The sequence below is a fragment of the Sprattus sprattus genome (assembly GCF_963457725.1).
Source record: "Sprattus sprattus genome assembly, chromosome: 14".
NCBI classification, from domain to species: domain Eukaryota; kingdom Metazoa; phylum Chordata; class Actinopteri; order Clupeiformes; family Clupeidae; genus Sprattus; species Sprattus sprattus.
In genome coordinates, this window is record NC_137912.1 from 16,123,655 (window position 1) to 16,184,602 (window position 60,948).

General features: G+C 41.0%; 2 protein-coding genes across 6 annotated transcripts in view; one reads left to right on the forward strand and one right to left on the reverse strand.

The window, feature by feature from the left end:
• ints13 (integrator complex subunit 13) overlaps positions 1-354 on the forward strand; it is a 12,561-nt gene extending 12,207 nt beyond the window's left edge. For both annotated transcript variants that reach the window (XM_080851634.1, XM_080851633.1), the window contains one exon: positions 1-354. This exon is cut by the window's left edge and continues 165 nt beyond it. The gene's annotated coding sequence lies outside the window, so the exon portion shown is untranslated.
• Positions 355-31,111: 30,757 nt separating this feature from the next.
• Positions 31,112-44,646, reverse strand: syt10 (synaptotagmin X; the record flags this gene model as incomplete). Of its 4 annotated transcripts, none has more annotated exons than XM_080851642.1 (7): positions 31,112-31,183; positions 32,283-32,412; positions 33,876-34,047; positions 34,527-34,647; positions 37,574-38,135; positions 42,405-42,849; positions 44,451-44,646. In XM_080851642.1, the coding sequence occupies 7 exons, from the start codon at positions 44,635-44,637 to the stop codon at positions 31,112-31,114; spliced, it is 1,689 nt and encodes a 562-aa protein (XP_080707768.1). The 4 variants fall into 4 exon arrangements, with proteins under 4 accessions (XP_080707768.1, XP_080707767.1, XP_080707766.1 ...); XM_080851641.1 differs by having other exon boundaries at positions 44,436-44,637; XM_080851640.1 differs by having other exon boundaries at positions 32,256-32,412; positions 44,436-44,637.
• Between the last annotated feature and the right edge of the window lie 16,302 nt (positions 44,647-60,948).

Below are 60,948 nucleotides of genomic sequence, written 5' to 3' on the forward strand. Positions count from 1 at the left end.
GTGCTTCACAAAGACTTTTGTATAAAGGGGAAATGGCAGCGGTCATAGGACAAGGCATTTTTATTGTCTTATTTGGTTATTTTCTTTTTTAACCCATGTATTTGTAAAATCATAAAGATTTCTGGGAAAGAATAAACAACCCTTAGATGAATGAGCCCCTTTCAAACATGAAAATGCTTAAAACTTTTTATTCATAAAATTATCATTTGAACCTTTAATTCCAACACATATGGATGAATAACGATGGTCTCTGTATCTCTGTACAAATATATTGAACCAAATAATGTAACAAAGCCAGTCTGTATCATGCTGTGAAAAGGGACAATTCACACAAAAAATATGCCCACATTTATATTAAATTACTACATTTTAAATGTGTTTTGGTTCTCTCATCAAGGTGTGTACACTGTTTGCACCAAATGTCACAGTGTAAACTAAATAACTAACTTTGTAACAACGCTTTTATACCCAGTGAGGTGTGTAAATATGGGATCAAGGAGCAGGGTTTTAATGGGTACACTAACATTTAGTAGGTGGTAAAGTATTGTAAGTAGGTGTGCCAAAATATTCTTAGCAATTTTATACATGAACTCACTGCAAAGAGAGTTTGGAGACGAGGCTCTGAAGACTCTTATTACTACCTCTTGCTTTGTAAAGTGCCTGTGATTTATTGACTTGGCTTCTTTATGAACGTGTTTGCAGTTTGTGCCATTCACATTAAAGCTTTATAACTTTTATATACCTGCTTTATGCTCAGCCTCAGGTAATGAATTGCATTGAAGTTCCCATAGTCACTTTTCAGAGCTTAGTGCGGTGGAAACTGGTAGTATGGAGGAAATCGATAGGATGTTTTTTGATGAGATGTTTTGCTGTGTGTCTCTGCACTTTGGCTGTTGGTGTAAGTTTGAGGTGTATCCTGGTCTGGGGTAAGATTGAGCCACAGCTTCGGGGGTGGTGGAGATATCTCACGTTGAAACTGTGGAGGTCTCCTTGGCCGCAAGGCCTTCACATCCAAAGGGTAGGGAGGCATGAAACCATCTGAAGGCCAAAGGGTTGTCCTCGGTGCCCTGAAGTGGTCTTTACAAAATCGTGACAGAGCCCATACCAGGATGATCAACAGCAGCAAGCAGCAGACCACCAGTAGTGCTGTCAACACACTTGCCACCCAGTAATATCTGTCTGGTGATGGGGTGGTTGTTTTGTTGGTTGAGGTGGCAGGTGTTTGAGTTGATGTTTTGGTAGAGGTGTCTAGAGAGCTTTCTGGATCAGGTGAGGTAACTTGGAGGCATTTCCCCCCATAGATTACCGGACCTATTTTGTGGATGGGGTATTCCGGGAGCATTGCCATGTTAAAAGCAGGATTCACTTGCCCATCGACCACGCACATGGCCGTCCACATGCTCTGAATCTGGGTCTCTGGGCAAAGACTGTCAGACTCATAGCCTTCCTGACACAAAGTGAAGTTATACCAGGAAACAACTGTGGATCCTGGCTCCAGGGACAAGAGGGCAAGATGATTCCCACTGGGATCGTTGAAAAAGTCAGACATCTTTCTCAGTAGGAGCTCCACCCTGCTCCGCTGGACGAGTAAAGCGTAAAGGCTATGCTTGGTAACCAGGCTGAAGCTGTGGCATGGCTCACCGAAGGAATGACTGAGTTCCAGTGTTAATGATAGTTGGGTGGACAGGCCATACCGGTCCGTGGCAACCAAAAACAGATGCTGGGGAGAGAACTTAAGGTCTACTTCAAGGGGTATACCATGCAGTTGTAAGCCAGTCAATGTCAACCAAGACTGTTCAGGTAGAGGAGGTCCATCAATGAAAAGAAGCTGCAGGGAGAGAGATCCTGCTTCACCATCCTCTGGATCCTGGAAGGTGGCAGAGGGTATCATGTAATGGAATGGGAATCCAATGATGGCATGGAGAACAGGAATAGATTCCATCACTCTCGGAGGGTTGTTAGTTAGTCCTGCAAACATGGAGAGTGTCAACTTTTAAGACCATCCTGAGAACGGCACTGAAACAGTGTCAACAATATTATTATTTATAACAAGAGTATTCTCATTATCATCTCAATGTTCTACACAACTGGGATTCATCTTACCAAAGAACACTGTGGATGAGGCTGTGGGCTGAATTTGCTCCACTGACAGGTCTTGACTCCATGACGACTTTGAGGTGAGAGCACAGTCTCTGTGGGGCTCACTAGATGTAACTATTGCGTTTAGTGAAGAGAGGTTTGGGGTGTTTGACTGATGGATGCCTGAGGTGTGTTTTGTAAAAATAGGTCCATCCCAGAAGACACTTTTAGAAAAGGTGCCACTGAGTATTGTTGGATTAATAGCCATGGTGGTCCTACCGTTACTGTGTGCTACTGTAGAACTGAACAGTTTGGGTATTTCCAAAAGCTCACTGACTGGACATTTTTTAGTAGTTATCCATTCAGTATTGATGATGCTGTGCATGGTATCTCTGTCATAGTTACTGCTTTGTGTAGATAATTGGGTTTCTTGAATATATACGTTTGAAATGTGTTGACTTGTGAGGTGTACATCAGCTGTGGTGTTAGGCATAGCAACAGTCTCCCTTTGGGCGTTATGACTACCGAATAAGGAAGTGTTACTTGCTTGTGTGCTGTGAATGCTTTGACAAGTAAAAATTGAGCTGAACAAACTTATTTTGCCTACATTATGGGTGGCTGAGGTGAGATAGCAAGGCTGGTGGGACCTCAGACTGTTCGTCCACAGAAAGGATAGTTCTCCAGGGCCCTGAGAGGGATCCAAGATTTCCTGTGTACTGATGCCCTGGATACCCAGTGATTTTGTTGGCGGGATTTGGTCTTCAGTTGAAGAAATATAAACTATTGTTGAAGTAAAGAAAATGCTCAGGGGCCTATCTTCATTTACAGTTTGAAGGCTTAATGGTGTCATTGTTCCTCCTATGTCAAGAACAGGTGTGATTTCTGTTTCTAAGGATCCTGATGCCTCAGGAAGGAGAGTGCTTGAGAAGACCCAGGAAGACTCCAAGTCCGTGCTTAATGTTAGACTCTTTGTTGAGGTCTGCATTGGAAAGTTCATGGTCACCCAAGTTTGAAGGACTGGATTGAAAACTGTTGCTGGGACCATATCTGATGCATCGCTGTAAGTAGATGATTTAGTAGAGATGAAAATATATTCCTGAGATACATCTGTAAACATTCCAGATTGAGAATCTTGCTCAACCTGTGGAGATTTAGTCACTGACTCAAACACTGAATCCAGCACATTCAACTTTTCCTCATCAAATTGTGACTGTGTGCTTTTTAGCCAATATTCAAATAGGCTAAATGAGGTTGATGGTGTCATTTCTTGAGAGGCTGTATTCAATGTCAGTCTACCCTCTCCATGGATGCTAGAGGATTCTAAAAGAGGAGAAGAGGGAACAAAATATATCTGTTTTTTATGGTGTATTGTTTTGAAAACAGAATTCATGATTTCTTAAAAGGAACTAAACAGCACAAGCACCTCATAGTTAGTACACAAGAAGAAGTCAGTTACATCTGTTTTTTTAATTACGTACCTCTTGTATCTGAAGCCTGAAACAATGACACTGTGTCCAATGGTGGTGTGTTTTCCATCCAAAGTGTAGATAAGCTCCCACCCACTGGTGACACGATTACCATTAAAGAACTACGCACTTGCTGATAAGACAGGTGTGAAAAACCTGAAATAATGCTTGGTGTTTCAGTAAGTACAGGAACTGGCATGGTGGTTGGTGTTTTAGTAAGTGGTGGAAGTGGCATGGTGGTTGGTAACTCTGTCATAGATCCGGACTGATATTTTGGGGCCTGAGTTAACACAGAATAGTGTAAATCATGAATGTGGGTTGTCAGTGATTCTGTGGAGGTTGGAGTGATTAAAAACACTTTGGAGGAGATTAAACTGATTTCTGTCAGGCCTGGGAACACCACAGATGTGACCGCATGAAGAGGGGAGGTCTTTAATAACACTGTGGGATAAACAAAATGGTGACTGAGCTGTGAGTGTACATGAAGAAAAAACGATAGTGACTCAGTTGGGAGGTTACTGAGAACAGACATTGATTCCTTCTGTTCATCTTCAGTGCTAAAAAAATGGAGGGGTGTTAAAATAGTCGGCGTAGGCAGTATTGTAATTTCCTGATTGTAATTCTCAAGGCTTCCAAAGTGTGCAATGTCTTTCCTCTCCAAGTCTCTACTTGACAAGTCAGAACTTTGCTTATACTGGCTTGTCTGCGCCTCTGAAATCTTGGGTTCCCATCTAAACACTGTAGATTCAATGTACAGTGGATGTTGTGATGGCTCCAGAACAGACCAATTATCAGTGAGCTTAATCCATGGTGAAGCAGTTTGAGTCTGTGATCTCCTCTCATCTGAAGAAATGTGGCCTCCAATATACACTGAACTCATAAAAGTTGTTCTTCCCAAGTCCACAGTCTCTACAGCTTTTGTGGCAGCTGCATCTGAGGAGATTAGGTGTTGTTCGTTGATGATGATGTGACCCTCAGGGCTCAGGTGGGACCCAGGGACTTCAGTGTGTGTCTCCAAGAGTGTGTCAGGATCTATGGGAAATGCTTTGCTGGACTGGAATGGAGTTGTTAAATAAGGACTGGATGAAGTCAAAGAAATAGTAGGTTGCATAGGTTTTGATTCCTGGAGTTTCATATTTGCTTTTGAAATGGATGTCTCAGACAGTTCTACAGAACTTTGTACTTGAGCTGTGCTGTACATCACCAAAGGAGCTAATGACTTGGAAATCACAGAAGTGTCAAAAGTTTCAAATGAGTGACTTGGTTCGAGTACATTTTTAGAACCTGTCAGGGAAGTTTCCCACAGGGCAGTGAACTCATTTGATGTTGGAGATATTAAAGTTTGTGTAGATGTGTGTTTGACCTTAAGAGAAGGCTTTAGAGTATCATGAGAAATTAGGTCTTGGTTGAAATCATGAACCAGACTTTGAGTCACTTGCGGCTCCAATGTAGATGGAGAGCTTGAGCTTGGCAGCTGTTTGATCTCAGATGAAACATCTATAGTTTTTAGATATAAGCTCTTAACATTTTCCAGATAAATTGGCTCCGTTCTTGGCACGTGGCTTGGTTGAATTGTATCTGCGGATTCAGGATAGTTTAAACCACTGGTTAAGATTTGAATGATTGACAGTTCTAGCTTAGAGCTTTGGTCTTCGAATAAATGAGGTATGACATCCAGTTGCTTTGAGGAAATCAGCTCCTTGACCTTTGTCTCGCTATATGTCTGTGTATGTGAAATCACATCCCAAGACGAAATTCTTGGGGTCTGTGTTACTTTCATGTTAGAGGTTGAAACAAGGGCAGGTGTAGTCTCCAACAGCAGTGAAGGTTTTAGGATGTCCGTAATGGTCATTGTCAGTTTAACAGATGCATGATAATCCTGAACTTCAGCCAGCCGGGTTGGAGGAGGAAGGCTGAGTGTTGGTGTTGGTGTTTGGTGCTGATGCTGGGGACTTCTCCTGGCACGTGATGGATACTTGTTGCCTAGCACCCTCCACCCCAGCACTGGAGTGCCAAGCAGGCTGGCCAGGTGCCCAGTTGTCATACTGTGCTCCAGCACCTGGGCAAGATCAGACAGCTGAACTGAAACTCCACAGCCCACAGGCCAGAGTAGCTCAGATGAAGGAGCCACTTTTCCTTCAGTCCCATTTTTACCATCACCCTGAGCCAGGACTGTGATGTTTTCCCTTAGTAGTGTGGACATGTCCCTGTAGGTTAGTAGTCTCACTGATGCTGGGGTGAGATGTAGGTACTCAGACAATGTATGGACCAGCTGCACCCGCCCCTCAGCATGCAGACTTAGAGCTGTCATCTGCAGAAGGAGATCTGCCGAAATGATAGTCTCCTTTTGGCACAAGAGAGTACCTCTGTCAAGAAATGTGACACAAGAGCAGTTTTTCGTTTAATCCATCCTTTTTCTGGTCCATGAATGAAAATTGTATTAGGTGTCACTGATATTTAAATGTCATGTTATTTACATGTTAACAGTTAAGGGTTGGACTGAGAGAAAAGGAATTCAGAGATTGCTAAAAATCTGTTTTAGGATGGCAAAAAAACTGGCATTTGGTGTAGTTGAGCATGCTATTCTTAAATATGTTGAATACAATATTTTTCACATACATTTTATTTCACATCATGCAACGTCATACCCTTAAAGTCCTTACTTGTCTAGCAATGCAGAAACAACTAAGAAACATCATCAGGAGGTCCTGATGGTGGAATATTAGGAAGATTATGAAGATCCTGAGTGCAGGATATTATAAAGATTATAAAGATTTTTCATTCCTGCAATGCTCTTACCTTGTCCTTGGAGGTTTCACAGTTCCTTTGATAACATTTATTTGAAATATGAAAATATTTCTCAGACATTGTCCTTGGATAGATTGTGCTTGCAAGACATGTTTACCAGCCTCCTCACTGATTGCCAGGCCAAACAGTGTGTTTGTGTGCGTACTGTATGCAATCCATTTGGGCAGAGGTCCCTCTTCATTTGCTATGGACACCTGTGGATATGGGTAAAATGCCCACTTTGTGGTTGGTGTTATGTGAATGGTGTATGTTCCTACTATACCCCATCAACTATCATCATGACAGAATGAAGGACTCATCAAGCACAATCTCAATGTTTTTATTTATTTTCAGGAGTAAGTATTTAAGTAACGTTATGGCAGAGGTGGTGTAGACACACATACACTCCAAATTCCACCTTAGTTACGGGGCCCGGGGAGCAGAGATCAGGGTTAGGTGCCTTGCTCAAGGGCAATTTGGAGTGGTCTGTGTCAGTGTCTGTTCTACCACTTCCCCTGCCCAAATTATTCCTACTGGTTGAGGATCGAACCGGCCATCCTATGGTTTCCAGCCTGAAACCCTAACCAGTAGGCCACGGCTGCCCCATAAGTAGGAAATGTTTTAATTGAGAATAGTAAAGGTAGGTTGGATTTACCTTGACTGAATGAGATTCATGGTTGTATGTCGGTAGAGGAAAGCTGAAGGCAACCCCTGCAAAGACAGTGTGTTCAGTGTTTCCATGCTGCTCTTCAGGTAAGCGGCAGTGTTGTGGTCTCACCTGCCCCCGATGCTCATACCCCAGAAACAGGAGACTCATGATGGCAATGACGAAAATGAGGATAGCGATACGCCAGTTTGAGGGCATGAGACTTAATCCTTCTTCATTAAATCAGCCACGCCTCCCACTGAGTAGTCATTATCAAGGAGCCAGATGTACAATGATGAATCCCACACAATAACTCTATTCTCTCATCCACTCATTTGGATTCTGATATGAAAGCTTTTTTTCTTCAGATTCCTAATGTCTGTTAATATCTTCTGTTTAAATCCTCTGAAGCTTTGTGACTCATTAGCCGTCATTAAGAAGCACAAATGGATGTTCTCAACCAAAAGCACCCACTTCAGTAAACTATGCTTAGCTCAAGAGCAATGAGAGCTGTCCGGTGCCACAATTACACTGCACTTCTGCAGCACTTCTGTCTGTTGATGCCTGAGGATCTAATTACATGTATCTCAAGGTTGCTTGGAGACCTGTAGTGCTACCAGACACTCTTTACTGGTTGCTATGGCACCCTTTAGTGACTGCTCAATTATCTTTAAAAAAATTGTTTTTAAATATATATTTATATATATATATATACAGTGGTGGCCAAAATTATTAGAACACTAGACATATTTAAGAGTTTTCAGTTGTTTTTGTTGAATTGGCCATTAAAATACTCTTCAAACTAATTCAATATCTACAAAGTCATCATTATGCTCTATAAACCATAGAATAGAGCCATCATAATGAGATTTAGGTCATTTTCCGTACAAAAACAAGCTAGGCCTATTTCACTGTCAATGTCACACAATCATGTTCCTGCACAGAAGAAGCCCCATTACTTGTGTAATCATTGTCAGGTGTTATTGTGGTTAAATTGATGGTGATGCAAGAGTCTTAGGACACAGCTCGGCGATTCTTTTGAATGTACAAGGCCTATCCTGCTCATTAAGTGATTGGTAACATCAGGGTTTTGTCACTGAGGCCACACCACCAAATGGTATAGATCCAAAGCCTCTAGAAGCAGTCTTGAAGCACATGTTGCTCTTTGAACATGGCTAAGGTGAAGAAGGAGCTAACGAGTGAGCAACGGGTTCGAATAAAGACTTTTATTGATGCTGGCTGGAGTTACTGCCCCATAGCCAAGGACTTGAGATGCAGTCCAAGCACTGTAAAGTACACTTTAGACCACCATGGCACCAGAACCGAAAGGGGAGAGGTTTAAAAAAGGAACTCTCAGACACACAAGTGAAGCATCTCAAAATTCTCAGTCTTCAGGACCGAAGAAAGACTTTACAAGAACTGTGTGACGAGATCAACATCACAATGACTAATGGTGCAACAGTGTCTTCAAGAACTGTCAGCCGGAAACTGGGGGAAGAAGGGCTTGGCAGAATAGCAGCAAAGAAACATTACTGAAAGAGAACAATTGAGTGTAACGCCTGAAATTTGCAAAAGAACACAAGAAATGGACAAAGAGAGATTGGTTTAAGTGTTGTGTACTGATGAGTCCAGGTTTGAATAGTTTGGCAAGAAGCAAAGCGTGTATGTTCCACGAAGTGAGGGGGAGAGATATAAAAATGAGTGTCTCTTGCCAACAGTTAAACAAGGAGGGGGTAGTATTATAGTGTGGGGTGTAATTTAAGCCTCAGGAACAGGTGACTTTGGCTAAATTGATGGCATCATGGATACAAAAGTATACCACAACATTCTGGTGAGGCACGGAGTTCCTTCTTGGAGACGTCTTATTGGGCCTGGATTTATTTTTCAAGAGGACAATGACCCTAAACATTATTTTAACTATTGCCGGATCTACCGGCGACAAGGAATCTGCTGGAACATTGAAAATTATGGACCGGCCCTCTCAAAGTCCGGACTTCAAACCCATCAAGCAAGTTCGGGGCAAGTTGGAAAATAAACTCGACAGATCTATTGTAAATTCCAAGGAAAGCCTTTGGCTTGAGTTGCAGAAGGCATGGGATAACATTAGTGCTGAAGTTCTCAAGAAATATATTGACTCTATGCCAGAGATTTGTGCTGCTGTAATTGCTGCAAAAGGTGGACGTACCACATATTAAAGTTAAAAGTGGATCAAAACAGTAGGACTCACTTCATCTGATATTTGTTGTGCTCAGAACAGCCTTCTGCATGTTTCATGAACATTATGAATTTAAATCATGTTTTGGAGGCAAAAAAAAGGTAATTATTCTCAGATCTGTCAGGTGTTCTAATAATTTTGGCCACCACTGTATATATATGCACTTTGCCTTTACTGTGATATTCCAAAAATGAGTCTGTACAAATTAAATTAGTCTGTACATTAAATGATTAGGAGTATGACAGTGAACAATAAATAATGACAGTGAATAAACTACATTAACAGAATGGCAAAAAATGGAATGTACATTGAATGTAGTAATTGGTCATCTTTATTCAATTATTAAATAGCTATCGATTTCCATCTCATACATTGTATCTAGAAGTGCAAACTGAAATGTAGCTTTGTCTCATCTCTCTTCCTCCCTCTTTCTAACCCTGAGGAATGTATGAGGCCTCAACATCCCTCCAAAAAACTACAACAAACCCGGCAGTCAGTGGATCTCCTCTCCGTGGCCAAAACCGAGGGTCACTCTAGTATGTTGCACCCAATCTAAATGTCTTTGTTGTGTGTTTCTGAATGAAAGCTTTTCTAAGTCTCGTCACACACAGACATAAATCAAGCCTTTCTTGGTCAACAGGGAGTCACTGTTTCCGATTCATGAATGCCACATTTGTCATGTCCTCTGCAGAAGAAGAAGAAAGCATTCACTGCATTATGAAGAATATTACATCAGAGTTATGTACAGCAATATTCCTTGTCCTTGAATCTCATATTGCCGAGGCATGCTTGCACATTAATCCTCAGTGTCTGAGCTATTCTCTGGCACTTACACAGATTACTACCACCCCCAAAGAACAATATTTAGTACCACTATTGATTTCATAGCCAAAAGACGGGTATTGACAAATTCTGAAATATGAATATATTTGTTATCACAGAACTGTGATATTTATTGGATCTGACAGAATGTCGGTGCTTACATGGTGGTGGATGAAAGCTTTGTAATCTTATCTGAAAGGGAAATGTCTTTCTTTTCCTGTCCCATGTCTGTGATTGGAAATTGGCAAGATACTGTAATTCAATAGCAGGGCTACATTATTCAATCACTTTTTATATTTCTGTAGTCCTCATTTTCCATTCATTATCTCTTGAGAGACTGCCACCTATTATGAAGTAATCTTGAGTGGCGTTTGAATTGAATTAAATAGTTAGAAATCAGTGTTCTCAATTCTCAATTTTATTAACATTTGCCAGAGAACAATGGCCTTGCCCTTTCCTTTGGCAAAGAAACCTGGCAAAAGAAATAGGGCTTGCTCTCGGAATAATCAATGTGCAAAAGATACTTTTCAAAGCTGTAACTGCTTGAAAATATAACTGGCCTTAGGACAAAACAGTCACATGGAGTCACACAACAACAACAACAAAAAAACATTGTTATGATATCCTTTCTTGCCATTTCTATTCTGCACTCTCTCAGTTCCCTTGCAGCTGCTGTGACTGTACCTCTTTTTTTGAAGTGGGGTCACATCAGAGGCCCTGTTTCTCCTCATTCCTCAGCTGTGTCCCCCACCTCCATTATGTCTAGTCTTAGGTTTTGAGCTGTTTTTATCCCTTTCATTTTTGCCTTCAGTCATCAGCCAGCACCCTCCTACTCTGAGGACCCTCCTCTGTGGGGGTGGAGGGTGTGTAAGCCAGTAAAACCTTTTGAGGGATTACTGTTGACAACCGTGTGAAATGTTTTTAATCGTGTTACATCCTGAAATGTACAGTATGTTGTCTACTGTATCCTAGTAAGTTGTTTTTGTCATAATAACAACTGATGTCATCAACTGATGATGTGAAGCGACAAGAAATTAATCTCAAAGATATATTCTACAGAGAAGATGAAGAATATAGAGTATACAGTTGTAATTAATACTAGTGTTTACTGTGAGCTTTTTGTGTGTGTGTGTTTCTATGCATTCTGTGCGTTGTAGCTCTCATCTCACCATTCACCAAAACCACCACAAGGTGGCAGCATTACAGAGGGGCTCAGGCCAATAAGGGCCATAACTGAACTGAGGAGGGAGTCGCTATCATTAAGCGCTTTCCTGCTTCAACACACCCTGCTTCGCCTAAAGCTCAGCCAAAAAGATGTAGAAGCAGGGACACTGTCTGGCATAGATGCTTCTCCTTTATATCTGAGGCACCAGAGAGCAACAAAAGGGTTCTCTGAAAGTCTTGGTGGACAAAATTGTATTAATTTCAACACAAATTTGACAAACAGAAAGCCTCCTACGATTAAGACAAAATCTTACACTTGGCTACATTTATTCTATTTCCAGATAATTCTCTGAAGTGCCAAAAATTATTAAATAAATCACCTCTGGAAGTACATTTCTGTATACCAGATTACTTACCATTCACTTAACAGATGCGGACAGATGGAGTTTTACATAGCCATGGATCGGAAATTGGCCAAGGCTTGCCAATGAGCATTCGTTTTTCACACTGGGCTAAGAGCAACCTAAGGACTAAGCAAAATGGTAAACCTAGTTTTCAGTATTTGCCACTGACGATCTCATCATGTAGTCGATTGTGATATAATCTAATTCACATTGGACTACCAAGGTTAATATGTATTCCAACCATGAAGCTAATCTCTAATTCTATTCTCGGTAGTGGAGTCCAACAAGTGGAAGACCTCTTATGCAGGGTGCAACATGTACCATAAAAGGATGGTGAGGAAAACCACATATGTACATATACTATGTACGTAAGTATGGACTTCTGCAAAAGGAAGTGGGACAGTGAGACTGGCTTGTTGGTGTGTTCTTATATTTTATTTAGTTTATAATTTATTACATTTTCATATTGTGCCTGTGTGTGTTCCTTTTGGGCTGTTTCAAATATCTGGGCTGGAAAGGGACTTCCATGCTGTAATTCTTATAACAAGCTTTTTGCAAACCCATCAACGGCCAAATTGAGGAACTGATATGTGTATGCAATAACAAAGGGTGCATCCTGCCTTGCAGTGGTGCACTGATTGCCACTGGCATTTGCCACAGTCAAAGTGGCGCAGCCGTGGGAACCTGTTTAACTCTCCTATAGGAAATACCGTTTACAGACTGTTTCCATAGAGACTGTGGGAAGCCAACTCGGCAATCAGTTATCGTCTCCACCTGCCGCTCACCCTCTCCCCCCCCCCCGAACCCCATGCCCCCCAGCCCGCACATGAAAAGGAGAGGCTGAAGGTGTGTTCTTGCTGGGTTCAACTGAAGCAGCCATGATTGAGAGGAGCTGAGACATCATGCAGCGAGAGGAGATTACATAAGGCTCAACTTCATAGTACAGCAGCAGAATGAGCTCAGAAGTTCAGTGTCTGCTAGGACCAAGTATTTTAATCACCTCCTGAGCAACATGGGTTCACAGGGAAAGCCCTGAGAATACCTGTTACCACAGTACATGGTTATTATGATAATATGGCATTTGTGTAGATCTGTTAAGGAATATTGTATTTATTTTGGATTCATATTTGTCTGAGTGCATGTGTGTTTGCATATCTATACATGAAATGTGGCATAGAAATAGCTGGAACACTGAACCACTGTGTGAGTTGTGGTTGGCCTGCTTACCATTTTGACAACAACAACGCTATGAGTACACACTTCCTGTTCAAATGAAATCTCACATCCAAAATACGATGACACATAGCCCACAGTGCTTCACACATACATTCAGATTGCCACCCAACCCATCTCTCAGGTAATATGATCACGATCGCTCTATTAAAAGGTACCCTGTGAGTACATTGAGATTCTCGATATGACCATTATATTTGTATACTGGTATTACTGTCTTACTTTACAGCCTCCCTTATTACTCTCTGTTACCTGTATGCATGCCTGTTGTACATCCGCCGTGATGTATGCCAATATGATGTATGCATTTGCTTGATTCAATGAATTATATGCCTGCCACTTCTTTTCTCGCTTCCCTCCCTTCCACCCTCAAGCAGGTACAGATGCAAGAGGGGGTAGGGACATGGGGGGGAAAGATTTGAGAGGGGGAGGGACATAAAGGGTACAGATGTAATAGGGGGTAGGGTCATGGGGGGGGAAGATGTGAGAGGGGGTAGGGACATGGGGGGGGGGGGATGCAAGAGGGAGTAGGGACATGGGGGGCAAAGATGTGAGAGGGGGTAGGGACATAGAGGAGGAGGATGCAAGAGGGGGTAGGGACATAGGTAGAGGGGAAAGATGTGAGAGGGAATAGGGACATAGATAGAGGGGGAAGATGTAAGAGAGGGTAGGGACATAGGTAGAGGGGAAAGATGTGAGAGGGGGTAGGGACAGAGAGCGGAAAGCAGCTGGATAGTCACTGGTGTCCTGTCACTCCAAGCCTAGCCTTTGTTTGTACCCAGTAGAGGGCAGAGGACACACCCGTGATTCTGCTTGAGTGACAGCTGTCAGTCATAGAATTGCTGCCCTTGCCCAAGGGGCTGTCTGATCTCAGGCCAAGCCAATCACATTCACTTATATCAGCTACATCAGGAAAAGTGCACCAATGCTCTCTGGATGTGTAATTTTGTTACCGCGGGATATGTTTACCAGAAGGTGCCAGTGAGGAGATGAGTGTCCAAGAATATCTGTAAAATGTGCTTACATAATTTGTTTATTTTTCACAGGGCGATGGTTGACCTTGAGCGTTTATCATAGTGTATGAATTTAGTTGAGTAGGGTTATCTTGACATCTTGCCCTATAAGTAGTGCACGTTTTATGATGTATCTCTCTGTACGGTACGGTGGTCTACTTCAGAATTTCTGAGGGCTTCTTAAGATGATTCATCTAGTCAAGTTGTTTTCACCTTTCCAATACAGAATATGTATTTTTAAATGTGCAAGGATTATTCGAACATGCTGATTAATCAAACGTCTGTCCATATTGTATGTCCATATTGTGGTCGCTTTGCTGAAATAATAGTTTGAAAGGGCATAGGCCTAAGTGGTGTTATCAGTTTAATTAATTTATACAAAAATAGCACTCCACTTCAGGACATGGTGGAACAAAATACACAAATGAAATCATCATACTGCGAATAGTACTCAAACAAAGACTTTGGTATTCAAAATGTGGAAAGTAACAAAATAATTTGGCAACCTACAAAGGGTAAATAGCATGGTCATGATGTCACCAGCTGCGCAGACCTACAAGGTAAGCCAGGTAAGGTCAGAGCCAGTTCAGTTCTGATGCTGACATCAATCCTGTTCAGTCATACCTAACATACTATGGAGGCAACACAAACGTGCTTTTAGCAGGCCATTACAAAGAATGCCATTGTTAAAAATGCAAGAACATTTGGAATTTTGTCTCTTGAAAATGTTTCCTCGCATAAAGTGTGGATGACAGCACAGTGTGTGAGTAAGCGTTCATGTTCTATTTTTTCCAGATAGCCAGAGTGAATAACATTACAAAAAAAACGTCAGTTCACCTTCACACAGAGATTAGCATTTTGGGCAGATTACATACAAAAAAATGCATCTGTAGTCCATCCCAAACATCCATACACCTGACAGGTTGAAGAAAGTACTGGACCACACACATTACTCTTTCTTTCTCTGTTTCTTTCACTCTCTCTCTCTCCCTATCTCCCTATCGCTCTCTCTCTCTCCCTCACTCCCTCTCTCTCTGTCAGTCTCTCAGATGAATTGCTCCACTCTGGATACAGCCCTGCTGGGCTTATCTCTGATGCTCACCAAATTGAGGTGGGACCTGTGGCTGGGCCCCGGTATAAAAGAGCTTTGGGCCATCCGGCATGATATCAATCTCCTCGCCGGTTCTGTCAGGCACCTAGGGACCCACAATCCCCGCCAGCCAGTGAAGCGCACCCACCGGTCATGTACTGTAGTTGCGGAGACAAACACCTCTTGCAATATAGGGCAGCCATCACTTCTCTTAACTCCTGTGGTTTTAGTAAGGTCAAAATGACCCATTTAATAGCTCTTTTTTTATTTCTTATTTCAAAAATTAGCTTGATTCATTTAGACTGTTTAATGGAAAATGAACTGCTCGCAGCACATGCTTTCTGCTCTGTATTTATAGCATTCATAGTCATGTCAGGTCCTCCTGACCAGAACAGACTAGGGTGAAATGACTGATTAAAAACAGGTGGAAATAGAAACTCTTTTCTCTTTTGTAAATATCAATGAGTCAACAAGGGATTTCACTGCTTGTCACATTTAGATGTCTTATTTAGATCTGTCATATCCCTGACTATACACACTCACCCTGCATGCATCTGTGTGAGCTGGGCTATCCCTCAGCATGGGAAGAGGTTTTCATTTTCTGCCCCCCAAATATTCTAAATTGGGTCTCCTTTGCTCAAAGGTTTGTATGAAGGCAGACATACAAACAGGCGCACAGACATCCGCACACACACACACGCACATGCGAACACACACACACACACACACACACACACACACACACACACACACACACACACACACACACACACACACACACACACACAAACACACCACAACCTCACACCAACACACACATACACTTGTTTCTTCTGTAGTTCCTTTATTCAAAATGAAGGACCCCCCTGACCTGCTGGCTATCTTTGTAGCACAAGGTAAGCTCTCATTTACCCTGAAGAAGACAGAGAAGAAAAACGGAGCCTAATGAGGCTAAAAATATCAACCAGCAATTTGAGCATATCTTACCCTTATCTCCTGTGAGGTAGGGGCAAACAAGTGAACACTTCAAGGTTTTCAGAGGATTCTGGAGCATTCTGGACTACCTCAGATAGTGATGTGGAGGAGGTGTCTGAACAAGATGACATAGTGGCTCTCACACCAAGAACATCACAGCAAACTAGAAAAAAGACCACCAGTAGCCAGGAATACCATTAAAAAAAACAAAATGCACTTTTACACAGGGACAAGCATTTTGGGCAGATTATATACAAACATGCATTTGCAGTCCATCCCATACAACTGACAGGTTGAAGAAAGTACTGCACCACACACATTACTCTATCTTTCTCTGTTTCTGTAGCCCCTCCCCCCACCCCCCTTGCAATGTGAACAGGTTTCCCACTTTGCATTGTACTGCACAGAATTTCAAACTTTTGTTCCGTGTCTCAAATATTGAGTTAATGTCCCACATTTGCATTGGCCATTCGGTTTCTAATAGTCAGAAATAAGCACACATGGATGTGTACCTTTCCGGCACATTAGCCACTCATGCCTTTGCGGCATAGTATCCACTCTATTTAATAGAGCTATGTCAAAAGCAGTATCGTGGCTCATCCAAATGCAACATAGCCAAACTAAAAGCCCGGCTTTCATCCCATGGCTAAGAAGCGAGCAGCAAAGGCAGTCGGTCATCAAGAGGTTGTGACGGCCGTCAATCAAACCGTGCAGACTTTGGGCCAGTGACGTTCTCTGTACATCACAAACCCTAAACTTACACTGCAAAAATTCTGCATTTACCAAGATTAATATATATATATATATATATATATATATATATATATATATATATATATATATATATATATATATACTGTTCATATTAAGTCTTGTGTGGCCAGACTAAAAGTGACAAGTTCATTTGTCTTTGAAAAAGCAGTTTTGTACTTTTGTACGTGATCAAACTAGTTTCAAGCATTAACTTGCTCAGAACTGCATAAGAACTGCCTAGTAAGAAGAAATATCTTGTCAGACAAAAAACAAGCATATATTGCTTTGATTTAAGATATTAAATCTAACTTAGATTTCAATTTTTGCAGTGTACACAGAATACAGTTTTCTACATAGACATGTGTGTGTGTGTGTGTGTGTGTGTGTGTGTGTGTGTGTGTGTGTGTGTGTGTGTGTGTGTGTGTGTGTGTGTGTGTGTGTGTGTGTGCACGTGTAGATTCAATTTAAACCATTCCAATTATCTAACAGTGAGCTTGTGGTTGCGCCCACAGACTGTAAGGACACAAAGCTCCAGTCAATGAGTCATGTGATGAGATGTGTGGGAGTCCAGTGTCTCATTCAAAGAAACAAGCTTGTGAATCATACTGAACCACAACTCCCATGGAATGTTCCAGCAAGTATGGACACATTCTAGGTGTAACAGTGCCAGGCTTCCTAAATATAGTATCCTTTCAACTGGCACAGGGGTCAGGATTCATTGACATTTTGTGTGTGTCTGTGTGTGTCTGTGTAAGAATTTGGGGTTTACACTGATGTCTGTCTTTTGGCATTGATCACACTGATGAACACCTGCATTGAAATGCAAGCTCACATCCATTTCCTCTCCAGAGTGATTCAGTGACACACCAGCTTTCTCATTCTCATGTAAAAGATGAAGACATCTGTCTTTCTCTCTCTCTCGTTCTCTCTCTCTCTCTCTCTCTCTCTCTCTCTCTTTCGCTCTCTCTCACACATAAAACTCTTTGCCCTCTGGCTACAGTGTTGATTTTTTCCATGCTTAATAGCAGTCTCCTGCAAATTACAGCTGAATAACTGCCATGCAAATGGCGATAAAGAAACACATTTTTTGATTACAGAAGACATCTGAAAGATGACACGACTTTGTTCCAAATTTCATAAGCCATGATGTCATCGTGCCATAATTGTGCACAAACAATTTTGCATGAATGAATACCATATCAAGGATTTGAAAAACAACAGATCAAGGATCTGAAACTGAACATTTGATTTATTATGTATGTGTTTGTGTATATATGCATGTGCATCTGCATGTGCATCTGCATGTGCATGTGCATGTGCATGTGCATCTGCATGTGCATGTGCATGTGTATGTATGTGCATGTGCATGCATATATTTTGTGGGCATTAAAGTGTGTGTTTGTGTGCATATGTGTGTGTTTGTGTGCATAAGTGTGTGTATAAGTGTGTGGATTTTGTCAAAATGAATTAGTCCAGAGACATCTAATGAGAGATGAATTCACTGGTCCTGTCCGCAGGGCACATATGTCTATTTCTGGCCTCTGCTATCAATGCATCTCTACTGGCAACACCTCTGTATGACATTTGGCACAGCCAGCATCATGACCTTTCTGCAGTTTGGCTGTGACTTTGCTTCATCGCATGTAAGCATCTTATCTATCAAGTCTTAGTAAATAATCTCTTGTGTCCCTCATTCTGCTTTGTGGTAGAGCTGCGAGTCTGTGCACCGCATTCTCTTCCGTCTCTCTGCCTCCACAGTGATTGCTTATATCATCCACACCTCAACACCATAGTCAGAGGAATGTCTGTAAATAAAAGCACCCGCTCAAGGATAAAAAGTGGTGACCTTCTATTGGATGAGCCTGACATCCGAATCTTAGTGCCCTTCTCCCAACAGCATTCATTCATCAGGGAAACAGGCCTGGGCCCTGAGACATGAGCATCACACTAATGTAAAATCAATATAACACATGATTCCTGACCTGCCTGCACATCGCAATCCAATGAAGGGACCAGAAGAGAACCATCCACAAGCAGATTAGTCTGCTGCCAAGTGTTGCTTGCACGAGTATTTGGAAAAGGAGCATAGCCACATTACCGCAGTGCTGTTTAGAGTAGAACACAATAGGGGATATTTGTTCAGTCCAGCTATAATTAATGATAAAAATACTGCTAAATAGGAAAGGAAAAATAGAACTCAAAATTGAAAGTAGACTGTGAGCTAAAAGACTTTGGTCATATGCGTTCATTTATGTTGAACATTCCCAAGTAATATTGTGATAAATCTAGGTGACACTTTACATTTGTTTATGTCACATTCTGCTGATTGTTTTTAAGCTGAGGCTACGTGCTAATGAGCATGCATTCCAAATGATGGACTTAGCAACAACAATGCTTATTTTAGCCCACAGTCTGGTGAATGTCCACCAGGCCTAACATTTCCCACAAGCTCTTTCATGCCCAGCTGGTGAGACCAAACTCATCTGAGAAGTCTGCTTATGATGCAACCACTTGTAACGTCAAGATGGTCCGTTTCAAACCGATCCATACACTTGAATCTCTTCAAAGGGTTGGTGGCTGGCAAAAAAACTATAAGCAAAATAATACTTTAGCTGATAAACCTGACAAAAAACAAGAGTTTATTGTGCTTTTCTTACATACTGACTATGCACATGGATGTGGAGAGATGCAGGAAACAAATTTTAGTTCATTTGAGTTCTGTGAAATTATTAAACAGAAACGCTTGGAAACCCTGCATTGTTGATGCTGTAATGGCAACAAACTAATAACTCCCGCAGGAGGGATATAATGGTTTTCAGCTGACAGCGCAGATGGAATGTCGCATTTTCATCAAGAGCTCTAATTGCAATGTCATGACCAATCTCCCCCTGTTGTGTTTTTTGATGTGTGCTCTCTTGAGCTGATGCGTCTGCTCTCTGCTCTCCTACTGTTGTTTGTGCTGGCAGAAAACATTGTTTGGATCGCCTACTAGAGACAACCACAAAACGCTTCCTCTTACCTACCTGCTCAGCTGTATGAGCTCATACGGGGACCACCATATAATTAGATGCTCCTCAATATAATTTGGGTCCACACTATTGGTTGGGATTTGGAGCCGCTCCAGGGGTTGAGTGGATGAGCAAGGGCTAATTGGACCAGGGCTCATGACCCTTAAAGTTCCCAAACCTGGACATGCAATGAGAGAGAAAAGGGGAGGTATGTTAGTGGGCCTCTACACTGAAGTGAACCCGGGAACTTGACATATGGGTTAAGAATGTGCAAATAGTGTGTATTTCTAACCTATAGTTATCAAGTTACTTTAAACTAAAATAAATGCACATCAGTTGGATGTGTGTGTGGTTGGATTCAGCTGATCAAGGCACTGAAGTGCCTTAGATTGAAGAGGAATTTATCTAAAGAGACAGAAATGTTTTATAGCCGACATTCTTTGAAACTAGGGCCATTTTCTAGACTTCTTCAAAGCATCCTTTGACTTCCATAGCCATAATTCTATGAAATCATTTTCACTTTTGTTGTAAATGTTTTTTTAATGTCTTTGACTTTCTTTAGACTTCTTCAAAACATCCTTTTAAAGCAATAGCCTTCAATGCACGTAAAAAGCTGCAATTACAGGAGCAAGTGGATGGGTCTGTCAAGAAACCTGATATGCATAACGCTCTTGAAATCCTTTTCACTATCCTCTTAGTATATCCTGAAAGTTTAAATCATTAAAGCATTGCCGTTTGTGTCCTGTTTAAGTGGTGTCCTGTTTTCGAAAGGCCAAACTCTTATTTTTTATGCCAGTTGAAAGAAGGCAATAGCAAGCAAGTAAACAAGCAAACTTTGACTAAACTTTAATATAGTCTCACTTCTCTGCTGGTGTAAGATGCAAGCTGATACAAATACCAGATGTCACATTATTCAAAATAATATATTATGCTAATACTTAATTCAGACATGCACTAAACACTAATCACTTTATTGATTACAAGTCACATATACCATCTCAACCTTACACACATGCATAAACAAAACTGTTTCTGTATTTATTGTAAAGCAGCTCAGGGAAGTACTGTTGATGTATATATTGTTTCTCAGGGAGGTACTTTAATCTATTCCACCGCACTTTGTTGAACTATTAATATATATATTTATTTTTAAGCTTTTCCTACTACTTGTGTTTTATGTTTTTGTTGTGTTATATGTTGTCCCTTGTCGCATCAACAGGAGAAGCACTCCACATTTCGTTGTATGCAAATACAATGACAATAAAGGCTTTTATATTCTATTCTATTCTAATCTCGTCACTATTTCACCAGGGCAGCATCTGGGTCTTGCCCACAGCCTTCTGGTACAATATCCTTAAGTAATCAATGGTCTAAACAAAATGTACCTCAAAATGATTCTCCAGACGTAGATGTTGTCCAGTGAGAATTCAGTGATGAGCCTATGTTTTTAATAAGTCTCATTGGGATGACAGTGTGGAAATGGTCATTGGAGAACCTGTGATATGTGTGTGATATGAATGTAGTGCCTTAAGGCTGGCTGCACCCACCCATTTATGTGACAGATGTCTCTGGCTAAATTAGGGACCTGGGAAAAAACACGTTCCTGTTTAATACTGAAAGTAAGTAACACCACTGGAGAAAATTCACGAACATGTTATTATATTTAATGAATACGTTCATGTCATCATCACGTGTCCATCATTTTTCCAAGCATTTGTTAAATGCTTTAAAAAATATATATATAATGGGAGAGAAAAGCTCTGGAACTCAAAATGCTTGGATGCTTGCAATGAATCCTTACATATAATAAACAGCTATTCAACATAGACAGTGAAAGAAAGTGTTTTTCTTGCTACCAAAAAGCCTATGTTGTCTGTCAAAAAGTTGGTGTGGGCACTGTCCAGCCTCATGACTATTTACTCTGTTCTTGTTCTCTGCTCTGGTTCACTGGTCTGTGAGAATGAGTTGTGAGTCATTCATTAGCATCTTCTCACCCTTCTAACTTTTGTTGGAGTGGCTTGAAATATCCAGTGGGTGGTAAGAAGGGGATTGATGGCGGTGGAGCAGGCTGAATGTCAGGAGAGGCAAATGGCAGTGGGAGAGCAATTGGAGATGTGGCACCCTAGTTGTGAGTGGCATTGGTACAATTAAACTGACAGGGTGAACGTACGCACACTTGCGGTTTTCTTCATAGGCGCCCTTCAAAGAAAATCAGACATTGCGGCCTGGGGCATCTGGTAGGACATAATTGCACGGATGACTGACTTTGGAGAGACTCGGCAGGAAAAAAAAGGTCTTTAAGGTTTCTCACAGACAGTAATAAAGGGTTGGTTTTCCAAGGTAAACTAAAAATAAAGACAGCTAATACTTACCATGTTGTCCTGGTAGCTTTGTGGAGATGCCCTGGCAGAAAGCCAATCAGAGCAGATGCTGTTTTAGACACACAAGAGAATGCAGTGTGTACTAAACACACAATCTTGGTAGTGACAGGATACTTTTTTGCCATGGCCTCTTATAAACAGCATACCAAGATGATGAACTACCAGATAGTCTGCTTGTTTTATTTTTGATAAAAGAATGGTTGCGGTGGCATTATGTTTACCACTTACATTCAGGCTAGTTTTCAGTTCTAAATAGCTGAAGATAAAGTGCTCTCACAAATTGTAAGACATTATGTGAAGAGGTAATTGTGTATTTTATGTAGATCAAAACTATTCAGTGTTTGGTCTGACTCGAGGCACCAGCAACAATATAACTAGATGGGGTTGAAGGTGATGAAGCCATACTCAGAAACTCTAATTTACTGCGAGGTTGAACGAGACATCATACTTATAGCTAGATTCCAGTAATGACTACACTGACTGAACCATGCATAATCATTTTTAATATTTGGACTTGATGTCTCTGCTCTCTGCTCTCCTACTGTTGTTTGTGCTGGCAGAACACATTGTTTGGATCGCCTACCAGAGACAACCACAATATGCTTCCTCTTACCTACCTGTTCAGCTGTATGAGCTCATACGTGCACCACCATGTAATTAGATGCTCCTCAATATAATTTGGGTCCACAGTATTGGTTGGGGTTTGGAGCCGCTCCAGGGGTTGAGTGGATGAGCAACGGGCTTATTGGACCAGGGCTCATGACCCTTAAAGGGCCCAGACCTGGTCATGCAATCAGGGCAATAAAGACAGAAAAAAATATACACAATTGAAAAATAAATAAAAATAAATAAATAAAATAAAAGAAAAATAAAAGAAAATAAAATACAAAAATAAGTGTGTATTTCTAACCTAGGTTGAACGAGACATCATACTTATAGCTATATATCAGTAACGACTACACTGACTGAACCATGCATAATAATTTTGGACTTGATTGAAGTCTGTTTTGATGAGGAAGAACATAACGAGCATAATAAGCTTTGAGGGTATTTCAGTGTTTGAAACAATTTCCATTTCCCTCCTGACTGTAGTTGTTGGAAGATAATGATGATACAATGCCCATAACAATAATTTCACAAGACAGTAAATTCATAAACATTTTGAATGGCATCAGATTAGAGATGGAAAGTGTATACCCCCATTTCATGCATTAGAAAACATTATTCAACTGTAAGGGAATGTTTACTGAACCAGTAACCCATAGCAATTCCTTCAAGTTGAGAGGTAGACATTTGCACACACATACACACACACACACATAAACACACACGCACACACACACACACACACGCACACAAATTCATTCTGGGCGCTGTCAGGTTCTGTCACCGGTTAGGCTTTGACGTCAGTTTGATTTCTGCACAGCTTTCTTTCTGCTCAACCATTCCAATTTGTCAGACAGGGCAACAGTTTGCAGCGCAATAGGGATTATCACACGCAGTGACTTCAAACAACAGGCATTGGAACGAATGATGAATTGACTGATCGGGACACTGCCAGAAACACTGTTAAGACGTGGTGTGAAGCAAAGCATGAAGACATATGTATTGAAATACTCAGCCCACAAAACACATTTTTGAACCTGCAAAAATTCAGCAGATACAACATAGGGGAGACCTGATGTTTAGGACTGAATTCTATTGAATTGCTCTAATGAGGCTATAGAGGACTTTCTCTAATAGTAATATGTCTGGATATAATGGTAACAGAGAATACAGCAAATCTGCTCCATCATTGTTGAAATGTATTGCCATTGCCAGAACAGATACCCAATGTTGAATGCAATACACCTCCATCGTGTCTGCATAGCCCAATACATTATTGAGAAATCCTGCAAGAAACAACACTGTTATTTTCAAAGGTGTCAAACTGACCTGCTACAGAAACACAAGTGAGTGCAATAGACTGGAATGTGCATCGCTGAAAGGGGTCATCAAATCATGCTGTAGCCTGAACCTGATTTGTTTTGGAGACTGTCCTGGAGCTAAGATAATGGCCACTGATGTCTACCGCTGCTGTGTGTCTCACTTTTCTTTCTTTTTTTTTTTACAATGTTCTTGTTTACAGACAGCCATTCTCCAGCTTTGTACAGCTGTTTGATATTCACAGAAAAAGATGAAGGCACTGGCTGCCCAACCACGCCTAACATCAAAGTTTACCTGAACACAGATTGCTGTTATACTTTGATAAGACCTTTTTTTTTTAATGGCAAGAGAAGAGGAGAGGTGTGGAGGCGCAGTAAAGAGATATCCTTTGAACTGGATTTGTTTAGCCTTGTTTACATCTAAATCCCACAATCCAAAGAGAAGGCTGCTGGGGTCTATTTTTGTGAGGGGGTTCACGTTCACTTATCTTGGTTGATAATGCTAAATTATCTCATTGGTCATGGATTTAGGAAAGTGAGAGAAAGACAGGGAATTAACTGCATTTGCAATCTAAAAGGCTAGAGTTAATGCAGGAAAAGAAACAAAACAGCAATATATTTATAACACCGGTATAATACATTTGTATTTCAGTAATATTTTAGAAAGGCTCTCTAGCAGGATTCCTTCCCCCTCTGCCCTTAATCTCTGCCTCTGCGCCATGGCTACCACTCCTTTCGGTTAATTTACAGACATTCGAGAAAGCTAAATTATATGCATGAGCAATGAGAAGCCCATTATCTAATGGCCCTAAAGCATAAAACGTCTCTTCCTTTTACCTAGGATGAAAAAAAAAAAACACACTGATTCACTGTTCCTTTTGGGATCCGACAAGCCAGATGTGGGAGTATTTGAGCATTTTTGCTGTCAGTAATGGAATACAAACCGGTGTATACTTCTGTTAGGAATTAAAGTGCTAGTAAGCTGTGCATTGGCCTAGTTTAATATCAGAGTGGTCACAGAGGTTCAAAGGTGCATTCCCAAGGCAAGGCATAGGTGAAGTAGGTGAAGCATTATGATTCATTGAGATTGCATACATATTAGGCTGTCTACCACCACAAACAGCTTCCCTACGTCCTCCACCTTAAGGAATCTAACTGATTATGTAAAGTGTACATACATACACACATACTGTAAGAAAAACTGAACTTATACTAATAAAAATGCAAATAGCATGATCTGCTCATGGAGCTCACAGTTTACGAACTGGCTCTCTATACACTGATCTATCACTGCAGTATTTTCCTCTCATCATCTCCATGGAAAAGGCTGGTGGTCTTCTGTGTACAGTGCGATTAGCTTGGTTGATTGTGTAATCGGTCATCAATTAAGGAATGTACATGTAGAGAAGTGTTTCCAAATCAAGCAGACTACACAAAAGCAATTACTGCACAAGCAAGAGATTTTGAAATTCAATAAAACAAGTTTATTTAATTAAAATACATAAGAAACACGACCGTAGATTTATTAATTTCTCTCTCTTTTTTTTTACTGCAAATTGTTACAAAAATTATCACAAACTGTACACTTCATGACAAATATTTGCGATTTCACTTGTTCCCCAATATGCAGCAAGGTCGCACACTTTGTCACTTAAAAGCATGTTCAAGCAACAACACGGAGGGCTTTGAATTTGAAACAGTTTTATAAGGGACCATGTAGAGTCGCTGAAGTGCAAAAGGAAATAAGCTTTCTTGTATGTAGTGGGTAATTACTATTCAATCACTTACTTGGGGACAATTTGTTTATCACCAACCTTCATTTTCATATGAACTTGATAGCAGAAAATGCAATTAAATTAATACCGGACTCTACACTCATGAAAGTACTGGAATAAATAAAGAGCCCCGACTGCTTCTAGGAGTGATACTACTGTATATGCGCTTACAGTCTGACAACTGATGTTTCACCATCGATGCAAATTGCATATACATTTACCCAAAGATCACAAGGCTTGCAACACACGTCCACCACATGATTTATAGAAAGACACATAAACTTGTATCAGTATCTTCTGATGTTTCATTTTCAAATATTTACACACATTGGCATAAATAGAGTATATTATACAATACAAACACAATGGTTTACTATACAAAATAGTATATATAATTTAGGACACTGATCTTTTTTCAGTTTAAGAACACTGACTTATTCTACAATGTGCATGCTACAAGAATAAATAGTTAATTTTGCTCTAGTGATGGGCTCAGAACAAGAATCAAAGCATTTTTTCCCATGTGTGCAAATAAAAGGTAACAGTACACAGCCTTTGCGTAATTGCACCAGTTCGAGTTTTCATTATTACTCACTCATCACACTCATTTGCAACTGAAACGTATTCCGCAAACTCAGTGGTAGATCATATGGCTTCACAAATGAAAAGGAGAGTTCTGAATAATCGAATATTAAGATCAACTGCGAGGATTGGCACATATTTTATACCTTATTTTAAACAAAAAAATTGCATCACTTTCCTGCTCTGGTGCTATTTCAATATCTAAAATACACAGTGGCTTGCAAATGTCTTCAACCCCCTTGAAAGTCATCACCATTTTCACAATTCCAAAAGGTACTTACACATATTTTCCCAATCATTGTTATTATTGCGGACATTTATGCTATAGAATATTTCCAAAGGCAGTGTTAGTTATTTGTCTGCTCACAGCAAAAATAAATAAATAAAAAATCATTCACCGCCGCTGCCACGCCACCGTTATGTAATCGCAAATTGTCGCAATATCATTTTTTACTGTCACTAACCACGGCTGTCACGCCCCCGTCATGTAATTGCAAATTTTCACAATATCATTTTATACTGTCACTAACCACGGCTGCCAAGCCCCCGTCATGTAATCGCAAATTTTCACAATATCATTTTATACTGTCGATAACCGCGGATGCCACGCCCCCGTCATGTCATCGCAAATTTTTAACAATATAATTTTTAACTGTCACTATGCGCTGCTGCCGCTCCCCCATCATCTGATCGCAAATATGTATACTTATTTCCTTCGGAGGGGCAACTTCAGTCGAAGGGGGCAAACGGGCAGTTGCCCAAGCAACCTTAGCACACTCCTGTGCACGTCCCTGAAAATAAGACTAAAGAAACAAGGTGATTCAAACACTTAAGTGGGGAAAAGGCTCCAAGTGTTATATGGTGAAGAAAGTAGAAATTAGACCACTCAGATGCTTTGTAGAAAAGTCTGTCCCCCAAACCAAGCATCCAAAGAAGATATTAACTGGGGAGGGAGGTCACCACAGTCTAGCCATCACCCTGAAAAATCTAAATTCTGTGGCTGGATTTGAGAAGTAAACAATATTAGGAGCTATCCATAAAAACTGACTCTATTGGAGGGTGTCAAAAGAAGCCAATTTTGTAGAAGATCCACATGTAAGCATGTATGGATATTCCTTAAGATATGGGAGAAGGTTTTTATGGTCATATGAGATCAAAATAGACATTTTTGGCCAATCCTCAAAATGCTTCATGTGGCGTAAATCTAACATTGCCAATGCCTCAAGAAACACAATCCCAATCATGACATATGGCAGTGCTAACATCATGCTGTGGGCATCTGCAGGAACAGGCAAGCCTGTTAGAATCCAAGGGAAAATGAATGGAAATAAATTATACACAATATCACAAAAAAAACTGTTGCAGTCTGTTGTAAACGAAGGCTCGGGGGAGGGATTGCCTGTCAGTAGGATGCCCATGGAACAAGGCTGAAGCAACACTAGAGTATCTCAACAACAAATCAGTGAACATTCTAGAATATCTCAGAGCCCTGATCAAAATCCTACTGAAAATCTGTTCCATCAACCTACATGAGTTACGTATGTACATGCTACCAAGAATGAGGAAAAATCACTGCAGAATGGTGTGCAAAGCTGATCTGTCTCACTTCAGAAAACTTAAGGCTGTTATTGCAGCGAAAGGATTCTCTACCATGTATTACTGTATAGGGGATGAATACTTATAAAAGCAGAATATTTGAGTTTTTAATTAATTTATTTTTAATTCTAGTAGAGAAAATACTTATTTACCCTTTAGAAAAATACTATAACATCAGTGTTCACAATGAAAATACTGATTGGGTAAATATGTGTAAGTATGTTTTGTAAGCCAGAAAATGTTAATGACTTTCAGGAGGGTTGGAAACTTTTGCAAGCCACTATACTGTTGCATTGTTTAAGCACTATTGCAATATTAAAAGATGATGTGTTGTTTGATACTCTATTGGTTTAACCTGGAGACTGGAGAGAGTGCATGTGCTGATTATGACTTAAAACTGAATCTTTTATGTGTGGAAAAATGCAGTCATCAAGGCCGGAATTACGATAAATAACATATTGGATAAAATGAATGTTATATTTTGCTGTACTCCTTATGAGTAACCAACCAAGCATAGATAGCCATTTTATTTTTATGGGCGAGATGATACCTATTCAAAGGCTGCAGGATTCTACAGGGTCCCTCAAAAGATCTATGTTTGGGTGGGAATGTCTTTGTTTACCAGCTCATTCCTGTAATTATAACCAATGTAATGGTGCTTCCAGGCTGTCCTCATCGATTGACTAAAACTGAATAGCAGGATACACAAAGCTACACTGTAAAATGGGGCACATTTCCTGGCACATACTCAGCACTTCCAAGGGGCATTAGGGAACCCTTTTACCCATTTTTGCCATTTGTCTGAAATATGTTGTCAGGGGTGAAAGAGATGGTTTGGCTGTTGTGAGAAAATGCCTTGCTACATCTTCTGGCTACATTTCCTCTCGTTCCATTAAGGTCCAGCTCAACGTTTTTAAAGCAAATTTTGGAGTATTTCATCTTGAAGTAATAGCACTGAATCATGTTGTATTTTATTCTGCACTTACCACTTCAGTCCTGTCCAACTGCTACAGGAAAGCACACATGTACGCCCTGAGTAAACTGTTATCCAGTGAAATGTTTTTGAAGAAACTTAAACAAGGTATCATCAGAAGCCATCTCCATCCTGAAAAACTTTAATACTGTCAAAATACCCATCTTTGCAAAATACAATTGTGCTCCTGGTCTGTTGCTTGATGGTGCATATTACGTTATCCAACAAGAAACTTGGTGCTTATACATATGGTTAAGTGTGGAGATGTCGTACTTAGCTGTTTCCATCCTTAATCAGAACAAATCTTAGGAGGAATGTGTTGAATTTGCTTTCCTGACAGTTAAACTTGAACACTTGAACAGTTGATTTTTTCTGCCAATTTTCTGTATTAAATTACTCTGGGTGCAATGTTTGAAAGTTTCTAAACAAAGATAGAGTGTAAAAATCGGTTCTGTCCTATTTGCTTTTAATAAAATAACAACAAAATGATAATTACTAGAACGATAGAAGACTTTACTTATCCCAATATTTGGATTTTCTCTATTGAACACCACCATCAAAGAATGAATGGGAATTTTCTTATGGAAACATCATCGAACAACAAAACTGCACAAGAGCCAGGTGGCACATTATCTTTTAGCAGTATCTAAGTGTTAAAGGCTGGCGTTTGGCCTCTATGAGTCCACATGAATGAATCCAGCTTGGGAACGAAGACCGGGAAGCAATTCTTTATCTGTGTAAGTGCTGATGGATCACAAGCTACTACATATGTCGATATATGTTCTATATGGCAACTAGCCTGGGCATTTTCTATCTAAAAGGTAAAGGTCATCTCTTGTATTTTTGAATGTGCCTCATTAGTGATGTGTCTACGAGATGTGTGCCAAGAGCAATTGCCAAAGTGCTGTGTGCTTCCGAGCTTGAGGCTTTGCCAGGACCTCTTTGGAGGGAAAAATCTGGATCCCATGGATCCGTCTGCAAATGGCCTCCTGCTTCCTCCAGCACTGCATGGTAACATTTATGTTAAGCCTTCAGCCGCATAATGTCAGTGGAACGCTTTCATCGCTGAAATGCTCAGACAAGTCAAATCTATTGTCATTCTGCTTAAAAACATCAGTGCCAAAAGGCACCGATCTGTAGAAATCAGTGCTTTTAAGTGATATTTTGGCTGGTGATGCTTAGCTGATTCATCCCATAGAGTGGACAAGATATTTGCTTTTGAAAGCACACTGATTCATATCTGCAATGGACTACTTACATCGCTTTGTAGCACAACAATTACTGAGACTGCCGATGAGCATTTCTGCAAAGCCTTCAAGTATTACTATTGTCAAGAAATGAAGATTTTATTGTGAGAGTTTAATCTATTAGAATTTGGTTCACCTTATTCTTAGTGACAAGAAAATTGGCATCATTGGTAATCTTCTTGGAACGTTGAGTTAAGACACAGCACAATGAGTGTGTTTTGAAAAGTGATGGCTTAGTTTCGGTAATAACATTCTGCAATTCAAGTTCAGACAATTTAAAGGTACAGCGTACAAATACGTGACCTCAAAATACGTACCCGACTGGTCACAAAGTAATAGCTTGGTAGTTACATCCGTTAGCAATGTTTGTTTATACTAACAACCATCAGTCAATTCTCCAGCATCTCTTTCTCTGACACCCACATCACCTTCACATGAACTCTTTCATTAAACACTAATTACTTATGGTGGATAGTTTTCCTAGAAGACAAGCATTTTTCCAAGCACATGTTAATAACAAAGCATATCAGTTTGCCATTGGGCCTCAATGTTCTGCAGGTTTGCTCCACTTGTGAGCTAGTTAGCTAACATAGCTTACTATTAGCTAATGTGTGTCTGTTTTCCTTTAGACGGCACTTTGTTCTCATTAGCCAGAAGCCCACCCCCCTTATGACCCACCACTGACTCATGCAGTGTAAAGAAATGCGTCAAGGGAAAGTCAGAAGACAAAAACAAGAGCGATGAACCTTTGTGAGTAAGCAGGATTGATTAAGGCGAATAATACCTTCCATGGCATGACTCATCAAGATAAATGAAAGCATGATTTATGAGAAAGGCGATAGCAAGCTGCTCCTTGAACATGGATGTTAAGACTGAATAGCTCTCTGTCTACGGTGAGTCACAAACTAGATTGACGTAAGATCTAAGTGCTGAATACAAACCAAAGTTGAGTGAGCTCACTGATTATGTCTGACATACTATGGAGTTGGAGGAGGCTTAGGAGAAGGGCATGAGCCCTGACTTTCAAAGCTTGTAGCTCTTCCTGGCCACTGTGGAGAAAAAAGAACCAAAACATTAAGGCAGTGAGTGGATGAAACCATGCATCATGTAGAAAGTCAGCTTGCAAGGCTATCACTTACTATCACAACTGTCTTAATATGTGAAAATAGAGCATAGCAAGCAAGAGTGCAAAAAATGTATTTATGCGTTTATAGATTTAATTTAGTCAGACATTTCTGGAGAGTACTTCCACGGAGTACGTAGAATATTGTCTGGAGAGCTGCTTGTTAAAACCCTGGCCCTATTTCAGCATGCAATTCACAGTGATATTGTGGTGCCTTTTTTTGATGGGGATGTATCTCATCATTTGTATCCTTGCCAATTGACAATTTGGTTCCAATGCTCCCCTTTCTGTTAAAAAGGAAGATACAGCCCTAAGAAGGGTCTTATTTAGTATACTCACAATTTCTCAGTGGTTGGTTTGTTTGGCACCAACAAAATCCCTGCATGTTATCATGCAGCACCACTTTATATTGTCATTCAAATTGTCAGGGGATTTTCCAGTGCTCTCTGTTTGGCTGCAAAACTGTTTTCTCTGTTCTCTTCATTGCTTAGCTGTGCTTTGCAGTTAAGTGGCTACTTGCAATGACATCATTACTATGATCTATCAGAGACTGTCTTCTTATACTCCTCTATATCTGAAAACTCTACTTATGTATGCATTTTAAGTATTTACAACATGCCACTTATAATGCTATAGCTCTTCTGGCATAAAATACCCACTAAACTTTCTTTGCCCACGAATCCTTTTTGAAGCATAATTAGAGGTTCACTGTCAGAACACTAATTGTTTTCTTACCAGATTTTTTCAGTAACTCTTTTCCTTTTCATAAACTTTTGACTGTTCATACTTTCATATTCACAAAACACAACCTTGCAGGTAAGCTACTTGTTCAATGGCTTTAACAGGACATATTGCTGTGTGCTTTCGGTCAGCTGTGACACTGCTGACAGGTGGAGTAATAGAAGCCTCCAGGCAGGTGTCCCAAATCAATGTGTTTTGCAGTAAAGCGTTGTGAGAGCCCTGGAAAATCACTGCAATTTGTTTGTACCTCCCCTTACTTTGAGGAAAAAGGAAGTCTCCGGTACCTCTCCCAGGGCATGCCAGTGTGTGATTGGCTTGCGGGGGTAAGCAAGCATTTCATTCCAGTGGTCACGGCCCAGACCTTCTGCTTCAGGCCCGGTCCGGCAGACACCAATCACTTCGTTGTGGCCCACCCTGTTCAGGGATCAAAACACAAGAACGTGCCTCTGAGAACTGTTCAATTTAAAATGTCTAAATTAAACTGTGACCCATCCACGATGCATTTTGTTGTGTGAACAAATTCAAGGACGCAGAGTTCACGTAAGGAAAAAAGGTTCAGACAAACTGACTAATCTCACGAAGAGAGACATCAACATGTTTAAGTGCACATCAAAATTAATCACCCCCTCTGCATGTTCAAAGGTTGGGCTGTTACAGAAATTAGTGATTAAATAATTATGGATATCAAGTTCGTAATCACAGACAATTATGGGGCTTTGCACACACATATGCTTTAGATGAACTGATTTCTGGATAGGGGTTTATGAGGAAAGTTTTTAATTATGTAAAACAAAAACTTTTAATTTGGACCTCATTTCAGTGAGTGTTCTAGAGTCTAGACTATTGTTTTAGAAAAATGTAAATGGCAGATCAGTTTTGGCTTCATATCTTCAGAACGTACATACATGACACCATTCTGTTCATCTTTTAGCGCCTGCAGAAACACGTTCATTCTCCGTAAAGTGTGAGTGCGGGCTCTGCCCTTAAAAGCTTCACTGCACCCTCAGTGTCAATGAATAAAAATGTTATGTAATTCATCTACATATGTTTTTTTTATTTCAAAATGGATTTTAATGCACAATTTATATCTAAAGTAGATGCTGAACAGCCTACCACCTTTCTGGTGCTTTGAAGACACCAGCTCTTCAGCTCCAGCTGACTGTCTGTGTTGTAGCTCGGGTATGAATCTTTAAACTGTGCTGGGAACATAACTGCTGGTGCAATATTGGATGACTGAGATTGATCTGACTGAGGCTGTGCAACTGAGTGTGATTTTTTTTGTTGATCAAAACCGGCTGAATCTCAGCTTTTATGTTAATGGTCACTGAGCAAGACCGTTTGACGGTTTAGATTGCATCAAATTAGAGGTTGCTATTTAAATAAGACTGTGGTATGTGGTATTCTGGTAACGCCCCTGCCTCTAAACTTTCTGGGTTTGTCTCAAACTGTGGGAAAATGGTGCAATTAGTTGCCAGAATTAAGAACATGTCAGCCAGGTGTATAAAGTTCTAGTATGATGCAGCCAGAGCTGTTTTCCCAAGTGTTAACGGAGTGATTGACTGACACACAAATCAAGGCATCGTCTGAAGTACAATTTGTTAATAGAAAGCATTTTCATTCCATCAACGTGCAAATTATCTGTGATGAAGAGATGCCACTGATTAATGAAGTGGGAAGGTGGCCTCGATCAACTTATGATTCATTTATCTGAAGGTGACAGGGCGCGCTTCTTGGTACACAATTCATAGATTTTTGATCAAATTTTGCGCACTCTTCGCTCTAGCATGAATTCTATGCAAGGCTTCGTTCATGTGGCCCCTGGTGCCTCCCTCTGCCATAATATATCTTCTGTGTAAAACCCAGACCAGAGGACTCACCGATCGTAATCCATCACCATGATGGACAAGCTGACTTGCTCCACATTTTCTGGGGGGATGTCAAAGATGATGGCTTCGTTGTACACTGGATTGAGGGTGCTCTTCTTGGTCGTGGTCTTCCTCTTCTTCAGCCTTCGGCCGTCACACAAGAGGGACACTTTCACATAAGGGTCTGCGGATGAACCATAACATTTTTTAATGGATTTTCAGCATGCTGAAAGTACTTGAGACAAGAGCACCATTCATCACCAGGACCTCTGCATCAACCGGAAATATTTCAGAAAGAAGATGGCATATGTTCATCCAGAATGAATGACACTTAAATAGGATGTATGTCTGGAACACATGTAGGCCATCACCATTATCATTAAAAGCAGTACCATGGGGTCTACAATGATTCCATAGGCTATATGTGCATTGGAGCAGAAGAACCGCTGGATAGAGGCCACATGATTTCACCACATGAAGTCTCTACAGAGCGACATATCCTCTTGGAAGAGTCGAGCAATAGCAATTGCTAAATCACATCTATGCATTTTAATTCTCAGTGAGATTCTTTGCTGGTATGGGGATTAAGCTTCCCTCAAGCTATTAGGCAAACACATTCCACAATTATAACGCCATTATAACTTTATGGTGCAATATATTCACCCGAGGAGCCAGTAATGTCCATGGCTTTTAGGTTTCTGCACTTGATGACGGTGAGGGTCATTCTGCCAGCCGTGGGTAGGTAGCAGAGAGAGAACATAATCTCTCCCAAGTCAACACTCTCCTGCAAATACAAATAAAAGTTGTTGGAAACAGATTTGCCCTCACAGTGAAAAGCACTCTCAGTAGAGAAAGGTTGGTCGTCTTTGTTATGGGGTCTTGCTGAAAGAAAATGATCATGCTTTTAAATCTTTTATTCTGACAAACATTTCCCATGTTCATGTACCACTTATGTAGTGCAATTTTCTAAGTGACACAGGAGGAGTCCAAGGGTGAACACAGCGGGCAAGTGAAGAATACACATTGCTTTTGCCCTGAATTGATCTACTCTCATTTTCTTTACTGTTGTTCTAACTTTTCGCGTATTAGCCTGTTGTTGACGTTGTATAACATATCAGGTAGAATATCAGGAAAATATATATCCATGGCCCTATATTTACAACAATGTCATTAAGTTAGAGCTGGTTACTTATTTGTGGATTTCTCCAGGGTGTACTCTCTCTGTCACACACAAACACACACATTCGCACATAAAGAAAATGAAAATGCATGGTTTAATAGGTGAAAAGATACAGCATCTGAATATGTATTCTGACCAATCTCTCCTTGGATTTTCTACACTTCCAATACAAATTACACAGCTCAACACAGCTGCCTAAAGATTGAGGCATGTCACGGTAGCGGTTAGATATCTACCTAAGGCAAAAGTGTCTCAATTTAAAGAGCTAAGAAATTCAACTCCAAATTTGAATGCTAATATTTAAAGCTGGCACCTTCAGTCATACTGTTATGCATACAGAACTTAAATCCTGCTTTGCAGCTCCTTCAAGTGCAGAAGCAAATAAAGATGATTGATTGGAAGCACTCAGCACTCAGTATGATTGATATTATTGGCAGCACTGAACAAGCAGCCACTGTTGATTCAGAGCCAAATGTTAGCTCATAATGCTTAAACTCATATTGATTGTAGGTGTCTGTAATAACAGACACACTGTAAGCTTGCCCTTCCTAGATCAAATTATTAGGTAAATGAGTTATGTAATTTCCTTTTATCCTTTGAAGGAGAACAACATTGAGAAATGTTTGCCCTTGTTAGGTGTGAGTATGCTTTCACATAAATATTCATTAATTCACCACTCTGTCGAGTGATCGATAATGGCTTTAGGAGATCCCATCGTACCCCAAGCACACAATACCCACTTCCTAACTCTGCAATCCCCCCAAGTCTTCTCCGTACGTGGGCGTTTGTTCCAGCCATGGCATGAACCTTGCAGAGCCAAGGGCATGTTCTCAAGCCCCACATCAAAATAATCCTGACCAGATCATTGATTTTTGTCAGGCAGCACATCCCCTACTCTACATGCCGAAATCGCCGCACAGGATGAATAATGTGAGCAGACATTAAGGCAACACTAGGCCCTCTGAATAAAAATAACTCCACGCATAAATACAGGGTTGTGCGGAGGACACAGCTGGACGTGTGTGGCAGTGCAAGACTATAATCAGCTGAAGCCATTAGACTTATTTTGGGGACTGTGATTAAGCAGTGTGAGACTAGCAACAGCTGGGACTAAACATTTAAACGCCAAGGTCACGGAGAGCCTAACACCTTGTATGTTTACAGAAAATACGGTTGTAAAGTTGAACTGGTAAATAGCATAACCCCAAAAGCCTACTACTGCCAAAACCTCCATTTTGTTTCAGTCGTCATAACTAGCTCCAATGACTCTGATTTCACCACTTAAAAGACTATTTGCTTTCATTAAAATTCTCGCAATAGAATGTGAATGCAGTCTGAATGCATTCGAGCAATGATTGAAATTGCATTAGCAGCTCAGCGTTTCACTGGTTAACCTCAATTTCACTTAAAGTTCAGCTTGCAGGCAGACAGGCAATACAACTCAAACTCACAAGTGATAAGATTAAAAGAATAAAATATACACAGTCCATCACTGCAACTGCAAGACAAAGCATACAGGGAGATGAGACACATCAGCACAGATAGAGACGTTTTAACAATGACAGCAGTTTGCCACAATAGAAGTGTCAGATTAACTTTGTGGAGACAGCATGTTCCAGTCGTTCACCACAGACAAAGCATAACAGACAGTTGTTCATGATCCCTGTAAGTCCATATAGTGACATGATGACATACGCTACATGAAGATAGACCTCATCTCTCCCAAAAACTACAAAAATGAACAGCTAGTTTACAGGTGGTCTGCATGGATACATTTAGACTAGTAAAATATGAAATCTAGTTGTTATATAAAATATGATGAAGGGCAATGATTACAAGTGGGGTTAGGTATGACAGAGTTAAGTGAGGAGGCCCATGCAAATTTGATTCAGGTGGCTTCTTCTGTTGCCCAAGTTAACTCTCCATTCAGTTTTTACAAATGTGGGAGGCGCTGTACTTGAGCCTTCGGTCTTTTTTTGGCAGCGCAGCCTCCGCGATGCATATTTTGGAAAGGTGTGTGGGTGCATCGATACTCTACGGGTGAGTCACGTTGGAACTGTGCTCTCCCTCACAACTAGCAAGTGGATTAAGCACCTCGGCAGAGCTCTGGAGGTGGCCTCTTAAAGAGTTTGGGCGTTTATTTGATTAATTTAACTTATGTGTTTTGAGTCCCTGAGAAGTGCTTTTTATATCAGGTAGGAAAAAAAAGAATTAATCCATCCAACACAGTAATGATGCGTGGGTTGACCCATAACCCATGAGTCCCACTAGATAAGCAAACATATGTTGTCCTCCATGATGTGGATGCCATCACTTGTACTGCGCATATTATTCAGGGTGAGGCGGTCAGGATTGTCTCTCATAACGTGTCGGGTGGGCGCAGGTATTAAAAAAAAAACAACCTGCGCAACACCACAACACAGTGATTCATTCCCACTGAGTTAAAAGTTTTATGTGGTGATGCTAAAAAACAGGCAAACACACACACACACACACACACCGGTACAAACAAACACTCCGTCACACTTACCGTAGTGGCTGCAAGAATGTCCTTCCAGACCACTGCCTCCCTAGAGAGGTCCGACAGCTCAAAGAGGTTGTCGACCACAACCTCGCCGATCATGTCGTGACTGGTGAACCGGTCAAAGTCATACACACTGAAGTGGAGCTTCCGGTTGCACAGCTGGTCGTACTCGACTGGGAAGCGAAAGGTCTCGTCGAACACGGGGTTCAGGGTCTTGCGGTGGACACGGGTCTGGAACTTCTTTTTGCGCTCAGGCAACAGGTAGATCTTCACGTATGGGTCTGAGGTTCCTGTGAAGTCCTTTGCTGGTAACTCCAGGGCCTTGAGGATGCCCACCTCCAAGGCCTGCTCTTCGTGGTCGTAGCGTAGGCCAAAGCTCAGCTTGCCGCAAGTCTCCACAGGCACCTTGGTGCCTTCTTCCGAGTCCACAGACTTCTGCTTGTAAAGCTCTGGCTTGATTCGGCCAATGCTTGTGGTCGAAGACTGACGCATGGGCATAGCGTCCATACTAAAGTCAACGCTTGTCACATTCATTTGTCGTGGGAGATGACGGCGGAAGGAATTGTGCCTGTCAGATGGAAGAGGAAGTTTATTTAGCAGTGACTGATATTCCTGGCCTACAATGAACCATCTCATGTGGGCTAAAACATGATATCATGAGTCATTTAGCCTCCATGTGGTATTGACCACATGGAGGATTCAGTAGCAAATTAACTGACAAAAAACCATGACAACAAACTACTACACATTGACGGCTTCTCATTCATCAGCGGTAGTTTGACCTGGCCAAAAAAGCTGGCCTACAGATAGCCCTGTTCCATGCATCATTGAGACAGAGCACAGCTATGACTGGATCTCAGTTTCTCAGCCCGTTTCCCACTGCTGATAATGACTTCCATCCTTTGAGCAAACCATGGCTCTTTACTTCTCCTTGGTGTCTCCTAGCAACTAGCACCTATTCCCAAGAAAAAGATCACAACAATCTGACAGCATTCTTTATCGTACAAATGATAAATCCACCGCAACCATGCAACTGAGCAAAATAATGAAGGGGGATAAATGCAAAATACTACAACAAAATGAAAAAAAAAGTTTTTGTATGTTATGCTCTGAATATACAATCACAACATTTGATGTGTGGAAGGTACATCCAGATTAAATGCATATTATTATATAGTCACCTTTTGGATATTACCAATCCAGAGAAAACAACAAGAAACAGAGTGAACACAAAGCATGTTGTCATCCAATTGGTCCTAGAGGCACTGGCTATGGGCAACGATTTTCCATGGAGCATTGGTTTTAGGCAACAATCTTCCCTGCATTGGCTTTGGTCAACAATCTTCCCTGCATTGGCTATGGGCAACAATCTTCCATGCATTGGCTATGGGCAACAATCTTCCATGCATTGGCTATGGGCAACAATCTTCCCTGCATTGGCTATGGGCAGCAATCTTCCCTGCATTGGCTAAGGGCAACAATCTTCCCTGTAAGCCCAGAGGCTCTTCACCTTGGACTCCATGTTCAGTTTCTTTCTTTTTTGTGTGTTATGCTTCACACCATTACAAATAATACAGCTAATAAATGTATCTTTCAAAAGTAATCTGAACACTTTTCAGAAGTCAGATTTGGGGGAAGATAAAATATTCCGCATATTTTCACTGAACACATTAGAAATACAGAGAATGTATTCTGTACAGATCCTCAAGTGTATTTAACAATGATTTTTGCCAACTGTTTAAAAATTTCTATTGAAATGATCAATTCCTTTTCCTATGTTCCTATTTCGGTTTCATGAACTTAGAGCAGTTGGTCTAGTTTAAGGTGTAGGCTAATTTTAAACCTTAAACCTTTAAAACTTGTACACAGTATTCCACATGTGCTAAGTGTACTTTAGGTTAAATTTTAACACCACAGCAAGGCATACAGTAGTTCTAGTGTACCCTAGCACAATTATAGGCTGTGTATAAATTTGAAATGATAATGATGTTAAAAGGCTTACAGTGGGTGTGCCCAGGGACCCCCAGCCTGGTGGATTAAGGTGTCTTGGGGGCCATTTCATGAGATACCCACCATAACACCTCAGCTGGTGCCCACAAGTGTGCTTTTCATGATCTAACCTATAATTCATACGTTTCCATGCCTGTCAGCTAAAGCTTAAAACCTCCAGCTTTTTAGTTTCATACACTGCTTAAAAGACGCATATATGCATAAAAGTGTGTGTGTGTGTGTGTGTTGTCATGTAGTCTTTAGTTCCCTATAGCAGCGCTTCAAAAAGTGAGGATTAAGCTGAGGATTGTTGTTGACGTCCATGTGAGCAATGGTAGTCAATCTAGCTCTGCAAGGAGATCGATGCAAACAGAATTGGTCTGGTGGTGTTCCATCTCCTCTCCCACAGCCTATCGTAAAAAAGCCTGAATGCCTAAATCACTTGCTGTTTCCCATCCTCACTGCCCACATCAGTACACTTAATGTGCCGCTAATTAAACTGTCTTTGCTCCCAATTAAAGCTCAATATAAAGCAAAAAGCCATCAAATTATTATAATTCACACTGGTGGCCCATTAACTCAGGAATTACTGTTACATGCCCCATCGGATAGACGTAATATTTTGTGGATGGTTAGCATTTGGAATTGTGCTTTGCCAGCTCTTCAAAAGTTATTTTTGCGGGGGATGTCCACTTGTATATCTCCGGCAGGTTTTATGTTTTCATTATTCTTGACGATTTGGGGATATTTTATGAAGGTGAATTTAGCACAAAAAAAACAAGCAAACAATTCAACAACAACAACAACTAAAAAAACTGTTTATGTGAGAAGGCATGGAGTCAACTGAATGTGACCGGAGTAAGACGCGCTCTGACTGCAAGTCTCATTGATAGCAAAAGCAGCAGCAGAAACTCACCCTGTCTTTGTAAGCTATGACCTGTAATTACTCCACTACTGCAGCTTTGAATGCTTATTCAGTGACAAAAATTGCAATCACATCCCAAAGTAATACAATATAATGAAAGCAGCAACCCATACACTTACAATCCAACAATCCATACCCTCTCCACTCCGGCAGGTTTCAGGTCAAGACATGTGGTGAGATGTCTACCACCTTACTGCTCCAGGCAATCCTGGCCATTCACAGTCACCAACTCAGTGGTGTAGACTCTGAATAGTATTCAGCTCACTTGCTCGTCCCGCATTAATGAAGTATGTTTGAAGCATATTTTAATTAATTCTAAGAAAGATGGACTGATTCCAAAGACCTACAAAGCCATAGCTATTTTTTATGAATGGGATTTGGTGAATAAGTCATAGAAGAACTGGTTGTTGGTTTTTGAAAAACAGCGGCAGGCAAAGAGTGTGCAACCAGGAGGGCATGGGCGACACAAGCACCATCCAACCAAATTGTCTGACTGCAGGAAGGGATTCACTACAGCCAGTCAAACCCCTCTTTAGATCTGACCTTTAGCTGCCTCAGGCACCCTTTTCAAGTCCCTCACCGCTGTGTAATTTATCAAGACTCCCCATTCATTAAATTGTCAAGGGGGAAAAAAATACCTAAAGACAGCAGCCAGTCAGCACAGACCTCTGTAAGGAGATGGACTGCAGCTGCTGCCAGTGTCATGAGCAGGGCCTGCTCTCTCTCCCCAAGCCTGCCAGCTCCTTAAAGTGGCCGTGCTAATTACAGCTGCTGCACAATCACAAGCAGTGCCACCAGAAACAAAAGAGAAGAGGAGTTGATTGTTAAATTGCCGGGGTCGTTTACAGCCGTCGTCATGGCAGCCTGACTCACACGCCCCAAGTGCGGGGTGGGGCCATGCCTGATTACAGGGCTCCGCGTGCCTAAGCAGGGGGGCGTGCTGTCACCCTACCAACGAGTATCAATGGCAACCAGTCTTGAAGTGCACCGCACTGTCAATAGTGCCTCCCATTGCTTTCTCTTCCAGCCATTAGGAGACACACTTTTCTATTAGCATGTTGACTCAAGCTGAGGCATTTGTGAATAATTTTCATTTTGTGACATTCTGACTAATGAGCAAATTGATCTGTTAATCTCTTGTTGTGTAAGCATTCATTTTCTATCAAGTCCCCTACTGCAAATGTACTGTACGAAGAATGAAATCATTCTTTGTTTTACATGTGACAAAATCAACAGTGCTGTGACAATGGTTTTCTCAGAATGAAAGTAATAAAAGTAATAATCTGTACTCGAAACTGGAACACATATCTGTACTTGCTGTAAGCCAGGCCTCTTGTTAAAGTTAATTAAATTTGATCGAAATCCTCCATGAATGGGAAAGATAACGTCATAAATTGAAAATGGCTAGATATAGCGTCCTCTTCAGAAGCAGCATAAAAAAATACCATTATTGGGTTTCCCCATCTCTCACTGATAGCGAAAGCTGTAAGTGCAACACACTGGAAAGGAAACAGATCAGACATAGATGACAGTAATGGAGAGTCATGGCAACATATTTTGGAAAGAGGCCATATTTGTGACAAGGAGTTTCTACTTCTTGTGGGATCAAACCAAGTTGGGTGATTTAAGGAGATGACTGGATGGTTCAGATTGTGCTGCTGTATCATAAAAATGAAATACAGACTATCACACATCTCCAAGATGCCCATGTCTGTAAAAGCAAGAGTAATCAGCTCTTATGAAATTGTCAAAAGATTTCCCATCAGTCATTCATGATCGGCATACCTTACGCTATCCAACATATATACACGCACATTTTAAAACTTACTTATGGCTTTTGTTAGTTGGTTATATGGGCAAGATTACTGGTTGAGAGTGAATGGAGTGGGGGTTGAGGAGATGAGAGACCTACAATAGGAGTACCTGGAGGAGGAGGTGGGTTCTGTGGTCTGCCTCTGGATCTTGGCCTGCTTGGTTAGGTGCTCGTGCAGGGCCTGCTGCACCTCTGCCGGTATGTCCGGCGAGGTCTGACTGATCTTCATGGCCGCCTCCAGCAGCTTCACCGAGCTGCAGCCGTTGACCTTCACCTCCGGAACTTTCCGTTTTCGTTGCTCCACCTCCTCATACGATTTCTGTGGCGACAGCTGCCTGGCTGCCAGCATCACCTTCGTCTCCGAGGCAGGAGGCAGACGCAAGGATGGCATGGGGGCTTCAGGGAGTGCACCCTGGGCGCAGTTATCCACATGGGATGACAGAGCCTTGCTCCTCCAGATAGGCCAGCACAGCTTCCAAAAGACAAAGAGAGAAACTACCAACAGGGCGAGACCACAGAAACCCACGACAACAGCAAGGAGACTGACAGAGATGTCTGGGGGTTGGGAGGGGGGGTAAGGGATTGACGAGAATTGAAGGGGACAGACACCAAGGGGTGAGGTGGGATGTGTGGCAGGGCAGATGGAGTACATGTGTGAAATGGCAGTCGCAGGCAAATCCAGAAAAAGGAGAGTATGAAAGATAACCGACAAGAGCAGAGACAGGAAACAGGAAAAGCAATCATCAACAAACAGCATGACAAACATACATGAAAGAGAGAGAAGGGGGAAAGAACAGAGAAGCAAGGCATAAGAAAGGGGAGGCTGAAAAACAAATCAGTTCAGCAAAGCAGAGGTGGCCATTCATTCTACTCCTGGACACACTACATACATTAAAATATGTAGTAAAGAATTCTGAATTTCACCCTACTGCGAATGAGGCTTTTTATAAATAAGGCATTTACTTCTGACGTCATGGGAGTAATGCCAACAGCTAAATTATCCACTGATGAAACGTTTAGAATAGTCTGGAACAGCATGGAAGTACCTCGGTTAGAATAAATCCGGAACGTGCTGAAAAAACTACTCTTTCAAGTGTGTTGCGCAAAAGCCTTCCCAATATGAAGCTGTGAACAATAGCTGGGTTTTCATCCAACTCATTCGCATATTTTAAACGTATGGTGAGAATTCTCTTAAAGAAAATGCGAGTCTGTGCGTAAATGAACCCGTTTCCATCAACCTAAGCCTCATTATAGTTTTACCCTCCTGCAAATCGATTTCTTTATCGCCTTAGAAGATATCATGTGAATTTCAATCGTTTACACCCAGGACTCCGTATTTGGATGGTCAAAATTCGCATTAAAAAGTTGGATGGAAACCCAGCTACTGAAACATAAAATACGATCTGCCGTGCATTCTGCTATCAGAGCTAATGAAGGACACGGTCGTAGAAGTAGACAACAAAGTCTATAGACGAAAACTTTGATGACATTATTTGCAGTGCCGTGCAAACAACTACAAAAATGAAAGTAATTCAACCTTTTCTTTCCTGAAACTGGAAGCATATGATCTTATCTTAATATTGCCTTATTCAAATCTTTATGCAGCATATGTAGGCCTACTACTGAATAACAGCAATAAACCAATAATCTATACTACGTTTTGCTAACTCAGCAAATGTACGTCTCATAATTCAAACCCCTTCAAACATTACTTCAGCATGAGTAAAATGCAGTTTTAAAGCAAGGACATCGCTGAACTTGTGCAGACACCATATACACCTATATACAAATTGCACCCCAAATTACATAGTTTGAACCAAGCGTCGCTGCACAGAATGCTGCAACCTGTTGATAATGCCTGGCAGCCACAGGTGGAGGGAAACATCTGCACTCAGAGAATGTGGCTGTAGGTACCGCACATTTTAGACGTGAAAGAGAGAGAGGGAGAGAGAGGGGAGGAAGAGGTCTGGAGAATAAAGACACATTTTTCCAAAGACGTTTTGCAAACTAGGATAGATGAAAAAGTTGTTCAAATCAAGTTTACAACGACTTTTCAAGTTTCATAGATTCGTAAAGCAGACAATCATATAAAACAACGCAAAGTTCATAGGAAAGGATAACAGTAATTGAATCCAATTTACCTGCACTTCCTTTACCTGGTATGGTGCTCTCCAACGGGAATATGTCCGAGCATTTCTCGCGGTCAACATGACCAGCGAGACAAAGCTCTGTCACTATTTGCAGAGCCCTCTGGCACAGGCTTATGCTGTCCTCAGTACGGATACTCATGTCTTTCCTGTTAATCCATTGTATGTTAGACGAGCCGTGGGGTTGAGGGTTCATTTGGGCTGCATGAGAGCGGCCAACTGCTGCCAATGCGCCGAGAAAAGAAGAGAGCGAGACGCACCCACGTCCATGTCCTGCTTGAAATGACAGGCAGCATCCAGCGCTGGAGTAACTGGTGGTTGCGTTTGAACAAAGAACCTTCAGCGCCTAGTGGCACTCCACAATTGGCCAATCGGAGCTGTAACTTCACCTAACTGAGAACAATCATGAAGGGCAAACCAAAGCACTAGGCAAAGACAGTCTTTCTGCATAGGCTCCGTAAATTGGATGGAGCTATATTCGGAACGTCCACTTACCCACTAAATAGTCTACTATAAAACAAATCAGCCTTCTTACAGTGCTGTTCAAATTATCGACTGTTCATTTTATTCACTATAGTGCGCTTTAAAATTAATAAATCACAAATGTAAGTGTAGTCCTACAAACGCTGCACACTATAACAGAGCATGTCTTTTTCATTTAGTCCTTTAAACCACAATTCACTGCGAGGTAAACTAACTGAAGAAGGGCAGACATTTTTTAGTTGGAAGTTGGATATGGCTAAATGATGCCTGAACTATAAAATTAAGCTGTGGCCCTTTAGGAAAGTGTCCACCGCAAATGGTCTCGGTGTAATGTGACTTTTCATTGTTTTTCATGAGTGCGTACAGTGAAGATAATATTTGTGTACAGTAAAGGTACAGTAAAGGTAATCAAGAAAAGTCTGAATGAATGCTGAAATGAAAGCCACATTACACCTTTAAATAACATATGTATTGAAGTGTGGTGTGTAGTGAAGGAGCAACTTAAAGGCTTGTGTGGTGTCTTGCCCTTTGTTGGGGACACACAGAGAATAGTCACAGAAGGGAGAGATGGAAAGGGATCTCATAGGCAGACACAACACGGAGGGTAATGGTAAAGAAGGACGACTATGTACGAGAAAAACTACACCAGGGCCTTTGCACATAATTAGCAAGCTAAAATGGCAACAGAATACATTCTGACATAAACACAAACAGGGAGTAGCTGTGAAATGCAACACAAATTCTGACATGCAAGCCCGTGCAACATTATGGGCGAACTATACACAAATAATAAGTGCCCAGCTCCAAGCGCTTAAGACAGCTCCTACCAAGCTGGTAAATTGTCCCCAGTGACCAAGACTTCTAACAGTAAGTTTCTCAAGTGCTAGAGAAGTTGTCAATTATGCTGAGAGGCCCCCTGAGACGCCTCCGTTTCTCATGGCGAGGGACTGGGGAAGGTGGCACCATAGACATATCTGTATATGTCGAGGGTGGCACGGTCCCAGTCTCTCTGCCCCGGTCTGTGTAAACCGGGGCCCGGAAGGCGGCTTGTCTGTTTCAGTGGAGAACAGACTAACTGCACTCAATAAACAGCATCAGACGGTTTCGCTAACACAGAATATGACCCAACCTGCTTGCCCCAACCTGCTTGCTCGCTAACTTAAGGGAGAGTACCTATCTTATGCTCAGGACAATAAAACCATACTTTATCTCCAGGCGCAAAGTCCTCTCCTTGGCAGCAGGTGTCATCTGCCTGCTTCTGCCAAACTCCAGTCACGGCTCGGTGGCCTCTGTCTCCGCCATGTCTTGAATCTTCTGCTGGCTGCCGTGTGGATGTGCTGGACCATGTTGGTGCGCATGCAGTCTCACCAAGATGACTGTGGACTGCCCTAGGAGTTCTTGAAGCTGACTTTTCTGGCTGGCCTTCAGCTCTTTACAGCTTGCCATTCAGCCAATCACAACTCGGGCTGGCATGAGATGTTCACAGCCTGTCTGGTTTCCCTGGTCAGTGTGCTGAGCTCTGAGGCTGGTTCACTGGCCCTCGGATTCTCTCTTCTGCCCCTTGACCGAACTGGAGTGCCACAGCGTCCATGCCGAGGGAGGCTATACCCATATATACTCTTCAGCTATACTCATCTATACTCCTCAGCTATACCCATCTATACTCTTCAGCTGTACCCATCTCTACTCTTCAGCTATACCCATCTATACTCTTCAGCTATACCCATCTATACTCTTCAGCTATACCGATCTATACTCTTAAGCTATACCCATCTATACTCTTCAGCTGTACCCATCTAGGTATACTCTTCGGCTATACCCGTCTATAGCCTACTCTTCAACTATACCGATCTCTACTCTTCAGCTATACCCATGCCCCATTGATGCAGCCCCCAATTATGCCTAAATTCCAGCTTCCAGAACATCTTGCAATAACAGGCATCTTCACCTAAGATGAATTCACTTCCCAATTTAATCTGTGAGTGCTTCAGCCATAACCACTGGCTCGCCTTTTCAGCATCCTTAGAAAACTCCTTTAAAGCTCTTTTGAGTGACTACAACACCAAATTCCAACAAAAGTAATGTGGTTGATTTAGCTACAAAGCCTCTAACACCTATCTCCACTGGTCTTGTGTGTGCTTGCCAACCTTGTTCCCTTGCTTCCACTACCAGTTATGTATACTTAAGCTTCTTCCTTTCAAAGGCTTCCTCAATCACATATTCAAAGGCAATCATTAACTCAATAAAATAACTTCTTCTCTGTTTTCAACGCGGAAGCAGTTTTCTTGACTGCTGAATCCTCAAACTGTAACAAAATCATCTCCAAGCTTGTCTTAGCACATCTGAACTTCTCCACAAAACTGGTCATTGGTAACTCCAAAATTCCTTTTCCATACAACACTACAGTATTCAGACAACATGGTGCCCCAAGCCATTTCCTAGTTACCTTAGTCATGATGCTTTGAATAATGCTGAAATTTTCTCAGGGACCTCAATGTAGCTGAATGACTTTCACAACAGACTGTGTGGTTCTGATCTAAATGGATTTGACACCAAATCATGCTACTATGCTCCCTCCAGAAAATCCTGGGATTCATGATTTCCGGAAATCTATCAAACTCTTTGCCTTCAAATAGGAAATACCTCCTTGCTACCAAGATCTTTCCTTTCACATTAAGGAGACTGGAGACTGAAATTGGCCTATGGTCACATTGTTCTTCTCGTTCAGAATGAAAAGGATAAATCAATTATTTTGAAGTTCTTTGGTAAAACAGAAAATGGCTCATTTCCTTTCCCAACTGTCATGATAAAAATAAATGTGCAACAATTGTGAATTGTGGACAGATTTCTCAAGAATGGCTCTAACATCAAGTCTGTCAGAAAGTAGACAAACCTACTACACTTACACAGCTGATCAAATTAATATTGTTAAAACATATCACAGATTTTTTTCTCTACCTTTGAACTTTTAAAACTGTCATCATAGATTTGTTTTTGAAACATGAAATAAAACCACAATTTCTCATGCAACACGTTTGTTTTTATATAATTATAAGCCCATATCACAGGCTTTATTATTTAAATGCAGAAATCACGCATTGATTCACCTATCTGTTTACCTTCTGGCACATAGCCCTTTCTGAGCTCACTGATCCTTATAGTGTGCATTGAAAACTGTGACAGTTGCTCCTAGAGACAGACAATCTCCTTGACAACCAGACGTTAATCCCAAATAGCTTCCAGAACAGATGTCATATCAGCGTTTACAGCCTACTTTTATGTGTGATGAGAAAAGAAACAAATGCATAAAGGAGGCACAGTCATTTCAGGGTGTTTATGTGTGGGGGGCAGGGGAGGGGTATACCAAGGGGTGAGACATGGACATTTAATTGAATCATTTTATCAACGTTTAAGGCTTCAAATTGTGTTATCAGTGAAATTGCAATGTTTGCCTACAGTCAGTTAGTACCCTGTGCATATGTTTCCTGTCAGTCTAGACTCCATATAACCTGAGTATTAAGCCCACCTTTCCCTTAATATTGTCGTAAGGATGCTACTTAATATTTGAAATCTGGTCCCGTTGTGTTAGTTATGATGCTACCCTTTAGGTTTGGCACTTAACACACTGAACTCTGCTCCAGAATTGCCAGATGTGTGTCTTACACACTGCTTTTAGCAGGCTACTGTTGCCCCACAGTTAAAACAAAGGCCCTTTGCTCTAATGCCTCAACACCAACACTCACCACCCAACACCAAAAGCATAATATTGGTTGTAACTGCCATTCATAGGTGAACAAATGCGATCATCATCAATCATTACATCACATGATCATGATCATATCACAACAGCAGTGACCTTAATATGTTGTGATACTGTATGTCTCACACTTCATACAATTTCAACTCAACTCAGAGTAACCTGGAAACTCACAACCCAAAAGGGATGTGTGCACTGCTGCTCTCTGTGCCGGCATGTGGGCCACTTGAATGCTGAATTAAAAAGCTAGCAACCCCCCACCCCCTTGCGGGAAAAAAATAATGCCAGGTTTGACACATTGGCTCTTGTGAAACTGCATAAGTGACTTATTGTATTGGAACCCATGATAAATTAAGTACTCTACAAAAGCTTACGATACTCTCAATGTATGCAATTATCATCAGCTCATAAATACTTTTAACATTCCATTTGAGGACTTTAAGTATTGTTATTTGGAGGGTATCTTTAGTCTGTATGCACAGAGAGTTATATTTCTTGCCATGAAAAGAGAAGGATTAAGCACATTAATCTTTCGAAGCAACCTTTGACTAACGCTGCTGAATAGCAAGCTTTCACACTAACTGCTGTCCAAAATGAGGGATTATTCCTCTTGTCAATCACTGTTCGAAAGCACAGCTCTCCACCATCAAGGCCGCAAAGGGAGCACTGGCAAAATTATGGTTGTAGAGGCGTACAATTATTTCTTGGGTCATAGGACAAATGGAATTCTAGGGCTCCTCAGGGTATAATTATCAGTGGAGGAGTTGTAGTGACGCTACGCCCTTTCTTGACAATCCCTCAATTGACACATGAAGTCCCCTTGAAGAACGTTTGTTTTTATTGTGAAGTGTCTTCAGTGTTGTCTCCTAATGTGCTGGTAGACAGGTTGCTCTTTTTTGGCGAGAGGTGAGCTCTTGATGAATTTGCTTGATTTTTCAAGCTCCTGTCAGTCTGTTGTGCTTCCTGCCAGCCCACTGTTCAGAGTGTTCAGTGGTGACACTATGAGGTGGTGTTGGAGACATCCCATCCAATACTTGAAACACTGCCACTTATCCCACTCAATATTTTTGTCAGGATTTATTTTCTCAAAAATATGAATACATTTGTCAGAAGAATTTGGCTCTCAGCTAGGGGGATAAATACTTTTAGCTGACGATGGAATAAATTCAGTTGCATACGCATAAACGTCCCTGTTGTAATGGCAACATTTATTAATGACCCAGAATTTCAGCAGTCCATATTTGCTAGAGTGAATGGCTGATCTTGAATTAAGATTCATTCATAATGTCACATGGAAGCAATGTGCTACAGCTTACTATAATGGTGCTCAAAGGTAGGGTAGGCGATTCTGGAGAAACCTGCTCGAGTAAGCAAGATTTCAAGAAAAGTAACGATAAAGAAATAAAACGCCTACCTTGCCTATAAGGTGATATTGCAAAATCTTGTAAATAGGGATCAGGTACATTGCTGTATGACAAGATCTGTTCACTCTATTTGATTTCATTTTTTAACAATTCCACCTCTCATTACTCTGCTGAAGCTGCTGAACCACTAAGGATTGCACCACTGGTTGCGACTGCTTGGACCCACCCACTTGATTGTCATTTGCCACTTTTTAAAATTCAGGTGGAACAAGGAGTTATCGTCGGACTAACATTTACTCAATATACTATAGAGAGCTGCTGGCTAAATGTTTCAAGAGCAACAACAGAGCAGCACCAGCACCAGCACCAGTCAGTTAAGCCCAGGATCCAGCACTAATGAGTTTAGCCCAGGATCCAGCACTAGTGAGTTTAGCCCAGGATCAAGCACTAGTGAGTTTAGACCAGCACCAGCACCAGTCAGTTAAGCCCAAGATCCAGCACTAATGAGTTTAGCCCAGGATCCAGCACTAGTGAGTTTAGCCCAGGATCAAGCACTAGTGAGTTTAGCCCAGGATCCAGCACTAGTGAGTTTAGCCCAGGATCCAGCACTAGTGAGTATAGCCCAGGATCCAGCACTAGTGAGTTTAGCCCAGGATCAAGCACTAGTGAGTTTAGCCCAGGATCCAGCACTAGTGAGTTTAGCCCAGGATCCAGCACTAGTGAGTTTAGCCCAGGATCCAGCACTAGTGAGTTTAGCCCAGGATCCAGCACTAGTGAGTTTAGCCCAGGATCCAGCACTAGTGAGTTTAGCCCAGGATCCAGCACTAGTGAGTTTAGCCCAGGATCAAGCACTAGTGAGTTTAGCCCAGGATCCAGCACTAGTGAGTTTAGCCCAGGATCCAGCACTAATGAGTTTAGCCCAGGATCCAGCACTAGTGAGTTTAGCCCAGGATCAAGCACTAGTGAGTTTAGCCCAGGATCCAGCACTAGTGAGTTTAGCCCAGGATCCAGCACTAGTGAGTTTAGCCCAGGATCCAGCACTAGTGAGTTTAGCCCAGGATCCAGCACTAGTGAGTTTAGCCCAGGATCCAGCACTAGTGAGTTTAGCCCAGGATCCAGCACTAGTGAGTTTAGCCCAGGATCAAGCACTAGTGAGTTTAGCCCAGGATCCAGCATTAGGTAGTTTAGCCCTGGATTCAGCACTAGTGAGTTTAGCCCAGCTCCAGCACTAGAACAAAGCAGAGCAGGTCAGCACCAGCATAATGGTGGCTGATGCAGACTGGGCTACTCAGTGCATGGAGGAGCCTATAAATTCATGGTTAAATTAGCGCGTAATTCAAATTTCATGATTGAATTCATGGGGAACTTACCTGGGGAATATACTCGACAGCCTATACTATAGAGAGCTAATGAAGGCCTGATCCTAGGCTTAGACATGTTGGCAACAAGTGTTTTTAAGAGTTCTAATATGAACTTGCATTTTGATTAAAGCTTTTTATTTAAAAGAAGAGTGCTTTGGTCCGACCTTTTTCTTGAAAGCTATATTTTTTAGCCAAAGATTACCTTCACACCACATAAGAGATTTACTTATTAGAAGAACGCCGTAGCCCTCAGTCCTATACTTTTCTGTCTAAACCTTGTTTCATGTTCGTAAATGGAGCATAATGTTTGCATTGATAACACATGACCCTCTCAAAGTTCTCACCTCTAGATTGATGGATCTGTGATTATCTAGTTTTGTCTTAATGTCTCCAAAAGGGATCTGTTATCATGTCAGGGGAAACACCATTGCCTACTAGCAGTGGTGGACGAAGTACACTAACTACGTACTTACAAGTTACAAGTTACAAGTCTTTTATTTGTCAGATGAACAAAATGACACAGGGTCAGACTGGGCACTGAAATTCTGCCATTTACTAAATGTAAATGGAGTAAAAAGTACGGATTTTCACTTTGAAATGTAGTGGAGTCAAAGTATAAAGTCTCACTTAATAGAAATACTTGAGTAAAGTACAGATACATCTATTTGTAACTTAAGTCAGCTACTGGAACGAATTACATCTTCTTCATTACTGTCCACCATCATATTTTTAATGATATGGTCTCAACAGGTTCGACTTCAAATATAATCCCCTGCCCAGATGCCATGGTAACTATGTTGTAAACGTAATTATTTCTGAAATACCCTTACAATCACCCTCCCCACTCTCAATATTGAAAACAGAGTGTGCCTTGTGTGGCACCGTTACATTCGGCAACAAGGTCACATCAGTTTGTTTGCAAAACAGTGTAATTGCTCTTCAGCGCGCCATGGCACAAACCCATTAGCTCGCCATGTCAAAGGATCCCTCTGCAGAGAAGCCCAAATAGCTCGTCTCAAATTATTCTAAACTCCGGGAGTGAATGTATCATTAGTAAAAGGAATAAGAAGCCATTAACTGTTGGATCTCTTGATGTCTCGGTGAGTGGCTTTTAAAAAAGTTCCCTCTTGCAAGGGAGCATGGATTAACCAAACACTAGTGGTCAATACACACAGAGAGCCCCACACTGAGGCTTTAATGTGTGTATTTCTCAGATGAAGACTAGCTCTCCGTTTGTGTCACAGAACCATTAACAGTGTGACATAACGTGTGGTTTTCTATCTCTTTTCAAATGGTGCTTCACTGCGTAAACATTTCTTTGTCTCTTGTCTGCCTCTACCAGCACTGTGCATTTGACAGAGTAATAGAATTCTCTCTGACACTGTTGAAGTAATTATTTCAGTGAATTAAAAATTTACTTCTATCACGCTGACAGCAGTTAAATGACTAAATGTAAACCAGATTAATCTGAGTTTACTGTGATTCTCTGATCAGCATAAAAAACACAGAAGGAATATAATGTTTAGAATTTGATGGCACAAAGCTCATCATTTACTAAAGCCTTTACAAGTATAAGGCATGGGACATTTGCAAAAGAGCCAAGAGTGTAACCATATCAACAGAAAAACACCAGGTTGGAAGGCTTAAGCATGTCCGAACTTTATGTGACAGAACAATGCATGAAAGATTGTCGAAAATATGATTAATCTGACTGATTTAATTAATCTGATTAAATGTCCAAAAAAATCCAATATTGCCAAGCAGTTTATAAGTTAGTAGCACAGTGTGTGAATGTAAAGTGTAAAAGAAATGGACAAGTACAACTGTAAATTATAACAACTAAATAAACAGGTTGGTTGCCAATTAGACCAAATACAATGAAATTATCAAATAAACTTCATTAACCATGAAAAGATAAAATGTAGAGGAACCAAACCCAACCAGGATTTGTGAGTAAGATAAAATGTTGGGATGGGGAGAGAAAAAGGGGAAATGAAGAGAGAGAGAAAGAAAGTAAGAGGAAAGGCAAGAGAGTAGAGTTAGAGATTCAGAGAGAAGGCAAGAGAGTTAGCGACCAAATATCTTAAAATGGTCGGTTAAATGCAATAATTCCTCTTTCCATACATTTTTACCAACCAATACAATTGTCCTGTGTATTAAGATCGTGCCTTTTGGCTTAAGTAACCCTTTGGTTGGCTGTTGGCAGCTGAATAGTGTAGCGATCAGAGAGAGGTCCTCTGGTAAGATGCCATTTGGCGCTCTGTGCAGAATTTGGAAGTCTAGGAGTTTTCTGCCTTTCACATCCTGCCATGACTCAAACTTCAACAAGTTTAGTGATTACATTGAGTCACACCAACCAGCCAGCATGACCTGCGTATATGAGGTTGGCTTTCGTCCCCTTCATTTCCTACTCAGCATGCCACCTGAATCATAGGCCCCTGGGTGGCTAAATGAAACGAGGCTCACTTAATGACTCAAAATTGTTCAGAGGACTCATCATCATATGAAATGTAGACATATCGGTAATTGATTTGCTTGTTCATATGCACACGTGCACACTTTCTTGCCAAGTCATTTGTATTTTTATTCTGAAACGTGATGCAAGAGAAGGTCATTCTTTAACTTTCAGACTCTTTTCATAGCTTGGGTTATAGTGCAAGGATGAATGGTCTGTCTTGGTGGACTGCATGTATTCGGTATAACTGATAGAAATGCATGATAAATCAATTTGAGTCAAATACATTTCCACAGATATGCCCTAAATCTGTCCACATTATAGGTAGTACGAATCTCAAATCTTTATTCAATATCGTTTCTTCTGCAGAGGGGTTGTGGTCAGTGTTAGAAAATGACTTCAATCACTTCAATGTTTTCTGACTCTGGTACCAATGCTATTTTTTTTGCTGGTCTACATTTGTCTGTATTGTCATTGAGGCAGGTGTTTTTCACACTGATCAACAAAGCTGATTCGATCAATACAGCTTTGCAACTATATAGCCACTAAATGGTTTCACATACTCATAACTCCTTTAAAACGATTCAGTTGTTCCAGTTCTATTTTCTTTGGCAACAATGATTGCTGTTCTATGTTAAGAACATCACTCAGTTGAAAAGTTCAGAATGGATTTTTGCACATTACTCCACTACGACACCCATACAGTCTCTTGAAACAGACGAGCAAAATCAAGGGCACACAATTGTGGAGAAAACACCATGGGACAGGGACACACAACTTCAAACCAAATTCCTTGACAGGCAAAATCGTTACATGCAAAATCGTTACGTTCAAAGTGTCGCAATATGTCCTAGAAAGGCATTTTTTGTGCATTCAGTGAATCAACAGCTCTGCTCTTACAATACATGAAAGGCTGGTAATGGATTAAAGTTGCCCTGAAAGGCATATAAAGGGTATGTGCCAACCTTGGCATTATAGGGCATGCCTTGCTAATCTCTTATTGAAATGCTTGCAGGTAACCATACAATTTCCTAGGGAGAGCTAGTTTGAGCCTAATTGAGTGTTAGTGGTATAAGACCTTTGCTTATGCCCCCCTTCCCCAAGCACACATACACGTACACACATACGCACACACTGACACACACTCAAAGACACACATCACATAGTTTCTGAAAGCCCCACACTGGGATGTTCTGGACAATTACCTCCGCTTGACTTCCTCTTGTGGCACCCCGGTTAAGTCATCATTCAAAGCAAAGGTCCTGCGGCTCAGAAAAAGATGCTGCTTTATATCGTTATAGAAAATAAAACCATTATCCATTATACACCAATACTTAGGCAGGTCAGAGGCCTTTATTCTTTAACTCATAGTTTTCGAAAAAATTGACAGGAGGAAATCACTAAAATTGATTGAATTGAATTGATTGAAATTCACACTGTTTCATCACTGTGTCAGGGACTAAGCACAGCTGAATGGACACGTCACAGGTATTACCACTAAGGTTTATTGATTTTGTTCTCCTCACTGTAATATCAGATATAATTAAGACACTGCATTATTTGAGTGTTTTTATTGATCGATTTTGAGAAATAGGTACATTATTACAAGACAAAAAAAAAACCCAGATATGGTGGTATTGATCTTGAGGACACTGAGCATTAAAACGTTAACCTTAATTCAGGTAAATCTATGATTTATGATTGATTTTCAAAAGGTTTTCTTAAAATTAATAATTCGAGTTTTGCTTTCAGACAAAGTTACAAGGTTAGACTACTCATTCTTTATAATGAGTTTAAAGCATATGCATACAGTATTTGTTGGAGGTTTTGTTCCATTGCTAACTTCCTATATTTTTTATACAGTATATATACATATATGGATAGAGGGAGAAACATCCCGAACAAACTAACAAAGACGCGGATTTAAAGATGTATTTTAAGGCTGCAATCAGGATGTCATCTCTCTTGTTTATAGAGTGGCACCCTTCACCTTAAGTCCATTCAATCCACCACAAGTTCTTTGTATTTCTTTTGCGACATGCCATTCAATATCAACCACTATACAGCATTTGCAAAAAAACAATGTACTGTTCCTGTCACAGAATCCTTGATTGAAATGATATGTAATTTGCTGTCGTCATAAAAGAACAAAGATTTGTCTATTTGTTCAGTAATCCGTCCCTGTTCAAGTTTTTTTGCTGTCCTTTCTATCAATCATTTATTTTCTCCAGCTGTGTTGGTCCAGCGCAACAACAAGAACGACAGAACTTTGAGTTTGAAACTAAGGGCACCAGCTTGTGTCCAAATGCTTGTGATGAGGTCATCGGAAGCTGAGTAATAGCCACGGCTGATGCCATGATGTGTTGCGTTGGGCTGCTCAGTCCAAGTGGTAGCTTCTCAGTAATGCATTCTGTAAAAGTCAGAAAGTAACGATCAATAATTGCTTGTTTGGTAGGATCACAACGCCCCATTACAGTTTTGGTACAAGTGAAAAGAGACTGATGTGAATACTCTGGGGATAAAACTGATGAAAATATGTTCTTGAAAGCCACTACATGCTAATTCTTCATACATTCATACGTTTTAATGTCATTTTAATGCTTTAACTGTTTGTGTTTCAGCGCGTACATTGCACTTATAAGCCCACAGCCCAGTTACATGTAAGCAATCATGTCTTTGGGCTGTGTTTATTAGACCGGCTTATAGGTGTGGTAATTTGGCAGTCAGTGTTTTGGAATTGCATGGAAGTGACCTCTTGATATACGTCTGTGTCTAAAGCATAAAAGTGTGTTTTGAAAATCACTTGTGTGTATGGTTTCGCAAAAAGTGTGATGTTTAAATGTGCTTATAGTTTTGCATATCTGAGCCGTTGTTTTGCTCCTTGAGTGAAGGTTTTGATAATTGTGTTAAAGTTTTGATTTTAGTGTGTATCCGATCGTAAAAAACTGTAATGCATATTGAAGTGTCCATATCAATATCCTTTGCTTTAGTATAATATAAAGTTTCCTTAAGGTGTGTGTGTGTGTGTGCATGTGTAAGTGTGTGTTCCTGTGTGCATGTGTGCTTGTTTGTATGTGTGAGTGTGCATGTCTATGCATGTGTGTGTGTGTGTTTGTGCATCTGTGCGTGTGTATGTGTGCATGTGTGTGTGCATGTGCATGTGCATGTGCATGTGCATGTGCGTGTTTGTATGTGCATGCGTGTGTGTTTGTATGTGCGTGTTTGTATGTGCACGTGTGTGTGTTTGTATGTGCATGTGTGTGTGTGCATGTGTGAGTGTGCGTGTGCATGTGTGTGTTTGTATGTGCATGTGTGCGTGTTTATGTGTGTGTGCGTGTGTGTATGTGTGTGTGTGCATGTGCGTGTGCGTATATGACTATGTGCACTCAGCCTCAGCTTGACTTAGGAGCCAGACACTCACAATTCATCAGCCTTGCTCTTTGATTGAGGTGGTTGTCACGGCAACGCGTTGCCGGTCAATATGGGGATGGTCCTGTGGAAGACATGCCTGCCGGTACACTAGGCTATAATTAAACTCAAATTAGGGAGACTTAGGGCTATTAATCCTAACAATGATTTTGCGTGGATGAATACATGCCAATGCAGGATGGTCTTCAATCAGATGTAATAGCCCCAGTGCTGCACGTGTGCATGCATGGGGAGAAATGGAGAGATTGTCTAGTCTTGGTTAAAATGATGTAACCTTCCATTTGTCGGTGCTGACACTGAATCTTTAAGGTGCACATTCTCTTTGTTCTCCTGTGAAATGGATTTTGATGAATTATTGTTTGGCATCATATTGATTCCTGTGTTTCACCAAAATTCAGTGGTGACATTTAGGTAAGTGTGTATATATGCAGCATAGAACAGATCAACCTATTACATACTAAAAATCTTCATGTCAGAGCATGTTGAACGGCGAAGTACCACATTGCAAAAAAATGCTTTTCTAACCTAGTGTTATTTCTCTTATATTGAGATGAAAAATCTAGTTGGTCTTGTTTCTAGCTAAATTGTACTTACCTAGTGCTTTCTTGGTAAGGTTATTTTGACCTATTTCAAGCAAATATTACTTATTTTAAGAAATCTTAACAAGCCAAATTTGCTTAACGCACTGGCAGCCAAATTTGCTTGTTTTAAGCAAAATCCTGCTTAAATATGTAATTATTTGTCTTAAATCTAGAGGGGCATTTTTTGCAGTACATGCTCTTTATTGTCTCACATACTTTCCACCTCATTAGTCTATACTAACCATACTTACATACAAAATGGAAGAATTGTTAACAGGACTTTTATATTCACTATGTCTGTTATTATTAAATAAATAAGGCCTTCAGTTACAATGCAACTAGGGAAATAAGATGCAAGAATAAATGATGTTGACATCCTCATCATCACTTCCCACTACCAGTCAAGCTGCAGTGGTTCTAATGGTGTAACTGTGCCTCTTTAGTGATGTCACTATCCAACACCACCACAAGAAATAGACAGTTAAACATCCCACTGTGAGCAGACGCCTACTTCCAGGAAGCATTAAACTCCCCGAAAGCCACTGAACTGATCTATGTGAATTATAACAGCCCCAGCTGACAAGCGCCTAACATATTAATTATTTAATGAATTTGGAGGCAATGGGAGTCGTAAAGGCTCTCTTAAGCTTCCGCTGAAAATAGCAATGGCCGGATGCATTTACAAGTTCTCATAAAAAGGAGGCAGCTTTGTGATCCAGGTGCAAGACAAACAGGCCCAACAGGTCGTAGCGATGGAGATGTTTTTGGGGCCCAGGACACGTAATCTCTCTGCCTGCAGAGACTTCTTGATCAGGTCGAGCGATGGAGATGTTTTTGGGGCCCAGCACACGTAATCTCTCTGCCTGCAGAGACTCCTTGATCATTTTGATTATACACAATAAGAGATGGTAAAATCCTTTGCGCTTTTAATAGGGGACTTCCCACAGCGGCCAAACTTCTCACCATCACATGCAAGTGTACATACTTGCCAGTCTGTTTCTCAATTCAAAATAAAAGTCCTTACATGACTAAATCTATTAAACTAATCGCTGGCAGAGCCAAATCAATATCTCTTAACTGAAATGCGCCTTGTGCGCGAGGAACCACTTCTTGTGGATTCCACTTTGTGACTTCTGGATCTTTAGACTGAGATAAAGTTACTCCTGGCAGCACATTTGAACTCCTCCACCAAGCTGGTTATTGGTAACTTCAAAATACATTTTCCATACAATGCTTCACTAAGACAACCTCAAGGCGTTTTCTAGCTGTCTCATTCATGATTCTCTCAAATTTCTCCTCATCTGAAATAGCCTTTGACAGGGTATGAAATTGCTATCTTATACGTAACAAAAGTCCGAACTGCAAGCACCACATTTTCAATTTTCCAGGTGATAGTCATTTTTGTACCATATATTTGTTGGAGACTCAATCTGAGATATGATCAGTCCAGGAAACAAGTTTAATCTTGTACAATGGTGTGCACCAAGGGAGATAGACAAAGTTCACTCAACAGAGCTGTGAACAGAGCTTCACTTGATACTATTTCTGTCAGCCATAACGTTACAGGTTTTATCCTTTCCTAGAACAAGGGGTGTCACCCCATAGCTCCTTCCCTTCATGAATATCTATCAAATTATTACCTTGGAGCCGGGAAGGCCATTACACAGGGCAAATGGGTTAAGAGCTCCAGCCGTGACCAAAGATCTCAAAAGGCCTATGGCCATCAAAGGCACTCTGACATGGCCAGGGAAGAGGTGAGCACTCTTTCACACCTCCCTGAGGTCAGGTCCTCTTAACAGAATACACACCAGAAGATTTTAATGTTTTCCTTAGTCCAAATAAAAGCAACAATTACAACTAGATATAAGATGCATTGAATTATTGAATATCGTACATTAATTTACTCTGAACCTTAAATTCTGATTCCTTCACAGGCAAGAAGGTCTCATAAATGGTATTGATAAAGGTATTTAATGAAAACCTCAGGGAGGGGAAGGAGGCATCGCCCCCAAGTTGTGGATTTCACTGCCAGACTGTGACACAATTACTGACTTTAAAAGCAGACTTAAAACTAATTTCTTCAAGATAGCTTATGGACTGACTGACTGACTTTTATTTTTATTATTTTTATTTATTTCTATGTGATGACTGTAATTCTAACCACCTGTTTGTGAAGTGACCTTGGGTGTCATGAAAGGCGCTTTAAATAAAATGTATTATTATTATTATCCTCACTCTGTCTATGGTAAATATATTGATATATTTTTATCCTCCCTCTGCCTCCGCCACTGGCGTATGACCACCCACTCATTCAAACAGCTCCGCCAACGCATCCAGGGTCTATTTCTGTGTTGTGCCTCAAAACAAAGAGCCTCTCAGTCCCTCTCCCTCTCCCTTTCTCTGTGTGTGTGGTTGTGCATTAAGGAGGCAGAACAGGCAGCTGTGCGAGGTTGAGGTTATGTATGAAGGAACTGTGTGGCTATTTAAAAGGTATTACCCCTACCTCCCTGCTGGTTATATAAACAGGTGCACCAGTTTATGTAATAAACACTGTCTTATATAAGATGGTCAGACAAAAGTGTTAAAAACAAGGTATTTTCTTTGCAGGAGCGGCTCATCTGTTCCAAGCGGCACGTGCCAGGAACCAATCACCGGAGCTGCAATCCTATTATCCATTCATTCCGGAGCCAAGCTTGCACATCACTCCGCTGTTACATAATGACACAATGGCTGAATTTTCTTGCTCCTTTAGAAGACGAAGACAATAGTGTGATGAGAAGATCCACTGCAAAGCTGGATTTTGTTAAAAAGCTTGTCTCTCTGGTAATGACTTCATTAGTTCTAGAAGAAAAGTTCTGGTAGTCTAAGTATGAAAACGTCTTGATTCCTTGATATATGTTTTTTTTCTTCTCTCCTTCCACAATCATATTAAATGTCCATCCACTTAATTCACTGGAGATTGGAAAACAAACAAACAAAAAACCCTGATGTGCACAATTGGTAGCGGATAAGATCTGACATCAGCAGAGCAATTCTGACAAGGCATGTTTCATTTTTGTGTTAAATGTTCTACAAGT